This window comes from Protopterus annectens, chromosome 12.part0 (genome assembly GCF_019279795.1).
Source record: "Protopterus annectens isolate FY-2018-M chromosome 12.part0, PAN1.0, whole genome shotgun sequence".
In the NCBI taxonomy this organism is placed as follows: Eukaryota; Metazoa; Chordata; order Ceratodontiformes; family Protopteridae; genus Protopterus; species Protopterus annectens.
Window position 1 is genome coordinate 1,215,270,697 of NC_056746.1, and position 72,089 is coordinate 1,215,342,785.

The window sequence follows — 72,089 nt, forward strand, 5'->3', positions numbered from 1 at the left end:
AGGGACTGGGTTAACAGGGTACATGAGTCCCACTTGTCAGATGTATAGTGGCATTTGTACCACCATTAGGAAATATATGTGTTTCATTTTCATGGAGGCTCTGGCCTCATCTAGATTTTATATATTTACTAACTTACTATTTGTTAACTTTATGGGTAGACCATTTGAACTGATCTGATTTTGCTCTATGACATTGGCTACAATGCAAGTGGATCTAAGGAAAACTGTAAAATGTACTCATAAAACACTGCAATACAAAGTACAGCTGATATGCACAGCAAGTAATAAACATAACAGGAGACAGATTAGTTAATGGGCAATTCCCAAAGACCAACTGCATATAACAAAAAAAGTAAAAAGGCAGAATGTTATAAACCAGACAGGATAGATAGAGAGATAGAGAGATAAACATATAGAGATAGAGACAGATGATAGATGAAGCCTAAAATCCTGAATATGTCACTTGTAAACATACGAAAACACTAGATTCCAGCAACATCAGTCTGTGACCTTGCAACACTATAAAACTTGACATAATGCGGGTGCAATAACAAGCAGCTTCCCTATCCTTGGTCAGATAAAAATGTACCACCAACTCACATGGAAGGCAACTTGTGCAAAGCCTGAGCCAAGCACAAATCCCTAACATACAAAATCCCAGCCCAAGAAGGCACTATATCATTATACAAATTTAATGAGGCATATACCGGTTTCAGCCAGAGCCTTCTTCAGTATGCTTTCAAAGAAAGAAAGATCTTTATTTCTTTGTAAGTGTACTGAAGAAGATTCTCACCAAAACCAGTATGTAACTCATTAAATTTGACTAATTATATGAATGTTCTTTTAGTATAGCTTGTAGGTTCACTTGTAAGGAGGAGTATAATTGTTTCCTGTTGTTAACCTGGTTGATGTCTGTTTGGGTGCACATATAAGTAGTTCTTACTCAGGGCTAAATCTTAGTATTAACATTGCTACACTTTAACAACAGGAAAAATGATACTCCTCTTTAAGAGTGAACCTCCAAGTTATCTTAAAAACTATAGACCAATAACTTGCCTTCCGATGATGTACAAACTGTATACTGGAATTGATGTCAATAGAGTTCATAGTCATTTACAAGAAAATTCAATATTGACAATAGAGCAAGACAGTAACAAAAGAAAGTCATATGGAACAAAGGATCATTTGTTGTTAAATAGTCATAATGGAGAATTGTTAAAAGGGGAAAAAATCTAAGTATGGCATGGATAGACTAAAAATAGCATTTTACAGCATCCCACATTCATGGATAAAGGGGTGCTTATAGATGTCTAAGATATACCCTACATTGATCTATTACATTACAGTGACCATGAAACAGTGACAAACCACTTTGCAGCTAAGCCATGATAAAGGACAAAGTATTATCCAAATGCTAAAAAGTCAAAGGGGATATTCCAAGGTGACACTTTGTCACCACTGCTTTTTTGTCTTGCCCTTAATCCATTAAGCTGTCTACTTAACAGATTAGGTCATGGTTGTAAAACCGTGTCATCTTCTTTTTGTGGATGATTTAAAACTGTATAGTTCATCAGATGAGGTGCTGAAAGCACAACTGGAAGTGGCCAAAACCTTTTCAGATAATACAAGAATGTCATTTGGTTTTGATAAATGTGCAAAAGCAGGAAAGCTGCAGCACCAAGAAAACATCAGTGTGGAACAAGAATGTGATATAAAGGAACATGACCAGGAGGAAGTGTATAAATATTTGGGAAATGGTGAAAGATTGGCAATAAAACTTTAATAAATGCAAACAAAACTCAGCAAAAAATATTTTAGAAGACAGAATTAGTACTGAAAATAGCCCTGACATCTAGGAACAAAGTTCTTCCTGTTCTAACATACAGTTTTGGGGTGATTGACTGGCACCAAAAGGTATTGGTTCAGTTGGACAGGAAAACAAGGAAAATGATTCACGCTTATCAAATGATTTATAACAATCAGCGTATACCAAGAGTATATATCACTCGTTCTGAAGGAAGCATGGACATTCTCAAAATTGATTATGTATACATATCTGCTGACCTCATCTGATCCAAACATGGTGAACGTTTTGGAGCATGAAAAGAACAAATCTAAGATGATTTCCTTGGCAAGTTTAGCAGAAGCATATCAGTGTCAAGTGGGAATGAAAACCAAACCATGAGTAGATAAAGTCAGGCAGCAACTGAATGTGCCAAAAAACAATAGAAAGAATATAAAGGGAAGGATCAGATGAGAAGGCAAGAAATGTGGAAAATGCATAAATATAGTTGCAAGTAGAGAAAACTCCTATCATACATTCCACAACATCCAACAATATGTCTATTTGATAAAATGGAAGTTCACACAAACCGCACTGTCAACCAAAGTCAAAGTCAACCAAACACACAATGATTTTATATATATATATATATATATATATGTGTGTGTGTGTGTGTGTGTGTGTGTGTGTGTGTGTGTGTGTGTGTGTGTGTGTGTGTGTGTGTGTGTGTGTGTGATTTTAGGACAAAATATTGAACAACAGCATGTTTTAAACACAAAATGTCAATCTAAACAGATCAAAATGCAGAATATAGAAAGAAAAAAAAAATTAAAACTATTTTTATGCAAAGGTGTAAGCCCCATGCACCCCCAAACTAATTCTGAAATTACACAAGGAAAGGGCAAATTCCACCACTGCTGTACCACAACCTCATGAGTGCACACACACACACACACACACACACACACACACACACACACACACACACACACACACACACACACACACACACACACACACACACATGCCCACACACCCTTTCCCAGTTACCCCATGTTTAGGAAAACCTGACATGAAACATTGAATATGCCCAAAAATCCCACTATGAATACCAACAAATATATATTATTCTATATAAAATGGCAAAGATTACAAATAAATGCATCTATTACCACTGCCTCTTAAATATACAATTGTAAGACTGTTAAGTGTGTCACAATCATAAGTGCTCAAATTTACACCAAGCCTGGCATTCATGTCCCTTGTGGACAGAGGCAGCTTATAAATGCCTGGCTTTCACTGCCCTATTCAGAAATAGGACAATATTATTCCTTCAGGAAAACTTGGGTAGGCTTAGAAATGCCCTCCTGGGTTGTCAGCCTAGTAACAATCAATGAAGCTAATCTAATCTAATGTAAGGTGCAACACCTTTCCTCCTGATACAACAATGCCATACTGCAAATCATATTCTAGATTTTTGAGCCTAAAGGGTGATTTGGAGTATAATTTCATTGTTGATTACCAGCTGACTCATCAGTATTTCAGCAGCAGTGCTTTGTCCCACATCTTTCAAATCCTATGGCACTTCCTTGCAAAGGACTCTGATTGCCAGCTTTGTAACAGAGATGCACTAGCTGATACAGTCAGGAAGCCTGCATAAACATTTGTTTCTTTGTACAGCATATTGTAATTATGTTTTAAACACCAGTACAGTAGTTTCACAAAGCTTTTTCTGCACCATAACACTGGTTGCAGTCTTCTGCTAACTTCAGTTCTACTCTCTCACTGCTTTCAAATGAGTTAGCCTTTGCTTGTATTTGTACTGAGCATCATGCAAAGTAATATAGACAGGACAAGTAGAAAATTATCACAAAAGCAGTGAAGGGTGTGTGGCCAAGATGCCAGTTTGATAGCAGAAGAAATCCATAGCTCTGCTTAGATTTTAATATCCTGGCAGGAAATATACTTTATTTTTTAGAAAAATCTAACTGAAAGTATACTAAAAGATAGATTAACATAGACTCCTTATTATTTTCTAAAAAAATAATACATAGTCAAGAGAATTTTTTAATTATTCCTGTCAAAATATTTTCTACTGGAGATGTTAACATGAACAACTTGAAGAACCCAGATCAGGAGAGCGCAGTGAAGAAATAATTACATCTTATAATAACAAACATCCAAGAACTGTCACTAAAAGTGTACACATTTGAAAACAAAACGGATATTATCAAACAAGAATGCAGTAAACCACTGGAACTTCTAAACGGAATAGTAAAAAAAACAATCTGAACAGATTCTTGCCTTAGGGGAAACAGTAACAGACCTGGATACTAGAGTGACAGAAAATGAACATCACAATGAATTTCTTCTAAAACAAAACGCCAGGCTGACTGAGAAACTGGAAGACCTTGAAAGTAGATCAAGGAGGAATAACATAAGAATATATGGAATTCCCGAGAAAGAAGAGGGTGCTAACATAATTCAGTTCCTCAATAAGTGGTTTTCATCAGCACTAAACATACCGGAATCCCTCTTTCGAAATTGAAAGGGCTCATTGGTCCCTGGCAAATCCAGCTTTGTCTCTGAGTTCATCTAACCCCAGATCTATAATAGTTAGATTTCTTTCCTCACAAGACAAGGACTTAGTACTGAAATCAGTTTGGACTAATTCCCCTATCAAGATGGGCGAAAAAGTTATTCGTTTTGACAAAGACTGCACCTCTACAGTCATATCCAGAAGAAAGGAGTGTGCTCCTCTAAGTCCTTGAAAAAAGCCAATATTAAAGCTCAGATTCTTTTTCCTGCAAGAATAAAAATCACCTTGCAAGAAGGAGGGAAGATCTTTGATTCCCTACAAGAAGCAATAAAATGTATCCTAAAGAAGAAAATACTGCTGGACATAGAAGAAATGGAATGGTCATCCCAGAGTTTGAAGAGACAGGCAACAAAAAATGGATGGTCTGTGAAGGAAGCAGCAGACAAAACTAAGAAACTAAAGGACAAATAAATAAATTCCTTCTAATTTTAAATAATTTATTTTATGAATCATAATATATTTGATTCTGGAAAATCTCTGTACTGTAAGGTAATGTCAATCATCATTATTATTTACTTTCTCTTTTCCTTTTTATATATACTTCTTCTAATTGCATATAGTACTAAGCATTTAAATAACATTCTTCCTCTTTCTCTCTCTCTTTTCTTTCTTCCTATTCCTTTTTGTTACTAATGTTCCTTTTCTCTCTTTTCCCCACTATAAGTACTTTACATACTTTTCCCTTTTAAATAACTACAAATGATATATGTCTTCTAATTCAATAAGTGGTTTTCATCAGCACTAAACATACCGGAATCCCTCTCTTTCAAAATTGAAAGGGCTCATTGGTCCCTGGCAAATCCAGCTTTGTCTCTGAGTTCATCTAACCCCAGATCTATAATAGTTAGATTTCTTTCCTCACAAGACAAGGACTTAGTACTGAAATCAGCTTGGACTAATTCCCCTATCAAGATGGGCAAAAAAGTTATTCGTTTTGACAAAGACTGCACCTCTACAGTCATATCCAGAAGAAAGGAATGTGTTCCTCTAAGTCCTTGAAAAAAGCCAATATTAAAGCTCAGATTCTTTTTCCTGCACTATAAGTACTTTACATACTTTTCCCTTTTAAATAACTACAAATGATATATGTCTTCTAATTCAATAAGTGGTTTTCTAATGAGAGATTGCTATCAACTTGGGTCCCCAGGTCCCTAATTACTTCTTCTGTACTTAATGGATTACCACCTATGTGGTAATTTGTGGGCACTTTGTTTTTGCCAAAGGGGATGACTATACACTTTTTGGCCCTAGATCAGGGGAGGTCATCGTGCCTCTTTACTCATCCCTCATCAGGCCCATAATTGAGTACAATGCCCCTTTTGGGATGTACCTTACCAGACACCTACAGCAACTGGAAAGACCCCAAAAGTTCCTCACCAAGAGGATGAAAGGGCTCAAACAGATGCCATATGCTGCCCGGTTAAAGAAACTCCAGCTCTACTCAGTGGCATACTACCTGCTCAGAGGCGATCTGTGCCTGACGTATAAAGCCATGTCCTACCCGGAATTAATGGACATGCTGCACCTCAGAAAATCCAAATCCCATTGAGCTATGGCTCAAGAGACTTGAACCTCAGCACTGAAATAAATAGGACATGCTGGAGGGACAGATTCATAACCCAGAAGTTCCCTTCACTCTGGAATAAAATCCCAGTCCAGGTTAGACAGAGACCCTCATTGACTCTCTTCAAGAGGAATCTTGATGAGTGGATGGGAGATTGCAGGTTTACCCCGGGTATCACTTCTGCGTCACTGTTAGACAGAGGCACAGTATACTAACCTCGAAAAAGGGCATAGCAAAATTCATTTAAAATGGGTGGAGAAAGTCAAACACACTCTGGCTAGGCTTACAAATGCCCTAGGGCAGATAGCCTAGTATGAACCTATGAACCTATGAACCTAATTCTTCAGTAATAGTATAATTTGAATTAACACCAAAGTGCATTTTTTCTAGTGGGTCAGTGGTGGGGTAAAAATATGGTTCTGATTAGTGTTTCTAACTACATGTTTTAGACTCTTTGTTTAGACACATATAAACATTAATACAGTACATTAATGGTGTTTTATAGATGGCTTTATTGAACCGTACTTTTGCAGACCCACTTTAGTGAAAGTGCATTTTACCGAAAATGCACTTTCGCTAAAGAAAACTAAAAAAAAATGCAGTTTGCATGTAATGTTAGTTGTACATCAACATGTAGTGTTGATGTACAACTAAACAAACTCTTGTTGAGATCGTGGTACAGTGGGGATAAGGGAATATTCCCTTTTCCCTACTGTAGTGCGATCTCTGAGTGAGAATATTAATGGGGGGTGTATGGGGTGCAGCCCTCCCCACATGGGTGGTGCACAGGTGGCTTACCACCCTGCATAATAGTGTTTAGTGTGTTTTTTTTTTATTTAGTTTTCGATAAAACAATGTAGACCCATATATATATATATATATATATATATATATATATATATATACACACATATACACACTAGGTTCTTTTTTCCCTGTGGTCTGGTTAATTGGTGGGTAAATGATTGAAATTTTATAACATGATTTCTGATTTGAGGCAGCTGTTGTTACTTCTAAATAGCTGTTTTTATATGAAAGGGTTCATTTTTTCATGATGTTGATGTTTTGTGAGGAAACTGGTGGACTGTGTGAATGTTCTAATTGTGGAGATTCATGACATGCACTGACAAGGCAGCTTGAGTTTTTTTTTTTTTTTTTGCTTTCTGTAAGTTCTAAAAGCTTCAAGATTTGATTTCCTGCTGAAAATGCTTTTTCCTCACTAGAGACAACCTCTGCTGTGCTCAAACCTATTTAGATCATTTTTTACAAGTTTAAGAAGCTGCAACTTGAGACAACAGCAGTGCTGACATCACTTGACCTTTTGAACTTGCTAAATGGCAGTATTTATAATACTTTTTTCTTGAAATTCTGTTATCCTTCACTTAGATACTTTAAATGGTAAATAATTTAAATAAATAAATAATGGTAAATAATTTGTTCTGATAAAAGTGTTTAACTTCTTTGAAAATAACTATGTACTTTTATAGAGGCATACATTCTGTAGATTCATTGACACTTTTAGTAACTAAATGACATCAAATGAACTAGAAGCTGCATTAGAAAACGCATTATGCATATTAACATTGGACTTATGTTACATAACTAAACTTTTAGTAACTAAACAGAGGGTCGGGATGCTTTCTTTGTAATAAGTGTTTTATATATATATATATATATATATATATATATATATATATATATATATATCTATATATATATATATATATATATATATATATATATATATTAAACAGTTCCTTACATGAAAAATGTTAGACAGATGACTGACAAAATGGTTAAAACATCTGATGTTTCTTGAAAAGTCTTGGAAATATTGACAATCTTCTTAACCTTCAGCTGCTAATGTTTATACATACTTTGATCTGATGTGTATTTCTGACATATCTACTTATAAGAGGTGCTATTATTATATGTGACATATTCATGTAGCTTCAGTTATACTGGACAATCTCATTTTAATGTATATTTCATGGACTCAGATTTTTTAGTTGCTTTCATAATGCTTTTCTTTTTTGTTTTTATAGTATATTGTAAGCAGAGATGGATAATTTGTGTGTTTTGGTGTTGGAGAGGTGGTGAATGGATCATTTAGTTACATTTTTAACTAAACCAGAAACTTTATGTTTCATGTATGTGTTTGTAAATAGTTTTGTGTTTTTGAAAGTAGTGCTTAATACATGTTATACATCCATGATAAGTACTTTTTAGTAGATTTTAAGTCAACACGGAAGAAAGGTCTTTCAGTAAGTAACAACATACACATTATAGTCAATGGCTTATAAATGTTTATCATTAAATATGAATGGTTTGAACAAATTGTCAAAAGAGCTGTTTTGCTTAAATATATCAAAATGCATAAAGCCCAGATCATCTTTTTACAGGAAACCCATCTATTCAAAAGAGACCTACAAAAATACTAATTTAATGGCTATACCATTCTGACTAATTCATGTTTTAAGACTAAGAGAAGGGGCACTCTTATTCTATCGAAAAATACTTATATTATGCCAAGAATTATAGCTACAATTTCAGATAAAGATCGGATGCTAAACATGATTATTTTGGAAATCAATAGGAAGTAATATACTTTGATTAATACATACTGGATACCAGGACTAAGTACTAAATATGCTGACAAATATCTGGACCTAATTACTTTAAATGCAAAAGGGGAAATTATAGCAGCAGGTGATTTTAGCTGCCTATTATCAGGTAATGATACTACTAAAAATGGTAAAATAAAACTAACATCTCAAGCCAAGAAGTTAAATTACTTCAGAAACCAGATGAACCTTAAAGATATACATGGTCTAAGAGAACATTATTCCTTATTCTATGCTCACTATTCATATCATTGATAAGGTCTTTGTATCAAATAATATATACTCAAAAATAAGTGCTGTATCTATAATGACTTGACCACTTTCAGGCCATAATGCTATAAACTTTACATTAACTATGCATACAGATGATTTCAGTTTTCTACAGAGAATTCCTGCTTACATAACTAAGTGAAAAGACTAAGTGAAAAGACTTTAGGGAATGGATAATGAAAGAAATAGACATGTTTATGGAAACAAATGATAATGGTGAAGTGACTGATACTATACTATGGGACACCATTAAAGTTTATATATATGGTAGAATAAAATTTTGGTACCTTAAAAAAGGAGAGAGTGAGACAAAGAACTTTTAGACTTACAAAAAAAACATAGACAAGATAAAAATGGACACAAAACCAAATAACAAAGTAGCACATAACGAAATTACTAAGTTAAATCAAAAATACTTAGAAGTTCTGAATCATAACGTAGCCATAAACCTGGAAAAATTGAAATTACAATCTTATGCTGTAAATCCTAAATATCTGCATAAAATAGCAGTAAGATCCAAAAAAAAGAAACAATCAAAATCTTATTAATGAGGTTAAATATAAATGTGATGGTTCAGTTAAGAGTACATCTAACTTAAGGGGCGTATTAGAAGTGTTCAAAAACTACTATAAAGATATAAATAATAACACACCACTTTTGGAAACAGATAATGTAATAAATACTTTTAATCAAGAAAATATAGCTACTAAGATGTAAATGCCACAAAATAACATATTAAATAAACAAATAACACTAACAGAAGTAAAAGAGCAAATAAAAAATATAAAAGATTATAAAGCTCCAGGACTGGATGGAATACTTCCTGAAGTATATAAGATTTTTCCTGAATCTATAATAAAGAAAATGATGAGTGCCTTTACTATGGTTAAGCAAAAGTGTATAACACCCCCATCATGGAAATATTCAATTATTTAAAACAAGATTTTGTGCTTCATATAGGCCAATTTCATTACTAAACACTGATTATAAAATTTTCATGACAATATTAGCTAATAGGATAAAGAAAATATTACCTAATCTAATACATAGTGATCAGACAGGGTTCAGTCTTCATAGAAAATTGCAAGGTAACATTATAAAATTACTATCATTAATAGACATAGCATGCAAATACAAAAAACAGCTATTATCAGCATAGACATAGAAAAGGCATTTGATTCTATTAGTTGGTCTTATGTACAAAGAATTCCAATTGGTTTTGAATTCTCCTCAGATTTTGTCAATTTATTAATGAAAATTTATAGTGGGGCACAAGCTTATGTGAAAATCGGATCATGTCTATCCTCACCACTAGAAATCCTCAAGGGAACTAGACAACGTTGTGCTTTGTCACCATTATTGTTTGCTCTTTCAATGGAACCTTTTGCTACATATATCAGAAACAAGCAAAATATAAAAGGCTTTCAAGTTAATAAGGACTATTGTCCTAAGATACAATTATTTGTTGATGATATGTTGTTAATGATGGGTGATATTGATGGTTCTTTGCATTATGTTATAAATATCTTAAGCAAGTACGAAAGAATTTTATGGCTTAAATTTAATCATAATAAATCCAAAACATTACTAAATAACAAAAAAGATCAACAAAAACCTAAGAGAGAATTGTCTGTTTAATTGGGAGAATGATGTATTAGAATATTTGGGTGTCAGTATAAAGGGTACATGGAAAGAGTCTGTTAAACTAAACTACAATAATTTAATAACCACCATTAGTGAACTAATTAAATGATGAAATAACATGTTCTTCACAATGGAGGGCAGGCTCTCTTTAATTAAAATGATAATTTTACCTAAACTTTTGTTTTATATACAGTCATTGATACTACCCTTCCCAAAAACTTATTTAAAAAATTAGATTCCGTGCTACTTAAATTTTTATGGTTTCCCCTTAAAACCTAGGATTGCATATAAATGGCACAGTGGAGCTTGGAACAGTAATGGGATAGCATTCCCTAGCTTAGATCTTTATTCTAAATCAGTTATAATTGAAGTAATATTACATTGGATCTCGCCTACCTATATATCTGGCTGGAAAATAATACATGAGATTCATATAACTGATGTCAGAACTATAGAAAATCAATTTAAGGAACAATAAGTAGAGTTCATTGGCTTTTACATCAATTTTGTTTATTTAATAAGTTTGGTCATTTTTCTTATGACATTAATAAAATATTTAATAACTTTAAAAACATAATTGATTGTAATTACAACATTAAACAATTCCTATTTCTTATATTCCCTATAGCATACTCCCCTGATTGCCTAGATTCTTTCAACATCAATGTGATGCAAAAATTAAAGGAAAATAACTTGATATTCTGGCATCCGTTTATTGAAAATAAGAGTATTAAACCACTAAACTCTATTCTATGTAGTTTTGATAGTACTCAAGACAGTTGGTTGTTTATACACTCATTATGGCAGTTTATAGAAAACAAAATGAGAGTATCAATCAAGCCTAGAGACTGAATCTATACCTAGTTTGATTCAGCTTTTTATTAGGTTTCTTGAAAAGACAGATGATCAAAAATTAAGTATCTCACCTATCTATAAAATGCTAAGAGAAGACACTCTAAAGTTTGACTCAAATTTTTGGAATTACTATGTAAAGATTAATGGAGAACAAATATCTGATTAATCCAAAAGACTGTTATTGAAATGTATGTATGGTATCTCTTCTTTATATTGGAGATTGTATACATGGAAATTTATGAATAGGAGTTTCTATAATCCACATAAAATACATCTTATACTCAAAAACAGTGAAAGTAAATGTTGGAAATGTGATGAATGGCTAGAGGCAAACTGGGTTCACATGTTCATTGAATGTAGAAATGTTGTTCAATACTGGAAAGACTTCAGATATTTTATAAAGGTTTTATGGTTTGATAACTGTCCCATTTCTAACTCACTAATCCTATTCAGTGTTCCTATACCGAATGTAATACCTAAATCTCAGATTCAGTTACTCTGGTCAATTCTTGCAATTGCCAAAAAAGTTATTACTTTGAACTGGAAAAGTAAACAAGATTTGATGTTTAAAGAATTTATTAATTTAGCAAAAGTCGTTTGTAAAAAAAACTGCAAACCATTTGTTATAGAACTCATAACATTATTCATAAAAAAATAGCATGGCAAAAATTGGAAAACCTTTTGAACAAATACTGATAACTTCTCATGGATAAATTGATTGCTTATCATGGATGAATGTAAATATTGTAAATAGTTTTGTTGTTTTATTGTATTTGTTATATGTACATTTGTGTGTGTTTATAATGAAAACAAAATAAAAATGTTTTGGAAAAAAAAAAAAACAAAAGCAGTGAATACATGGGTCTGGATTCAAAAAGATTTGGAGAATTCAGTGGAGTGCTCCAGGTTCTATGTAGGATTTGTAGTGAGTCTAGTAATATGCAAACATTTCCCGGTCTAATAAACATATCCCAGAGCAATGCAAACACAACAAATAACCAGCAATGTTAGCACAACTACAGTCAGGACTTGAAAAATCATTTTACAAAGAAATAATGTTCATAAGGTGATATACTTCCATTAGCAATGTATGTGTGTGACACATGAAATGTGTCAGTAATATGTGGAAAATACTGACAGAAGAGAAATATGCATCAGTAATAGTCCTTTAGAAGCACAAATTTATATTATAGAAAGGGGATATCCTTGTAGAATGCAAACTTATATGCATACACATCTATTATCATTTGCGGACTCCATTGTAATCCATAAAAAATAAATAAAAATGTAATGGCAAAATGGCATCTGCAGCTACATCATCAATACTAACTTGAGCTAACAGTGGCTGTAGGACATGCGGAAGAACACAAGTAATGCACCGATCCAAGGAAATAGGGTGACAGCAAAGCAGATGTGGGGGGGGTGAAGAAGAGAGGCACACAAGAGGGATAAGCACATAGGAAAGTCAAAGGAAGAGTTAGAGGGGCATAGGCATTTTTTATGGTGAGAGTAGGCCCTTTTTTGGCAAATAGAAGGTATGGAAAAGACATGGGAAGAAGAGGTGATGAAAAGGTTGGTTACAAACATATAGCAAGAAGCACAATACAGGACAGACAAAAGCTGGTAATATACATGAAAGACAGGTGAGGTACATGAACAGCACACATATGGACTGTACAACATTGATTAAAAAGATAAACAGTGTAGGGATGCATACCAGCCATGGTGCACCTCAACAATATGTTACATTTCAATTCACAAAGCAGTGCTGAGATATTGCAAGCTGTAACAGTCATAACAAAAGGAGTATGATTGACAGCAACACAGACCACAGAATGGGGATTGCTGGCATTGCAGTAAAGAATGAATATCAACCATCATCATTCACTGTGCTGGTGGCAGTGCAAGTATAAGCCAAGCAACAGCAAGGCTGAGCAAATCCAGCAAAGGAAATGTAAGCGTACAAAAGCAACAGTCATATTAGTACCTCCAACCCTGCATGCAATAGGCAAATAACCATTAACAATAGTGTAGCAAAAGAGTAATGTGGCTCTGTAATAAACTATTAACTGTTCATAACCTATAGCTGAACAAGAAAAATGGGATTATGATACCCCAGTAAACATTAATGCCAGAGGCAGCACAGACAGTGTTTAGGTATGTAATATAGATATGTGACTTGCCATGATATGACATAATCTGAACATACAGCATGCTCAGCCCACATTGCCCTACCAATGGCATGCAATATGAAATTGTCATGTAGAAAACACATGGTGATACAAATACATTGCTAAATTGCATATGAACATGAGAATTAAGGATATGCAAGCCTGTACATACATAGTTATGCAGAAAGCATGAGGGGAATGCATGACACACAAGTAAAACATGAACGCAGATGAAAACATGACAATGACCACCACAGAGTATAGATATGAACTGCATGTGTATGACAACCTGTATGGTGGTAGAATGGCATATAAGCCCAGTACACCTACAGAACAACAGTGATACAGTACAAATGTAGGTGTGTAGCACATAGCTAAAAGTATGTCAGGGGAATGCACTACACACAATTAAAATATGAACACAGATAGAGCAACACAATTACCACCACAGTGTGTGGATATACATTGCATGTGCATGATAGCCTAATATTGCGGCAGAACAACGTATAAGCCCAGTACACCTACAGACCAATAATGATATGATATACAAAAGTGTACATAAATATATACACATGCCATATAGATATGTAACACATAGGAAAAAGCTATAAGAAGGGAGGAAAATGGACAACATATGTCCACGGTAGTAAAGACATACAAGCCTGAAAAATCTGGCACAGAAAAACACAGGGCATGCATATCCCAATAAAAAAACATTACATATATGTGTCCCACAACACAAGATAGACTGTAAATTCCCTGCAAGGTACATGCAGCAAAGGGCCAATCTCTTACACATATGCATCATGCATCTGTGATGGCTATGAGCATGTTCATGCACAAATGACAAGAACACACTAGTGTGCAATAGGAAAACAGCAATTAGTATAGATACATAATACATAATTTATTTATTTATTTATTATTTATTTTATTTTACATTTGTTTAACAGGATAGTCCGACTGGATACATGCTCATTTTCAGTGGAGGCCCGGGGAGAAAAGCTCCAAAAAACACATTCAACAAACTATTACATTTTTACAGTTTAAAACACAAAATAAACACAAATAAAAAGATTTGTACACAGATGTAAACAAACACAACAAACAGATATACACAAAGTATTGCATTTTTACTCAGATGGAAAATTCTAGACAGTCTTTTTAAGAATGATAGGGTATTGAATTCCTAATAGAATAACCTGGTAGTAGATCCAAGGAAATCATACGATATATAAGTTAAGAAACAAAGTGTGGGCAGAAGTCCTCCATGTGCACACGAGTGATGGTTAGAGTTAGTCTGGATTAGCACAAGGACATAGCCATCATTTTTTAAAGTACTGAATCAGACTTTTCTTGACCTGAGGAAGAGAGAGTTCAGATGTAAGATTAGCAGGAAGAGAACTCCATGTTTTGCCAACAGAGTTAGCGAATAAGAGATGATAATGAAAACAGTGTTGAATATTACATATCCATATATACTGCCACGCAAACCTAATGTTCCAGCTGGCACACTCGCATAAAGCAATAACAATATTACTTGAAAATGTATATGACTGACCAGAGGACAGTCATGTGTACATAGCTATGTCACACCTCTTGTGGGAGAATTACTCATTTATAAAATTATAAAAGAAACAGTGATTTGTTTTTTGTCGCAATTAGTGGCATACAAATGTACAGCCATGCAAAGCAATGCAGGCATATTATACTGAAGAAAGAATATCCATGTATGTTAGCATGTGCAACAGGCAGCAAAGGTGTATATTTATCAGAAGAGAAGCTATTGGCACAATACTGTGGTGTTTTGCTATAATAACAATGCTGCACATTGCAGTGATTCATTAGTGCCATTAATATGATACCATCATAAAATGTAAAAAAAAAAAAAAAAAAAAAAAAACTTGCTGAATGTCAATCCTAGCTGGCATGGCAAAGTCATATAGCAAGGAAACAGGTTATGCAGAGGTTGATGATATACAAAATAACTGGTGGATAAAATGTGAGACATTTTCTAACTTGGTCAATAGATAATGTATGTGAATAGTTAATACTGAATATATAAGACTGAGCTTACATACTAGTGAAAGGGGAATCACAACAAAATTCACATTAAGAAAATACATTGTATGGAACAATCTTGAAGTCTTAGGGATATGGATGAAATGCATATTTATCCATGGCCTATGAAATGTAGTTGTTCTGGGGATTTTGAACCCACAGCACACAAACTTCTAAGTACACTACTAAATTGCTTAACCAGTTGAGCTGATGGCAATCCAACAAGTTATGTAGGGGGTTATGCCCAGTTTGGTGGCTTCATCAACTATACTCGAGTGTAGTTTTGTACTGAATACCTTAGCCAGGTCCAATTAGGCAGTATGTACTGTTTTTCCCTCATCCGCTGCCTTGCAACCTTCTCAATGAAGTCCACCAGGTTTAGTAGGCATGATCTTCCCTTGATAAAGCCAAACTGCATTGGGTCCAGTGTCTGAAGGTTGCCTATACCTTTGTTAATCATGTTCCTGATAATTCATTCCAAGGCTTTGCATATTAGACACGTCAGATTAATAGGTCTGTAGTTTCTGGAGTCAGGTGATGGCCCACCTGTGTGAAGTGGGATAACTTTTGGAGTCCTTCATTCTCATAGTACAAAGCCTGCTTTGTGGCTATAGTTAAGAAGTGACCCAAGCATACCTTAAAGGTCATGTTTCCAACTATTTAGGAGGCATGCCAGAACATTGTCGGGTCCCATTAAAGCTGTGTTTTTGGCTTTAACAAGTGCTGTCAGAACCTGCTCCCTGTTAATAGTTGGGAGGATTATGCTACTAGAAATTTCATGGAGGGAAGCTCAGGGGAGTAGGGGGCAAACTTTGTGCTAAATCTGTAGCTTTGTTGGACTTAATTAGTCATCTTAGTCTCCTGTTTAGTTCACTTAGTAAGCACCTATCATTATGGGAGTTGCTGTTCCTGATTTTAGTCATGACTTTTATTCCCTTTGTTATATACCCTATTAGGTTTAGGATTCCATCAGTGTGGTTTATTTTCAGAGTTAGTTTTGGGCTTACTTCTAGTAGGTACAGCAGCTACTATACAGCCATTACCATAGCTGTACTGAGTCTCTGAACAATTCTGCATAAGTTGTTGTGAACGTGGGGTTGGGAGGGGCATTGAATTTTGATGAACTATCTCTTAATAAAGTTTCAGGTGTGAATTCTTAGGACCTTTAGACATGTTAATGTTTATGTCCGACCTCTAATAATATATCTGCAAGATAAGTGTAATACTGATTGATTTATTGTGGATAACATTAAAGTATACATAAATATTGAGTTAGAAGTAATCAACATGATTTTTTTGGATAACTTGAGTTTATGCAATGCTTGTTGTCACATGTACATTGTAGTGCTATGGCTGTTTGAACAATAGGTAGTAGCAAATGTGTGTGGTAATAGTTCTCAGTGAATGATATGTTGTGCATTACCTAATTTATTACTGAATGAGTATCTTCTGTCTCAACTTTCTTAATGCTGTTGACAGACATTTACTGGCAAGTATTTTTTGAGCTCCACTTCTGTTACAATGCTTTATAATAGTGCTGTGATGCTTTGTTAAACACAACATTGTCTCCCAGTTTTTGTCATTGCTGTGCCACAAGCCAGTCATGCTTTTCTGGTATGTGATAAATAAACAGAGATCGCTCAGGGTAAGGTACCTGCTATGTCCCCAAATGAAAAAATGTCAATCTCAAGGTTCAGGTACTCCACGACTATCGAAGCCAACCATCAACCAAAAAAGCAAAAATCAATAAAAAATTGTTATACTTGAACAGCACAAGAACTTTATTCCATGGGTTGTTAGCGCTTTCACATCTACTCTGGACACTTCTTCAGACTTTAATAAAACACTTCATCACTTCTGTATTTAAACACTTATCAATTAAACAGTTAACCAATGAAAGCCTTTGTACGAATACATAACTATAAAAAGTCAGAAACTTCTAAATAGATAAAAAGTCAGAAACTTATATTATGAAAATTAAAACTTCAAAATTCAACATTGACATTAAAATGGATGTAGTAATAGATTATAACTGTTATTAACATTTCAGATGGCAAATAGCATATAAATATATAAAAATACAAGAGCATATAAAAAACAGCATGTAATAAAAACATTTCAAGTGTATGAAACTACTGAAAAACTTTTAAAAATACATATTCCTACTAACACCAAGAAACATGAAAAAGTCAAAGGTATAGCAATAAATAACTGCTAATGCTTAAGATGACGACTGACTAGAAAGGGTTTCAAAGTAACCCTCTCATTGAGGCCATGTCCTTCATCTGCTTTCATTCTGATGATTCATTTACATTCTTCCCTTTCAGTGAAGTTACCTACATTGCCTAATCTCAATGTGGTGTGTATCAGTTCAATAACTAAGAACTCAAAGGTGTGTGTGGTGCCTTGCGATAGAACATGTCTAGCCAGTGTGTTCCTGTCATTCTCCCTGTTGATCGCATATAAATGCTCTCTAACCTTTTCCCTCAATGTTCTATTCGTCATACCAACATAGAAAGCCTGGCATTTGGTGCAGATGGTGAAATAAACTATGTTCCTTGTCTTACAGTCTGCATAATGATCAAATTTATATAGCACACCTGTGTCCGGGTGCCTAAAGTTATTCCTGCCCAGTATGTATTTGCACTGATTGCAACTGCGACATGGAAAGGTACCCATTCTAACAGTAAGTGGTTGGTCTTGAAGTCACCTTTAATAACATAACATGTTCCTTTAAGATCTAGTATTCTTGTAGGAAAAACTGGGGTGAGGACCTACAAGTGCTCTAAGCCCATCATCCAACTGTAGGATACCCCAGTTCTTTCTAATGACATTAGTAATACTCTTGTTCTTGGTGGTATATGAAAGTACCATCCTCTTTTTACTTCTAATAAATGGCCTGCTTTGTTCTACCTGTTCACTAGTTGCTATCCTAATGTAGGGTCTTGTTTCTTCATTGCGTTCTGTTTGTTGCAGGACTATCAAATCATTGTCATGGTAACCCCTTGATTTAAAGTCAGCATCTAAGCCTATCAATACATTCCTATATGCTGAATCATCGCTTGTTAGACGTGAACAGCGTGCTGCTTACATTTACATTTACATATACCAACAAGAACAAGAGTATTTCTAATGTCATTAGAAAGAACTGGGGTATCCTACAGTTGGATGATAGGCTTAGAGCACTTGTAGGTCCTCATCCCAGTTTTTCCTACAAGAATACTAGATCTTTAAGGAACATGTTATGTTATGAAAGGCGACTTCAAGATCAACCACTCACTGTGAGACAGGGTACCTTTCCATGTCGCAGTTGCAATCAGTGCAAATACATACTGGGCAGGAATAACTTTAGGCACCCGGACACAGGTGTGCTATATACATTCGATCATTATGCAGATTGTAGGATAAGGAACATAGTTTATTTAGCCATCTGCACCAAATGCCAGGCTTTCTATGTCGATTTGATGAATAGAACATTGAAGGAAAGGGTTAGAGAGCATTTATATGCGATCAACAGGGAGAATGACAGGAACGCACTGGCTAGACATGTTCTATCGCAAGGCACCACACACATCTTTGAGTTCTTAGTTATTGAATTGATACACACCACATTGAGATTAGGCAATGTAAGTAACTTCACTGAAAGGGAAGAATGTAAATGGATCATCAGAATGAAAGCAGATGAAGGACATGGCCTCAATGAGAGGGTTACTTTGAAACCCTTTCTAGTCAGTCGTCATCTTAAGCATTATCAGTTATTTATTGCTATACCTTTGACTTTTTCATGTTTCTTGGTGTTAGTAGGAATATGTATTTTTAGAAGTTTTTCAGTAGTTTCATACACTTGAAATGTTTTTATTACATGCTGTTTTTATATGCTCTTGTATTTTTATATATTTATATGCTATTTGCCATCTGAAACATTAATAACAGTTATAATCTATTACTACATCCATTTTAATGTCAATGTTGAATTTTGAAGTTTTAATTTTCATAATATAAGTTTCTGACTTTTTATCTATTTAGAAGTTTCTGACTTTTTATAGTTATGTATTCGTACAAAGGCTTTCATTGGTTAACTGTTTAATTGCTAAGTGTTTAAATACAGAAGTGATGAAGTGTTTTATTAAAGTCTGAAGAAGCGTCCAGAGTAGACGTGAAAACGCTAACAACCCATGGAATAAAGTTCTTTTGCTGTTCAAGTATACAATTTTTTTATTGATTTTTGCTTTTTTGGTTGATGGTTGGCTTCGACAGTCGTGGAGTACCTGCACCTTGATATTGACATGCTTTTCTGGTATGTCTGAGGTGTTGCATAATTTATTCATGATCATCATTACATTGTTTTAACTGTGCAGGCACATATATAAGCATAACACAAATTTAGGTAGTGGTAGTGATTCATTTTTGAGGGATAGTTATGTATGTGTGCCATACACATATTTTCTAGGTCTCACATGCTGTTGCCATTCTTGTTTTTGTTATTGTGCACTTGTTCTAAGCTTTAAATTCCATTCCAATTATATAATATAATGTGATGTCATCTATTAACCATGTTGCATGGATCAGGCAATCCCAAATAAAACCAAGACTCTTTCCACAAAGGGCAAACGTCCAGTCTGGTGGACCCCAGCCATTAACAAACTTTACAATAAGAGGAGAAAGCTATTACATGATAGAACAAAATCCATAAAAGGGAAGTCACCCCTGATCATTATTAGTAAAAAAATATGAGCACTCATAAAATCAACTAAGGCCAATTTTGAGAGAAAAATTGCCATGGATTCAAAGGACAATCATAAGGCCTTTTTCAGCTATGTTAGGAACCTGGGTGGAAACTCCCAGATATGCTCAGAATTAGTCCAAAATGATACAAAATCACTGAACCCACAGACATTGCCAACATACTGGCAGACAGGTTCAGTGCAAACTTCACCCCTCTCCCCTAAAGGAGAGATAACTATCCCAGCCGAGTGTAACCTCCCGGACATCTCAAATGTGCAGGTGAAAGCTGCTCTCTAAAGCTAAAAACACAGCATCAATGGGACCGGATGGTGTCCCCGGCTGTGTGCTACACAAGCTAAATGAGGAATTAAACCCGCACATAAGGCAGCTGTTTAATCTCAGCCTTACCACAGGATACGTGCCCAAGGAGTGGCGTGACGGCAACTGTGGTCCCACTCCACAAAGGCGGCGCCTCACGGACCCTGGTAATTACCGCCCCATAAGCTTAACAAGTCTAGTCTGCAAAGCTATGGAGAGGATCATAATGGAGCTCATAAACAAAGATATAGGGACTTGCAGACATTGGACCCGACCCAGTTTGGCTTTGTCAAGGGAAGATCATGCCTTTTGAACTTGGTCGACTTCTTTGAAACAGTCACCAAGGCCATTGATGAGGGAAAGGCAGTCCATACAGCCTACCTTGACCTTGCAAAGGCTTTCAACACAATACCCCACTCGGGTATTGTAGAAAAACTTACCAGCTTAAATGTAAACCCATATGTCACAAGATGGGCTGCAAACTGGCTTAAGGACAGAACCCACAGGGTTAGAGTTGCTGGCGCTGTGTCAGACTCCAAGCCGGTCACAAGTGGTGCCCACAGGGCTCGGTCCTTGGCCCCCTATTGTTTGGCATCTACTTCTCAGAAGTACAGGCCAACATGGGAGGACTTTGGCTGACAAAGTTTGCAGACGACTGCAAACTGGGCGCCATAGTGGAAAGTGCATCGGACACGGATATCCTTCAGAAGGGACTCACGGAAACAGATAGCTGGTGCCAGAGCCATGGCCTGAAGTTAAACGCCAAAAATGTATAGTCATACCCTTCGGGAAAAACAAGGTAACCCCAAGCTACCATATAGGTGGCAATCCACTAAGCACAGAAGAGGTTATCAGGGACCTGGGGACCCAGGTTGACAGTGGCCTTTCTTTTGACACTCACATTGCTAAAGTGGTTAGAAAGACCTTCTACATTGCTCACCTGATCATGAAGGGATTCACATCCAGATCTAGTGAGGTCATTGTTCCCCTGTACTCTTCACTTATCAGACCAATGATCGAGTACAATGCCCCATTCGGGATGTATCTCACCCGACATCTGCAGCAATTGGAGAGACCCCAAAAGTTCCTCACCAAAAGGATAAAGGGACTCCAAAATCTGTCATATGCTGCCAGATTGAAGAAACTCCAGCTCTATTCAGTCGCATACCGTCTGCTCAGAGGTGACATGTGCCTGACATACAAGGCCATGTCCAACCCGGAATTAATGGACATGCTCCACCTCAAAAATCCAAATCCACCAAAACCACTAGAGCAAGCGACTTAAACCTTAGCATGGATATAAATAGGACGTGCTGGAGGGATAGATTTATCACTCAGAGACTCCCTATGCTGTGGAATAAAATCCCGGTCCATGTGAGGCAGAGCACCTCGCTGACTCTGTTCAAGAGAAATCTAGACCTGTGGATGGGAGATCGTAGGTTTACCCCGGGAATCATATCTGTGTCACTGCTGGACAGAGGCACAACAAACTAATGGGCACAGTATTTTTTCATATAAGGGGTGGCGTAAGCCACAAAAATTTGGGCTAGGCTTATAAATGCCTTAGGGCAGATAGCCTAGTATAAACCTATGAACCTATGAACCTATGAACCTAATCACATTTGCATATACATTTCAAGTGTAGCATTGCTTGTTAATCTTATAATATATTTTGAACACGCATATTTTACTAATCAGATGTCAACATGTCATATTACTTGCACATAATAATATGTTATTGTGGAAATACTAATGCCATACTGACACCTCAACATAATTGTGTGAGGCATACACTGAGTAAGGAATAGTGGCCCATGTCTCTAAACAGTTGTTCATAGAGTCTGTAAGGTCATTAGTTATATTATGGTTTGTTTTATGAAATGTATGCTATTGGACTTAGTGTTAATCTATAATGTGCCATTTTTTTTAATATAGTTTCATGTCTTTTATTGTATGCCAAAGAGACATAGCATACTTATCTTGAGGTTTAATGATGTATATGTCTGTGCACATGTGAGTCTTTCATCCATACTGATGGCCGATGTGTTAATAAATTAATAAGTAACAACTCAAACATGTCTGATAAACTGAGTATTGCATGTCATGTAATGTACTGGAGTAACATAATGCCAACCTATGATGCACCAACATACATGACCTTCTATTCATATCATCAATAGATGGATATTATAACACTGACAATGCTGTATAACCATGACAATGCACTTGTTATTATCACATCTTTGTGCATTTTGTTATACAATGTACAAATAAACCTGCGGGTCATATCTGCTGACAATTACAGTGTAGTGACAAATGTACTGTATTGTGATATACCTTTAGCAAACAACGTCCTGTCTCATATGTTTTGATTATGTTAATTGCATATCATATACTCTTTATAATTATGCAGGCTCATATCTGATTGTGTTTTTTACAGATATGTTTGGCATATAATTGTGTTTTTTTACAGACATGTTTGGCATATAACTGTGATATACATTATATACAATTCTGTACATTAGTATGGATTGAATTCATGCCTTACATTAAATATGGTATTATAGTTGGATAAGGTCATACATTAGTCTAAGGTCACATACATAACAGTTGCCACAAGTAGAATGTGTAAGTTTGTATGGCATGTTATTTAATTGTCAATTTTTGGTTAGCAGCTATTATGTATGTATATTTTCCTGTGTTGAACTTTGGCAGTGTTGGACCCATGCCAACTTAACAGTCAAAGGATGATATGCCAAATTACTGCCAGCTGACTCAAATTCTAAGGACCAGGATGATGATCATTATAGGGATGATAATTAAAATGACAGACAGAGACCTGTTTGTGCCATTGGTCCTACTGCTAATCTTAGCAGACATCCACCACCATTACAGTTAGATGATTTTTCAGGACAAGATCTAAAATGTAGTGGCAAATGCCTTCCAGATGCATATCAAGCACCTGATGAGTAACTTCTTTCAGGAAATGAAACAGACCAGGCATGACTGCCGAGAGATCACTAGAGAGATCTTTTTGTGATGTTAGACCCCATCAGGGTGGCTCCTCAGAACCATAAATATTGTCTGTGTAAACAACTTATGTAATGCTGCCACCATGGTGTTTTCCATATCTATCTATTTACAGTATAGGCACAATTGTGCAGACATCCTATATTGCTGTCATGATTTTCTGACATACATAATAATGGACACTACAAACATCATGTCATATGTGCTTTCTCTTGCTCCTGCAGTATAACAGACATTACCAAATGACATATGTGGTAACCACTATTATGTGCATGATCATACTGTCATTACTGCATATATTGCTCCATATGGGCAAAACTGTTACTCCTTAAATCTCTGTGTATCTTTTCCGCTACATGCAGTGCAGCATAATATTTCTATATCTAATAGACTCTGGCCCTGTATATGACAGATATGACTGTTGCAATTAACATAATGCAAGTGGGACACAATTGTTCTGCTTGTGTTATTCCAGTATATACCTAGGTGAGATGACAGCAACTCACATACTACATTGCTTCCATTGTTCTCGCATAGCGCAGTGAGGTTGGTCATGCATATTTATTTGCACATGATATCCATGTGTATGCACTGCCCCCATTTCTCTACTTGTTGTTGACATATGTTTGTTCAACAACATGGCATGTCCTTTCTTTGGTGATTTATGCAACATTGTTGTGTCATGCTGTCACACTAGCATAATGACCTTGTGTGTAGCATGTACTGAAAAATATTGTGCCTTGTTGTATTACAAATCCATGAGTGGTATATATGAGTATGTATCCTTCACATACTGCATTGACATTCAGTGGTCCATTAGTGAATATACAAAGTTGATTTGTTCAACATTTTTTTTTTTATTTATTTTATTTATTTATTTTTTTTATTTATCATTTGTTGACTGGGAAAGTCCAACTAGGTTCCACAGAGCCTGTTTTCAGCAGAGGCCCAGGGAAAAATACTCCAGATGCATGTCTTTGGAATGTGGGAGAAAACCGGAGTACCCGGAGGAAACCCACACGAACACAGGGAGAACATGCAAACTCCACACAGAAGGCACCCCAGCTCTGAATCGAACTGGTGAACCTCTTGCTGGGAGGCGGCAACGTTAACCACTGCACCACTCTACTGCCCATCATTCATGAGTCCCTTGTTTGTCTATATCTTGCAGATGTCAATAGCCAATATTTTTGATAATAGCTTGCTTTATGACATGCATATGTATATTTGCATACAAGCCCATGTGAATGCATTTGTAGTACATATGCATTGATTTACATAGATGTATAAATGTATGGCCATATTATGATTGACACACAACTGCCCTTGCAAAATGTGACTGGTTAGACAAACATTCCATTTTTCTGTTCTGTATTTATGCACGTACACAGGATCAGCCCTACATATGCATGAGGCTCTATATCAAGAACGGTGATTGTTGTACTTGTTGCCATTATTTTTGCATGGTAGTATATATGTTTCGATGATACTCAAAACTACGTTTGCTGGATACCTAACACACTTGCTGTTTAACTGTTGCACAATACTGTATTGCTTTTGTCATTTGTACAAAGACATCTTTATAGGCATCATCAATCTATAATGTCTGTATGTTATGCTTTGGCCATTTGATTCAATGTACCTTGCAAGGACTTGCAGTTCATCATGTGTTGTGGACACATGCATGTATACTGTGTCTCCTTAGCTAGGGTTGTCCTGCTTTATTCTGTGCCTACGTGCTCTTGCTGGCATTTACTCACTGATGTGGGTCTGTGTTGTCCCCTTATACGTTTGGCATGCATGTTTTATTACATGGCATGTGTTATATGTATGTTCATCTTTCTGTACATTATTATTGTCATATAGATGTACTCATACAACATTAACTTGTACCACCATGCATATTTATTTACACATGATATCCATGTGTATGCACTGCCCCCATTTCTCTACTTGTTGTTGACATATGTTTGTTCAACAACATGGCATGTCCTTCCTTTGGTGATTTATGCAACATTGTTGTGTCATGCTGTCACACTAGCATAATGACCTTGTGTGTAGCATGTACTGAAAAATATTGTGCCTTGTTGTATTACAAAGATATGAGTGGTATATATAAGTATGTATCCTTCACATACTGCATTGACATTCAGTGGTCCATTAGTGAATATACAAAGTTGATTTGTTCAACATTTTTTTATTTTTATTTATCATTTGTTGACTGGGAAAGTCCAACTAGGTTCCACAGAGGCTGTTTTCAGCAGAGGCCCAGGGAGAAATGCTCCAGATGCATGTCTTTGGAATGTGGGAGGAAACAGGAGTACCCAGAGAAAACCCACACGAACACAGGGAGAACATACAAACTCCACACAGAAGGCACCCCAGCTGAGAATCGAACTGGTGAACCTCTTGCTGGGAGGTGACAACGTTAACCGCTGCACCACTGCACCGCCCATCATTCATGAGTCCCTTGTTTGTCTATATCTTGCAGATGTCAATAGCCAATATTTTTGATAATAGCTTGCTTTATGACATGCATACGTATATTTGCATACAAGCCCATGTGAATGCATTTGTAGTACATGTGCATTGATTTACATAGATGTATAAATTTATGGCCATATTATGATTGACACACAACTGCCCTTGCAAAATGTGACTGGCTAGACAAACATTCCATTTTTCTGTTTTGTATTTATGCACGTACACAGGATCAGCCCTACATATGCATGAGGCTTTATATCAAGAATGGTGATTGTGGTACTTGTTGCCATTATTTTTGCATGGTAGTATATATGTTTCGATGATACTCAAAACTACGTTTGCTGGATACCTAAGACACTTGCTGTTTAACTGTTGCACAATACTGTATTGCTTTTGTCATTTGTACAAAGACACCTTTATAGGCATCATCAATCCATAATGTCCGTATGTTATGCTTTGGCCATTTGAATCAATGTACCTTGCAAGGACTTGCAGTTCATCATGTGTTGTGGACACATGCATGTATACTGTGTCTCCTTAGCTAGGGTGTCCTGCTTTATTCTGTGCCTACGTTTTCTTGCTGGCATTTACTTACTGATGTGGGTCTGTGTTGTCCCCTTATATGTTTGGTATACATGTTTTATTACATGGCATATGTTATATGTATGTTTATCTTTCTGGACATTATCATTGTCATATAGATGTACTCATACAACATTAACTTGTACCACCATGTTAGTATGAAACACATACAAGGCATATGCATGCATGGATAGTCCAAAGGAAATACCATATGACACAATCCCCTCACACATTAATACAGAGCAGGTTATTAATGCACTTATCCAAGGCCAAAAACACTGCATCACTTGGTCCCAATAAAATTCAAGGATGTTTAATAAATAGCATGAAACCTGACCTCTCTGGTCCACTTGAATCACTTTTCAACTGGAGCCTTCAGTCAGATTTTGTGCCCAAGGAATGGAAGATGGCTACAGTCATTCCCCTGTACAAAGAAGGTCCAACCACTGATCCAGGTAACTACAGGCCTATAAGTCTTACCAGCCTTATATGGAAGGCCTTGGAAAAAATCATCATGGACATGATAAATGAGGACATATGTAACCTGCAAACAGTGAACCAATCATGGTTAGGTTTTGTCAAAGGAAGGTCATGCTTATTAAATCTGGTGAACTGTTTTGAGAGGGTCACCAAAGCACTGGATGAAGGTAGGACTGTGCACAGAGCTAACCTCAACCTGGCCAAGGCTTCTGATGCAATACCCCAACACCACTCAGGCGTTATAGACAAGTTCACTAATTTAGGTATAAACCCTTTTATCATCTGCTGGATAGTCAACTGGCTCACTGATAGGACACAGAAGGTCAAAATAAGAAAGGCCACCTCCACCAAGAGGCCAGTCACTAGCAGAGCCCGCCAGGGCTCAGTACTGGGCCTGCTCCTTTTTGGCATCAATTTCTCTGAAATGGAAGCAAACTCTGAGGTTTATGGCTGACTATGTTTGCAGATTATTGCAAGTGGGGGTTATTATAATCTCCCTAGAAGACACTAGCATTCTTTAAGAAGGGCTATCTCTAGCAAATGGTGCAAAAGCCAGGGTCTTAAACTCAATGCTAAGAAATGCATAATTGCACTCTTTGGGAAATAAACTATCCCAACTAATTACCATGTTGATAATACACCCCTAAATTGTTGACTCAATGGTCGTGGATCTAGGTACACATATAGACAGTAGCTTAACCTTCAACCATCATGTGACCACAGTGGTGAGGAAATGTATTTATTTATTTCTTTATTCAAGTTTGATTACAGGGGAATTCCACTGGGTCAACATTTCCCATTTTCAGTGGAAGCCCAGGGAGAAAAGCTCTGAGAATGCATTAAAACATATTACATTCAGGATTTCAACACAATCAAGATTATTTAGAAAGCATTAAACAGTTTACAGAATAAGATTACAAGGAATACAAGACAGTATGAGAGTACAGTTCATATAGAAGTGATTAAAATTTTGCTTTTTACATTAAAGTTATGCTTTTTACATTAGCATAGGTGAGCAGTAATTCTTTAAGATTCTTAAACTGAGTGGTTAAGGTTGTATAGCTTTTGCCTGTACTAAGAAGTTACAGGGATTGAGAAATAGTGGAGGTGCTTTGAGTGCATGTATTAGAGAAGAAAGTAGTGCTCAATATTTACAATATTTACATGTTTTGTTGAGCTATACTTCTAGGAGTAGAAGGATTGTCTAGTATTTACAAGTTTTGTTGAGCAAGTATACCTCTAGGAGTAGAAGGATTATGTAGTATTTACTAGTTTTGTTGAACAAAACTAGCTCTAGGGGTAGAAGTAATAAAGTAGAGGGATAGAGCTGCAGGAGATTGCAGGGAGAGTTGAATATAGTTGTAGGAATATGTCTATAGGAGGAAGATAGGGAAAATGTGTCAGTATGAAGAGACTCATACTTGAAGTGATCCAAGATTAGGTAGGGAGGAGGCAGGGGCATTTCCATTTAGTGGATAGGTGTTTGAAAAGTAGGGCCTTGAAAATTTCAGGGTTTGGGGTGGTTCTTAGTGGGGGAGGAAGGGAATTCCATTTTTTGCCCAGGGCATAGGAGAGGAGCAGCTGGCCAGCAGGATGTTTAGGTTTGTGGACAGAAATTAAGTTCTGATGCTCAGATCTAAGGGCTCTGTTGGGAATATAAGGTGGAAGGATATTGGTTAGAGCAGGGCATTTTGTAGGATAAAATACGAGTGAGTATGCTATGGAGAGTTGTAGGTAATCTAAGTAGTTCGGTAGTTCTAGCCAGTTCAGGGATTGTAGGGTGAGGCAGTGATGAGTGGAGATTTTGAATTTGGAGGCAAATTTAGAGATTTTATTTTAGCGGCTTTCTAGTTTAGAGGTGGTAGAGGAAGACAAGTTGGTTAGGAGAGGTGCACCATATAACAAGGAAGGAAGAAGAAAAGTAGAGGCCAGAGTGATCCTAGTTGTGTTTGAGAAAAAGTGGTTGTTCCTATACAACATACCTAGCTTTTGTTTTTTTTTTATGTTTTGTTGTATGTGTATATCGAACTTTAGATGTTCATCAATAATTACGCCAAGAAGTTTAGCAGAAGGGATGACTTCTAAGGTGTGTTTGTTTGGCTAAGGATTTTGAAGTCACTTTTATTGAAGGAGTAGTTCTTAGAGGGTGGGAATAGAAGAAATTTGGATTTGCTGGCATTAAGAGAGAGGTGGTTTTGGTGCATCTAATTTTCAGTTTTTGAGAAGGCAGTTTGGGTTTTTGACAGCAATTCAGGGAGGTTTGAGGCAGAGCAGACTAGGGTTGAGTCATCTGCATATTGAATGATTTTGGTGTCAGGAATAGCAGTGTGAAAGTTATTGATGAAGATGTTGAATAGCATAGGTCTGAGGATAGATCCCTGTGGGACACCAGTGGGGGTGGGTAAAAAGGAAGAGATGGTGGTTTTCCATTTGACAGCCTGAGATCTGTTTGATAGGTAGCTGGAGAACCAGGAAAGAGTTTTAGGTGAGATGTGAAGGTTAGAGAGATGGTAAAGAAGATGGTTGTGGGAGACAGTGTCAAAAACCTTGGACAGATCAAATAGAACAGTAGAAACTAGCTCCGCTGAATCGCGGGCTTTATTAACAGTATTTAAGAAAGAGATTAGGGCAGTATTAGTGCTGTGGCCAGGTTAGAAGCCATGCTGAGTGGGTGTGAGGAGGTTATTTTGGATGAGGAATGGCATAAGTTGGAGGAGTATGCACTTTTCAAGTATTTTAGAGATAGGGGAGAGTAAGGCAATAGGGCGGAAGTTGGAGATGCTGGTGTTTTTTCCTCCCATGTGGAGAGGGAGAATGAAGGCAGAGCGCCAGAGTTTGAGGACATAGGATTCTTTTACTGATCTGTTTATAATTATAATGATTGGGAGGGCAATACCATCTGCGGCATGTTTTAGATAGGACGAGGGGGTGTTGTTAGGTGCATTCGAGCAGGGCTTGAGTCTGGACAAGAGTTTTTTTATGAGAGTTGTAGAGACAGGTTTGAGCTCGAATAGAGGAGGATGGTTGTTTGGTAGGATTGGTGGGGGAGGGTGAAGCTTAACTGGATTATTGCTAGGAAAGGATTTAGTGAGGGTGGAAATGGTTTCGATGAAGAAATAATTAAATTCAGAGCCTAGTTCAAGGTCAGTTTTTCTTGGGTTGGGACAGGGATTTGTTTTTGAGCCTGGATGGAGAAGTGAGTTTATTGACTTCCAGCATTGTTTAGGATTGTTATAGTTGTTTGACTGGAGCTTAGTATAGTAGATTTTTTTGTCTTTGTTGATTAACTGTTTAGCAAGGTTATGGAGCTGTTTGTATTGAAGTAATGTGTTGGGCAGGTTGTTTTTTTGGTGAAGTTTCCATAGTTTGTCCCTTTGGTGCATAATTTGTTTGGTCTCTTTGGTAAGCCATGGAGCTGTGTTATTCTTGATCCTTTTTATTTCTTAGGGGAGCTAAGGAGTTTAAAGTATCAAGGAAGACACTGTTGAAATGGTGCATAGCTTTATCAAGGGGTAGGGTGTTCAGAATATGCCATTTCATTTGTTTGAATAAATTAGAGAAGGTAATGGGGTTGAAGTTGCTAAGGTTATGAGTTTGGATAAATTTATGCTGGTATGGGGAAGAGCTAGTAGAGCGATGAATTAAGGTTGGGAGATGGTCACTAATGGTATCAGGAATTGTGCCAGAGTTAGTTATTTTGTTAGGGTTAGAGACTAGGATCCAGTCTAAGATGGATCCAGGGGGATTAGTTTTGTTATGTCGAGTGGTAGTGAGGATTGTCTGAGTGAAATTGTAGAGGGTGATGGATAGGGAGGAAGAGGGGCAGTTGAGTTTATTCCAATCAATATTTACATCTCCTAAGATGTAAGTCTCATAACTGATTTTTGTGGAAGCCCATAGGAGAATTTCTTCAAGTATTGATATATTATTACCAGGAGAGATATAGAGGGCAATGAAGCAAATATTTTTGTGCTTGTTTAATTTTAGTAGTCCAGTGGTTAGTTCAGTATTCTGGAATTGAGGGATTGGAATTTGGAGAGGATTTAAGGTGAGAAGATTAGAATAGACGAGGGCAGAGCTGCCACCTTTTTTATTAACTCAGTCATTTCTGAGGATATGAAATCCTTGGGGCAGGATTTCTGAATCAGAGATGGAAGGTTTGAGCCAGGTTTCAGATATAGCTAGGATGTCAGGTTGGTTATGGCTTAGCCAGGAGTGGGATAGGTGAGATTTATTACCAAGACTTTGAGCATTAATTGTAAAGATATTTAGGGTATTATGAAGGGTGGAAAGGGTTGTGGGATTGATGGAGTTTTATGCTGCAGAATTTATAAGTAACAGTATGGCATCTAGGTCCAAAGAAGTCATTATCCCACTATACTCTGCCCTTATCAGACCAATCATAAAGTACAATGCTCCCTTTGGTATGTATTGAACCAGGCATATGTAGTAGCTAGAGCAACCTCAAAGGTTCTTTACAAAAATAATACAAGGTGTAACAAACCTGCCTTATGCAGACCACCTTAAAGTCCTTCCCCTCTACTCAGTCTCTTATACATTGCTGAGGGGTGATCTATGCCTGGCTTACAAGGCATCTACAAACCCTGCACTTAAGATTTTCCTACATATTCATAAGTCAAAGAGTTCCAGAAATACAAGGTCTGGGGGCCTGCATTTTGTCTGTGACTTAAGCAGAACATATTGGAGAGACAGATATGTATCACAGAGACTGCCCAACTTATGGAACAGGCTTCCCATTCATGCAAAGCTGAGTTCATGTATTGTCCAGTTTAAGCACAACCTAGACAAGTGGATGGGGAATAGGAAATTTACACCGGGCCTGGCACCCATGTCCCGTATGGACAGAGGTAGATTATAAATTATATAATTTGAATGCAGGACATCATTATTCTTTTTGGGAAAGCTTGTCTAGGCTTAGATAGCCCCCCCCCCGGTTCATTAGCCTAGTAACAGTCTATGAATCTGTGAATCTATGAATCTATGAATTAATTTGATTCCATCATTGTTCATGTTGTACTTTTGTGTTATGCATTACCCAGGGAGTTTTATGCTTCCTTCCTTTGCAGAAAACTTTGCATTCATTTCCTGTCATTGCCCATATATGTATTCCCATATACTTCATACTCCATGTCATTGGTGTAGTTATATGTGATGAAACTTCTTTCTGTTTGGATCATGTTACTTCATTGCATGTCAAACATACACATTACATCGCTGACAACCCATTATTGTTGCCTCTGGCATAAAATTTGTCTTTGATATATGGATCCCATTTCACCTGTGTTTATGCAGTGTATAGTTATGTGCTTATTACACAGCCACATTAATAGTATGCTGTGGTATTGCTGTCTGAAACTGTGCTTGGTTATTGCTTTTCACATGAAGGTTTGTTGGTTCTAGTTTATCTTCTGCTTGTCTGCTCCTGCATTTGTCATCCTTAGTGTTGCTTGGCTTACAACTGAACTATTGATAGCCCAGTGGCTGATTGCATTCAATATCCATCGTGTACTGCAATGATGGTACTTGCATTTATTGTTCTTCAACACATACCCATACCATTGGTCATTCTGATTCTGGTATGACTGTCATACAGTTTATAAATCACAGCTATAACGGTTTTGCTTTACACCATGGCTGGTATATATCCCTACCTTGTTTGTCAGTTTTCTTTCACCTGCGTTGTATAGTCTGTATGTGTGCTGTCTCTGTACCTTAGCTAACCTTTATGTGCATTTCCAACATTTATCTTGTCTTGTACTATTTGTTATATGTTTATACCTGCTATTTTACCCTCCTCCACTTTTCATTTCTTTTCCATTCCTTCTATTCCCCAAACAAAAAAAGGGAGCTTATCCCCACAAAGAAAAAAACATGTCTATACTCCTGACTCTCTCTCTGACCTTCCTATTCCATCATAAATTTAGTATGGCCCTGTTCTTCACTTTCAATACACATCTGGTTTTCTATTACCCTATTTCCTTGGGTGTGTATTACATGTGCTCCCCATGTGTCCCACACCCACTGCTAGCTACTGTTGGCCATAGCAATGTGGCCGCAATTGCCCTTTACCTTGCTTAATTAATTTTTTATTAGAAACGTTATGGATTATGTCAGATTGCACAAACTGTGACAGCCACATTTATCTATGAAGTATGATGAGCTCCGTAATTGTTTGCATATCGTTGCCACTTTTCAGGCACGACTGCCACAAATCTCATCCTTTTGTACTTTACACCTACTACTGAAAGTTTAATTGAACTTGTACAATTAGTTTAGATGTGCATTGGTGATGCACATATATATCTTACTTTATGAGCATTTTTTTTTATACAGCTTTGATATGACTGCTTGTGGCTGTGCTGACATTGCTGGTTATATCTGCTTTGCCCTGAGTTATTCTCCAAAGACTGAGGCATATTTGCATATTACTTGGTTAGCAGCTATTTTTGCACTTGAATTTTGCAAACTTTATGAAAGCAATATATCTTTTGAAATAATAATTGAGCAGGTAACCAATGCTAAAGTGTTTGAATACTCATAGATCAGAAGAACAGGTTATTCACAAAACCAATGGAAAATTGCAAACACTATACAGATTGAAAGCATTCTTGACAAAATAAAGTACATAAACTAAGCTAATGCAGTTTATCATAGTCCGCTATGTGATCCAGTGGCCCAGATTCCAAATGATAGTTGTGGATAGCGTAACATACTAAATGATGTTAGTGCATCAGCGGTAGAAGCGATTTTGTAACATAAGATAAAACAAGATGAATAATCTATTCAGTGTAGGATAACTGCAGACTCTGTGCATGCCTGCCAAATTCCAAAACACGACTGGTGCACCCAATGCAATTTAAATGAGGCACAGTACTTCATCAACAACTTTCTGAAAGCACTCAGCAGAGGCCATATGCACTTAATTTAACACCAGTATATTACATAAATTCCTATGGAATCTTGCAGGCTCTACAAACCTAACTTAAAATAGAAATACAACCAGCATTTAATGCAATACAACAAGCTGGGGAACCACAAGCCATAAAAAGAAGATGATCAGTAATTGCATCCCAGAAGGCAGCCAGCCATTCACTGAGCCAGGATACAGTTATATCATCTCTCTGAACAGGAAATATTAGAAAGATAGATACAGGTTAGACAGACAGCTGGTGCAGGCTGTATGCAGTATGTGTGCACCCCATGTGTGCTTGCAGTCTGCCAAATAACCTAGTACAGGTAGAAACAAAAGTGCAACAGAGTCTAGGTATACTGGGACATTTCAAGCAGCATATAGGAAATGTAGTAGGAGTGTCCTGGATAGTTGCCAGTCATATTCTTGCATAGTTCCTGACAACAATGTGCACCAAGATGGATGACTATATCTAATTCCAACAACAGCCACAGAGTGCAGAACTGTCATGCAACAATTCTATGTCATAGCCAGCAACTCTGTGTCATTGGTGCAATAAACTGCACCCATATCCAAATCAAAACCTCATAAGTACCTGATTCTGAATGGTACATAAATAGAAAGGGGTGGCCATCGCTCAGTTGTCATGTGGTGTGCTCTGCAGATGGCCTCAATACTAATATCAAGGCAACACAACCTGGTAGTGTGCATGATGCAGCAAAATGAAGAGAAAGTACCCAGAGGTTTCCTTTCTAACATGGGGAAATACTGGAGGGCTTCCTACTAGGTAAGTGCATGACCATTGTGATATAGTAAGCAGTAGAAAGAGACTGCAATAGGAAGCAAGATGAATAAACATTCCTTCGCATCCTCTTGAAAACAGGTGACTGTGATTTTCCACTGGATCATTGGCTAATGACCCCACATACAGCACCCTGCTGAGGATGCATACAACAGAACATGCACAACAATAGGAAAAAGCATCAAGTATGTGTTTGCCATGCTGAAAGCAAGATCCAGATGTCTTGACATATCCGGGACAGCACTCCAGTACACAACAGGAAAAGCATCAAAGATGGCCACTGTGTGTGCCATGCTTCACAACATGATAAAATCAAACATGGTGGCCTCCCAGCCACAAATGTTGGTGACCTACCCCAAGATCACCTACCCCAAGAACCCCAGATGTCTGATGTTGAGCTATTAGAGCTGTCACAGGATGATCAGGAGGACACAGGGATGAGAAGAAATATGTATAGGCAATGGGCATGCAGTCATATGTCCTAACTCAGGCAAACTGGCAGCATCTGACACATGCCTTTGAGTCATGACAAGCCATATGTACAAATGTACACAGACTAAACAGTGATGTTCACATAGTGTTGCTCCACAAATGCAGCACAGAGCAAAACTAATGGAAAGAGGCCATTAGTTGTTCACTGTAAACATCAAACACAAGAGAAGCATATGATATACTAAAAAGACCACATATACACAACACTCAGCAAGAAAGCATCTGGATGTTAGCAGAGGAAGCATCACCACAGGAAATCTCACTGCAAGGTATATCACAAAGGAAGACCACACTGGCAAATGTGTGGCACGCAGGATGTGTACACAACTGAAGGTGTCATTGTATAGGCAGGATATCACCACACAAATAGCTAACAAGGAGAGGTCACCATAAAATAGCCAACGCTACAAGAAATCTAGGCTCATGCAGTGTTTGGGAATGTATCAGCACAAACATTACCTAAAAGTGGAGGTTATGCACTAACATTGATGCATCACACATATCATTGTGTAATGTGTACCAGTGAGCTACAACACAGTAAATAGCGTACAGCAGCATAAATAATGACAAACATCTCAAGGACCAACCAAAAACAAAAATACCACAAACAAGCCTCACATCCCATACCCAGCATGGAATGTTACACATAAAATAATTCTTTAATGTGCAGATTATTGATGCAACATGACTCACTTAGAGGTAAGAATACATTCAGTCATGCAGAACATCAATGATAGTGACTACACAGGAGACATGGGACATGCAACAATATTTTGGATGCAGGAATATAGATATATATATGTGTGTGTGTGTGTGTGTGTGTGTGTGTGTGTGTGTGTGTGTGTGTGTGTGTGTGTGTGAGATCAGGAAGATATGAGGATGCACATATGGGAACTACATGTCTGCATGTTGATACAAAATGGAAACTGTTCCACAGAAGTGCCATGAGTGCCAAGGGTGAGGTATGTGCAGTGTCATAAATTACATTGGAATGCATTTAGAGGCATACCTCGGCATGCTGGAATGGCACACAACAAGGAAATGTGTAATGTAACATTCAATGCTGGATGACTAAGAAAACATGCTGTTAACCATGAAAATGTGTGCGATATGTCAGCTAGCAAGAGATGCAAACATCGAAGCATGAGGATTGTCAAAAAGAGCATTACTGTTGTCATCTGTACTAACATATAGTAATGACAATTATGTACTTTATATCATGACTTGATGTTAGTTACCTAGGTAAGAGAAATGATCAGAAAAACCTTGTGACATCAGGCATTTAAAAAATCACCTACAGATTGATTAGTCAGTGATCGGCTATCATCATTGCCTCGGGGTCAGAATGACACAAGAGGACACCCATTGGATCAGCCATCAGTGTTACTCTAATATATTCTAGGACACCTACTTTGAGAGCTTACAGTAAGGTCCTGGATGTATCTCCCATGTCTGGAAACTCTTGGCCCAAGTGCTGTACTGAGGAGCTGGATGAGGTGACACCAGCATTTTGGTGCACAGAGTGGGTGGAAAAAAGTAGTGTATTGTGTCTGTCTGGATGTGGCTGCTGGCTCACAGTTGAGTGACCAACAGCAGAAATGTGTGCATGTTGCGACACAGACATTGTGTGGTCTAATGAGAGGGGTGACTGCCTCTCCCTACTGTAGGTAAACTGCTCAGTGCAGTTATGGTATATAACACCTGATTTATAGTATGGTAGTCATGTATCACCACCATAACAAGACTTTCAATAGGCCATGCAGCAGATATCACACTGTCATGCTGTACAGCCAGTGTTGCCATGACCTCTCCATGTCTGCAGTCCTGACATTCATGTAACATGTGCAGCTGGTGTGCTACTCCATCAGTGTCATGGACAAGTGAGCACAGGTCAGAGCCATGATGTCACTGTAGACATTCATGTGCCTGTAATAATAGGCAGACACCTTCTGACACATGTCCATGCACATTAGCTACTCTTCCTCGTGTAGTCCAGTGGACAGTATTGGTCCATCATGAAGATAATTCACCATCAGTAAACTCTATATGGGACAATTGGTCACAGTCATAATCATGTCCATCATCTGATATCCCTAAATCACCAGAATGACCAGCTACATTATCCTACCTGTTGGGGGCTATACCATGAACTGCATATCTATACTTTTCCAGACTGGACAATGAACCCAGTGCAGTGGCCCATGTGCTACTGGCTGTGCTATCAAAGTGAGACACATCATGTCCCACCTCAGGATCAGTGGATGGGCTACAGGAGGAGGCAGGTAGTGAATGTGCTGCAAAAAGTGACAGGTGGCACATGAAATATATTCACAGAAGTCAAATGATGCGACATAGTACTGAAATTTGGAAAACTATGTAACTACAGTGCTAATGATGATATGGACTTACCAGGTCTTTGTGGCTGTTGGCAGTTCAGGAACCCTACAGAGCAGAGACATGCCATGTAATTTACAAAATCAATCAAATACGACAATGTTAATACAACTCTTGAAACCTACCTGGCATGTCCTCAACTGTCATTTAAAAACACTAAACATACAAAACTCAGTAGTAAATACACACAAGGCATCATGTAGCATTCCAATTGATGTATAACACATAGCAAATAAGATATATACCTACTGGATGGGCAATGATGGCATTCAGACTGCAGGTGTTTTATGTAGGTGTATACAATCATGTTAGTCACAAAATGCACATATGCAGTAATCAGTAATGAAATGTATCAACCATACAGACTTCTTACCAGGTACATGCTCCCTGGTTGGGGAACATATCATCTGCCATACAGCCGAACCTGTATTATAAAATGTATCACAAATAACAACAGTTGAGTATACTCCATAGTCATCATAGGAGGCAGAAGCACACAGCAGCTGTGGAACAGAATATGGAGATACTTATGTGACAAATGGTGCAGCCATCATGTAGATATACCTATGTAGAGATCAAGCCAACATTAATATCATGGATCACAGGTGTGCTAAGCAGTTCTGCACTATAGCAATGAAGTGAACAACCTTATCAGGCCTGTCTGTGCCTGATGTTTCATGGACCACGTCTCATAAAAACATGTCTGTAGGTTAACATGGCACACAAGAAATATGTGACTATACTCCACAATCATAACAGGAGGCAGGAACACACAACAATTAAGGATAACACTAGCAAGGTATAAAGAAACTTACATGAGATACGTTGCAGCTATTCTGAAATTGATGGAGCTATGATACTGAAAAACTCAACATCACACATGTTGCTGACAGTGTTATCTATGTACTGTGTAGGTAAGATAACATCCTATAACACTTCTGTGTATCAGCATCAGGTATGCTATCATGGCCATGGCATAGTTCTGCTGCTGTAACACAAATAAAACATTACAGTAAAGTTTGTGATTTAATGTCCTTTAATGAGAATTGGTGTATGCTACAGTGTTTCTGAACCTTGGACATAGCTGCACATCCTGAAACACTTGTAGCAGTATCTTCCCTGGGTATCTGATGGTCCTGGCAGGTGTTATGATGGAAGGTCAGGAACCTCATCTGGGGGACACAATGGTGGCTAACTTCCAGTGTCATGTTGGTTACACAGAGTATCATTTAAAGCAATGTTTCCAGCAGGCCTCTTTGAATCTATTGAGTCCACTACACCACTGATCATGTGTTTGTAAGATCCATCCACACTTGATTTCTCCACACAGTATTGTCCATCTGTCCAAGCAGGTTGCAGCCATGCAGGTCCAGAGCCACTATTATTTAATTTTCTGAATGTGTAAAATTTTCTCTCCTACTGCAGTTTGACATCTGGAAAACAAGGTAATATGAATATATAGGAGCTCACATATTGATATGACAATGTTAATACCATATGTCAAATGAATGCCTCACCTCTCATTTACAGTGCGTAGCTATGCAAAACAATCCATATCATGTATACCTCTGTTATGTACAGATAACCGGAATGAATATAAAATACACATCTGAAAAGCTGCTCCAAATGCCATAACATGATCATCAGCATACATGTGCACAGGTATTAGTACGTTCAACATGCTTGTGCATGCCATATATGCAAAGGTGGTATTTGAACAGATTGCATATTACAACTTGTAAGGGCCAAAAAATAGCGATGTGCCACACCTCCACTATTGCAACACTGGTATTGCCAAAGTTATGCACACATCCAAACACACCTAGCAATTCTACCTCAAGAATGCAGGATGTATCTTAGATACTATCACAGTCGGTGGCAGACAGCATCACAAATGTGACTGTCATGATATGGTACACAATGCAGTTACTGAAATTTATACAAAAATAAGGCAGTAAAACATCAGCATATGAAAATAACCTGTTATGAAGAGATGGATACACATAACAATAACAAGCAATGTAAATGCTAATCCATTGTGATGCTGCCTATATCTCAGTGAATATAATCACAACTATTATTATATGATTAAGCATCACAGAGTATTCATAAATAAGTCACTGAGCATACAACTTGTAGGCAATGCCATAAGATGTCATTCTCTGCAAACATACATCAGACATTCTAGGTTACCCTACAATAACTGAATACATGTTGATTCCATCCATATCTATAGCTCACTGGGACTGGTTTACCAGTAGCCATACAACTGCATATGGGGAAAACCTCCTTGTTAGTGATGGACATGTACCTATATGCATGCATACTGTTGAAGTCTACCCCCATCCTTTATGTAACACACAGAATGTAATGCAGAGAATTTCAAACAAAGTATGCACAAACACATTTCATTTGTTTTACACAGCATAATGTGAAAATAGTTATATGATAATAGCATTATATTCTACCACAGCAAGGCAAGCAGGTGAGCGCTTACCTTTAGAAGCTAGCTCTAAATCAGCTGTACCTCAGAGTGAGGATAGCTAAGTGCACATAACTTTTTTTTTTTTTCATTTGCACCATAAATATTTAATGAGATTCATTAGCATTCGATGTTTTGGATCCCATTAGTGAACATCTGATTAAGTTCTCAAATCTTGGTGCATTAACCAATAGCTCAACATGAGTGTACAGTGCTCAGCAAAACTGCTCAATAGGTATTAATAAAATGGAATATCTGTAACACGTGTCCAATGCCCTCTGATAATCTGACACCATCCTATATGTACTGACTATAAAGTGTAATACTGATGCATATTCTTGTCATAATTTTGCTACCTGTAATCTGAGTGGGACTTCAGTTGGCATTTTTTGAAGGAGTTTGAAAAAAGACTTCTAGAACCATATCAAGGATATTGACCGAAAGGAAGCTTCTGTGAGTCTAGGTGATGAACTGGACAGACAAGAAGACAATGCAGATGCTCACTGTCTATGCTGGACATGAGCAGAGGATGCAAGTGGGCCCCAGGAATTTTACGATGATTGACATCTGGAACTGGTTTGCAAGGGAGCACCAAAAATTACCTGGGATCTACCAGCTTGGGATGCAGTTCCACCACTGGTATGATGATCTACATCATTGGGACACAGAGGATCTTTGCCAGAGGGTCACAGAGGTCTAACACCAGGCATCTGATACCTACATTAAGTTATGTACTCCATACCTTAACACCCACATTATCATATATGTAAGTAGTAAGCATATGTTATGCAATGAGTCTTAAGTGTATTCCATGATTATTTGTGTTAATAATAGTAATTTACAAGGAAGAATAATGTGTTACAATCATTAAAGTTACCATTCATATGTTGATACATTCTGAAGTTATCCACAACTATAGAGGGTAAGTGTAAATATTATGCAGGACTGTCTATTATACCTGTATATCAATATGGACTAAAAACATGCTATTACTACTGCAATTCCATAGTATTTGCTTTCAAAACATATTAAAAGCTGTTATGTCCACTAGCTCAACTGGTTCAGCAGTCTGATAAAGTGAATGCTGTTTTACTTGTATCTGGTTTCAAATCCCAGTGCATCCAGTTTTTGAGAAATTATTGGCAGTAATTCACTTAATATAGCACATCACATATGGAAGATATGTGTTTGTTTAGTAATTTATACAGTACAGATTTTTGCACTTCTAGCATGGCCGTGGTACATTGACACCTATAGTATTTAGGCCACAGATACCTACGCATTTCTCTGTTATCCATAAAGCTTCTAGAAGCATCATACAGTATACTTCTGTAAGTGTGAATTCCTGCTAACACATACATTACTAACCTTAAAGTTTAAAATTCACAAGAGTTTTTTCTAATCCATTTCTTCTTTCGTCAATTTAATGAATGTAAGACCAATGCAGGTCATTATGGCTGAAATATGTGTGATCTTTATAAATGCAATGCAAGTACAGAAATGTGGATCTGTAATCCTTATACTGTCTTATGACTGTAGGGTTGGCACAGTAAGTGAAGTAATTGACTGCCCTCCTACCTAATTTACATGTGTTGGTTTGAACCTCACAGTCATGCACTAATTCCTTTACTGGCTATTTATTTGTCTCAAATATAGACAAGTTTTCTAGCAAACTATGAAAGATAAACTCATTGTGGTGACAAGTGACAGTTTATACCAGAGATATATGTGCATTTTGTCATTATTTCATTATATAGACTTTTACAACATTGAAAGAAAAATTTGATGTTCAACTGGTTAAGCAATCGGACAAAGTACATTTTGTTTGCCTATGTGGGGGATTCAAATCACAGTTTAGCTTGTTTTGGATGAAATCTTGGTAGTTATTCATTTACTACTGCACATCACATATGGGAGATCTACAATGTTTTGGTAACCCATACATTAGAGGTTTTACACATCTAACATGGCTGTAGTGTATTGATGCCTATAGTGCTTATGTCGCAGATGACTGCACATATCTCCATTATCTGCAAAGCTTCTGGTACTATCCTACAGTATGCATCTGTTAATAATGATATATGCATGAATGCTGAGTAATACATACATATGTTACTTCTAAAGTTTAAATTTCACAGCATACTTTTTAATCCTTGCTTCCTTTCATTGACTGCCCTCCTACCTAATTTACATGTGTAGGTTTAAATCCCACAACTGAACAGTAATTCCATTAATGGCTATTCATGTGTTTCAAGTGCAGACAAATGTTTTCTTGCAAACTATGAAATTTGTGAAACTGAGCTGTTACAGCTGAGAGGCATCATTATAAATAGTGCGATGACATGCAGTCACAGTTGCATAGTTTTAGTGTTTGAATCTCCCCGCACACTGCAACCTAAATATACTAATTCCAAGATTGCTGTACAGTGAAGACTACAGTAATGAAGATCACTATACACTGCAGAACGGGAACATTACCATTCTCTTCAGTGTAATGTGAACTTGGAGTTAGTATATTTAATTTGCAGGAGGTGTGGGAGTTGAGGGGGGGCTTGTCCCCCTGCAAAAACATATTTTTAAATTTTATCTTTTTTTTTTTTGTTTTACAATTTTGAGATTCCACAATCTTGACATTATGGCTTTAGGATTGTGAAAGCTGAGATTCTGGGATCTCAAGATTTCATAGTGGACCCGTATGTACACACACACACACACACACACACACACACACACACACACACACACACACACACACACACACACACACACATATATATATATATATATATATATATATATATATATATATATATATATACATATATATATATATATATTTGCCACCTTAGATTGGTACACTTGTTAGGTGTGTAATGCTTCACCTGTTTATTCATACTTGTTAGATTTCCATCAATTCATGCAATCACAGGAAAGGTCAATTAGCTGGGCAGAAAGGGTTCTAGTCTGTAGTGCGAACATAAGAGAAAGTTGTATAGTAGATATGAATTTAGCTTTTACCTGTTTGTCATGTGTACATTGTATTATTTTAAAACCTTTATTGAATTATCACAAGACATAGACAAACATACATTTATATAAAATAAAACAAACCATATTAATGTATTCCCAGTTAAGACATAGACAAACATAACATTTATATAAAAGAAAACAAACCATATTAATGTATTCCCAGTTAAGACATACACAAAAATAGATTTATACAAAATAAAACAAACTATATTAACTTATTCTCAGTTGCAAACAGTATACATCATACCTATTCTTTTCTATTTTTATCATCAATTCAACATTACATAAATTATTTCTTGCCTTCCCTTAAACCTCACTCCTGCTCCAAATCAATATTTTGCATGTATTGTTCCCACATTTTTTTTTCTTTCTAAGTAAATTGCTACTACCATTTTCTAAAGATCCCACTTCCAGTTATTTTATCTCTGTTACAATAGTCAATACTTCAAGTACAGATGGTTTAAACTTTGATTTCCATTTTCTATTAATTGCTACACAGCCCGTGCCATGTTACACAATATAATACTCAGGAAGAGCTGTAACAAGGACAGCTAGGGTTTGGACCACAGTTTCAAGGACCAGAGGCAGTGCCAGCAGCAACAGCAGCAAGTGCAGAGGAGACTGAGGGAGAACCACCAGCTGCAGATGGTGCTGGCAGTCAGATGCAATCACAGTATACCCTGGCTAAGAGGCAAAGGTTAGCACACACATTCTCTACATAGCTCAAAGCCTAAGATCCTATCCACATACAAACAGGAAAAGTGATGCCTTTCAAACAGCATGACCTTTACTTTACCATGTAATGGCTGTGTTCTGATGACAGCAGACAGGGGAAACTCCCAAGGACACAAGTTGTACCTGATAAATAATGTGGAACCTGTAAATGTGGAACCTGTAAAATAAATATGTTATTGAGCTGACTGCTTGCATATGTAAATGTGTAATATGCCACTAAGCAGCTAGGCTCCTGCAAAAAAAAAAAAAAGAATTATATTTAAAACTCAAATATCAGCCCTGATCCATAATGTTTCTGTAATGGTGATAACAAAGCTTTACCTGTGGAATGCATTGCAGCATTAACAACAAATTATAAATGTATCATTAGATATTTGACACCAAACTGTTATAACTGCCATATCCATTGCTGTGGATGTCAATCATGTAGAAATTCACAAACAGAACACATTTTTCTTTTTCTGTTAACACAAGTAAAATTGCCAGACCATTTTATATAATTACAATACAGTCATCTGCAATAACTGTGCAAAGATCACATTGCATACAAACTAAAAATAAATTGTCATGTAGCATTCACTAGCATAATTACAGAAAATCAGAAATGGCTATACCAAAAGAAAGTGAAAAAACAAAAACATGTAAGATAACAAAACTGATTTTCAATTGTTATTGCAATTCACAGTTTAATGTTAAATTAGAAGCTTGTGACATACCATGACAATATAGCACTACAGAAAATAGATAATTCTTCTAATGTGGTATTGTTCTAGCAGTATCAAGATCTGTGGTTGAAGACAGTCTCCTCAGTATTATACAAGAGCATTGGCTACATGATTACCTTTAGTGAGTCAGCCCTGTGAGCACCGTGAGTATGCAAATGAGGTGTGAAATCATTAGCATTCCTAAATACCAAAAATTTCACTAGGGAATCTAAACATGATGCAAGGACCTACACAATTACATGCATACTCCCTAGCAATGCAAGGACGAGCATTTAGAAGTGTTCCCTGTTAATGGCTTATAGGTGTATATGATTACTCTAAGTGCAGGAACAATCAATGTTCACATTCTCACCTCTTTGATATGCACCTACCTAGACTATGCCAGGGAGAAGAGACTTAACAAAAAGTCTGAAAATAAATTTAGTGATGTAGGAGAGTGACAGTTCTAACATTCAAATGCTGACTTTACTGACCACATATATTGTCCCTTAGAAAGAAATGTTCATATTAAAGATAGTACTTTAAGTACTGGTAAAGATAACATATCACAATAAAACAGAGTTTCTATTATGAAAGCATAGTTAATGGAATGAGGCACCATAGAGAAATAAAGGGATACACCTGCAGTGTTTACAGTCTTTAATGTTGTTTGAGTACATAGCTATAATAACTGTTTGCAATATCCCAATCATCCAGACATTGATTGTCAAATGTGAAAGGATGAATTTCATAATTTGTTTCTGTTGAAGTTTCAATTTGACTTGATACAATGTTACATTATTATTACATCTAAACTTTTTTCACCTTAATAATACATGTCTTTCTCTGTGACAACTCTTGGAAATACTGTAAAATGATTGCTTTCAATACCTTTGTTTGAGAGTTCAGATCCATACAGGTCTCTGTTGCAACATGCTAAATTTGGTTAAACATGTGAAATGTATATTTAAAGTATTTGATCAACATTAATGTTTATCTTGTATCATTTGCATGCTGTTTGGCATAGAACATGATTGACTATCACCCTTCAATAGCATTGAAATGCATTTCACTGCCCAAGGTGAAAATTGAAAAATTTTATTCATACTGCCATCAACAGTGCAATGATGAGTGGCATTGAAGCACTTTGCTCAGCAGTCTGAAAAGTACTGAGTGAATAAATAACAGTTGTCACACTCCTATCTCTGTGGCATAGTGTGTAAAGTTACTCAGTACAGGTGATTCAGGGATCAAAACCTGTTTCAAAATAATTTTATTGAGGGAATTCATACTAAATCTCGACACTCATTCTGTTGTATGAATGGGTTGATGTGGGAAACTGAAGTAAGGCCTATATTGACTAAAAGTGACAGATCAATCATTAGAAATTATGCAAATATCAATTGTGTGTGCTGTGTGGACAATGAAAGCAATTCTGCTGTTCCCTTCACCCTTCTCCATTCCCATGGCATTAGCGAAAGTCATGATATTATGAGACATACATGACAGAATTAATGTGACATTGAGAGTCACATTAAGTACAGCCCTTCCCTGGCCTTCTTCAAATTCAGTTTGGATGAATGGATAGGGAATCACAAATTCACACCTGGGGTAGTGACTATGTCCCTTATGGATGGGGGCAATCTGTAAGATACTCAATGCATAGGCAGAAATCAATGCCATCTTCTTGCTCCTAGGGACCATATATTGGGTAAAATTGAATTATATTGGCTAGGCTTGTAAAGGCCCTTAAGCCGTTAGCCTCATAATCTCCTATGAACATATAAGATGTGAGACAGCAGAATGTGTCACTGTAATGCATTAATAGCTGTGACATTGCTACATATACAGTGTGATTCATTTCATGTATCAAAAGCTGTTTGAATGCTTCTGATAAATATTGCCATCTGCATTTGCATTCCACTTGGCAGCATGAAAGTCACTTTCATAGCTTAAGGAAAAAATTGAAAAATTTAGTTTATGCTGCCTTAGGTAGTGCAAACTACTTTGGTATTAGACTGCAGTCAGCACTTTGGATAGTACTTAGGGAGGAAAATACACTTAGCAGTTAATGTTCTCTGTGGCAGAAAGTATAAGGGCAGTAAGCTTAGAAATAAAAGACATCTTATGCATGGTTTAAATCCACTGAACTAATAATTTTACAGGAGGTTGTCTCAATATATATTTAACTGGGTCTACCTGAAAACACTGAATGCTGACAATGCCGACAACGAGATAACCGACACCGGAAGATTGACAACGGAGATGACCGACGATTGAAAATCCTGACGCTGAGAACACCGACATTTTAAGGTAAGTGTGTGATAGTGACGGATGTTAGGGTCTGGGTGTGGGTAAGGTAAGTCTGCGATAGTGACAGACTTTAAGGTTAGGGGCAGGTTAAGTGAGTTAGGGTTAGGGTGCGGGTAAGGTAAGTGTGCAATAGTGACAGATTTTAGGGTTAGGGGTGGGTTAAGTGCGTTAGGGTTAGGGTGCGGGTTAGGTGAGTGTGCGATAGTGATGGACCTTAGGGTTAGGGTTAGGGTTAAGGTTAGTGCATAGATAGTTGTGTATGTAAGGTTTAGTGTAGGTTTGTAAGGTTTTTGGTGTGCTTGTGTTGTGTGTGTGTGTTTTACAGAAAAGGTATTTGTTTTGTTTTGTTGATTGTCGGGATTGTGGTTTGTCTGGCATGTGAAGTTTCGTGTTTTTGAACTTTTGGTTTTGTGGTGTCGGTTATCTCGTTGTCAGTGTTTTTGCATGTCGGTGTTTTCAGGTAGACCCATTTAATCATATGTTGTGATACCACTGTGTTTTTATTTTAAAATTAACTGCTGTCACTATTGCTGACATCATGTGATCATTAGTCTTACCACTTTCACATTATTTGTCATTAACTATAAGTCTGATAATGTGTTGCATAAAGTACGTGTCTGATGTTGCAAGGAGATATGAGAAGGAAGAATTTTTCACTTAAATCTACTTCTTGCTCCGATCATTGCTACATATGCCCACACATCACTTTTACTTTACTTTGTGTATTTTTCTCTATCATATATTCATCTTCTAATGTCTTTTTCATTTGCCTTTGTTCAGCAGAACTTAAACTTGGTTCACTACCTAAGAAAAAGTGAACGTTTAGTTTAGGATGCCTGAGGTAGAGCAAATATGCCTGGCTTTGTTGAATGGCCCTTCACAATAGTGATAGTGCTTCATAAAATGAAACTGATAGGTGTCAAAATCTGTGGTACAAAGTGTAACTGAAGTGAATTCAGAGAGAGAAGGCACATGAAGCATTGTTTGAATCCTGTGCAGAGATCACAGTGTGATTATTTGCAATATGTCATTTTTTTATTTTATCTTCTTTTTAAGGTCCATTTGCTCTTCCCTTGGCAGTGCACAAACACAGTTTACTACCTAAGGAAAAATTTAGTTTAGGAAGGCATAGGTACAGCAAATATACCTGACTCTCTTCAGCGGGAGTAGTACTTACTTCATAAAATGCACCTGACAGATATTGAATTATGTGGTACAAGCTGTAAATTAAGTGAATTAAGAGAAATAAGGCACATGAAGTATTGACTGAATGCTGCTTAGAGATCAAATTGTAATTATTCACAATATATATTTGTGCTCTCTGCTTGGAAGCATGAAAATACCAGTTCACTACCTAAGGAAAAAAGTGAACAATTTAGTTTAGGCTGCCTTAGGTAGTGCAAATACATCTAGTAAAGGTGTGCTTTCCTCAGTACTCTAGATAGTATTAAGTGGAAAAATTCCACCTGTCATAGAACTATCTCTCTGGCACAAGGTTCATGCAGTGACTTTAAGTAAAAACACAGATGATTAAGTATTTGAATCCAGTTACAAGATACTTTTTACAAAGGTTGAAGCCCATTTCTCACAATATTTTGATTATGACTACAACACTAAAGAAAATTGATAATGTTAAACTTGTTTTTGCTAGCAATGTATAAGTAATCCTTGCAAAATGAAGCATTTCTATTTAGCACATATTATTAATGTGTTACATATAACCTCAAGCTAATGTGAGCCCAATTTGCTAGACACGACAATGATTATATTTAATATAAAATTCACTTGCATATTTCTTGTGAAGTGTGTATGTATGTATGTAATATAAACCAAACTGTATTAATCAGCACATTTGACTGCATACATCTGGAATATATTTACATACATAAATAATGACTAATACATAGGAATGCATTCCAAGAAAGAATTACAACCACACACATATAGGCCTCCCTTAAGTATATCTCAGTTAATTCTGAAATAACTATATATCTAATTTTCATGCAGAATTTCTCCTGTGGTAATGTCAGTTAATAAAGTAATTCACAGTTTTTGCATACTTTATCCCATGGGTTTGAATTCCAGCTTTTACAATAATATTTTAACCTTGTATAAGTTCCAGCATGACAGTATGTCATAATTAATCATCTATCTTGTACCATTCCGCAAGTCTTAAGAGCCATGATATTAAGTATTTCATTGGTGAACGTTGAAACATGTGTTAATGGGTGAGAATCATAGACATTAAACCTCAACGCCATGTTTCACATCCTTACTGCTATGTGATGTAAGTAGTGCCAACATGTTTGTCAAGGAGTCCATCTGCTTTCAATTGTGTAAATGCAGTTGGCAAGGCTGTGCATCTTTGTGCAATACTAGTAACATGCAAGATCTGAATTGGGCACAAATTCAGACATATTTTGTTAGCTTCAGTTTTGCAGACATGGCTGGTGAGGGAGAGAATGATGCTAAATTTAGAGCACAAAGATGCGATGTTGAGGAGTCCATGATATTTGTGGCACTCCTCATGAAGCACTTAGCCGTAGGTTGCTGGAGGGGGGATTATACTAGGCCTTAGTATAAGGCTGAAGCTTGGAATAGCTCAACCAAGGCTGTCTCCAATGAAACAGGAATTTCATGCAATGAAGAACAATGTTGTCAACACCACAGTGACCTTAAGAATTGCAAGCAGGACCTCCTAAGCCAGTGGGATGGAATTTCAGACTGGGAACATGCCACAGTTGTGTAAGTATACCGACACATAATTGCACGATGATATGACATTTGGGATGAATGAAATAGCCAGCCAGTGCAGATACTCATGCTTTCATATGTATTTGTTTGTTTGTTTGTTTTCTTTTTGTACTGTTTAGCTGCAGATGATGCACACCTGGAGAGATTAACTCACCTTTGAGAGTCATGGGGTAAGTATGACTCAGGTAGAAATGTAAGTCATCATTTTATTTATATTCTCTCAAGCACTATCAACTTGAGCAGGAATACCTCAGCCTTCATCTCAAGCATGCATGTCTTCCCCAGTTGCCAGTAACCTTTGTGGCCTGCATTAGATAATAACAACACCAGCTTAACTATATGCGGGTTCAGTAACCAGAAGCAGCAATTGCTTGTTATTACAGGATAAGTATTTATAAAATATTAAGAGCAATATGCCAGGAAGAACTGAATTATGTTAATTCCAATTATTAAATTAGAATGCACATTTCCTATCCAGCATAGGAAAACAAAGGCTGATGTTTCTTATATCAATATTTTATGACACATAGATACCTTTAAAACTCAAAAAAGCACTGCTAGGAACTGAGCCAATGAACACTTTAATAAAAAGACAGAAGTAAATCCAACCATCCACTGAACTGTACATAGATACCTTTCTTTCATATATGGATATGGCAAAGGTGTACAACAGTAAATTATCATAATTGTTTATTGCATAACCAAGTTTGCTTATAATAAACAGTATTGTGACATGCCAGTTACATATGACCTCATAACATCTAAACCCAAAACATCAAGACCATAACATCTAAACTTCAAAACATCTAAATCTCATAACATCAAATCTCAAAACACTGAAAACTTCAAAGCAACTATAAATAACATCCCACACACTGTTTACAATGTTTCTGCAGGGGGGCAAGCCCCCCTGCACCTCCTACCCCCCCCCGTAAATTAAATATACCAACTCCGAGATCGCACTACAGTGGGGGAAAAAGTTAATTTCCTAACCCCACTGTAGTTTGATCTCAGAGTTGGTATATTTAATTTACAGGGGCTGTGAGGTGATGCAGGGGGGCTTCACCAGCTCTGTCAGCTCCTGTCAGGTTACAAGAGCAACACCTCTACTACTACTGCTCCTGGAGGGCACCACTGCACCAGCAGCAAGGGCAGAGCTACCTGACACACTTGGAGCAGGTAGGACAGGTGTTGTGGAGGCAACGCTGGCAGGTTGTGACCCCAAACTGCTGAGTGTCTGTGTTACCATCTGCTGAGTTGTGGTGGGCTGAGCAGCAGTGGCCAGTGTACCTCTCCATGCTGTTAATTATTCATTTTTTGGCAACAAGTTATGCAAACAGTGGATTATTAATAAATTATAACCCTCAAAAATATAGAGAAAGGTTGGGAGGAGACAAACAAAATAGATAATTAGATATTTGGCATGTTAGTTATATATGAAAACATTGAATGCTCATAACATCTAAACGCAAAACATCAAAACCATAACATCTAAACTTCAAAACATCTAAAACTCATAACATCAAATCTCAAAATATTGAAAACTACAAAGCAACTATAAATAACATCCCACATACAGTTTGCTATGTTTCTGCATAGGGGCAAGTCCTGCTGCACCCCCATGTGGGGGGCTCTGCTCCCACACCCCCCGGTAAATTAAATATACCAACTCCAAGATTGCACTACAGTGGGATTAGGAAATTAACTTTTCCCCCCATTGTATTGCGATCTCAGATTTGGTATATTTAATTTACAGGGGGTATGGGGGTGCAGGGGGGCTTGCCAGGGTAATCCTATGGCTAGGCTTGAAAAGACCCCAGGGTCATTAGCCTAGTACACACCTATGAACCTATGAACCATCTCTGTTTCTGTCTGTCGTGCATGTCCTGTATGTCTGCACATGCTTCCCAACCTACCAGGCCCTCTCATTCCTAAACACCTTTCCCAACATTATTCTCTCTCCACCCACCAAAAAAAATGGTCATTTGTCCCACAAAGAAAATTTCACCCCATGCATAGTTCATTACTTTGCCTGTGGCTTCTTGACACAATAGATTTGGTCAAATTAGCCATACAATATTATTCTGTTGTCACTCATCAATGGTATGGTGACTTTGCGAATTCATGAAATTTTGTGTACAATTGTACATTTACATTGTGAAGAAGTGGATAGCTGTGGTGTTGTCCCATGACCCTTCTGTAAATTTCTGTATTCTTTCTCCTGTGTCCTACCCTTTGCTTGCCAACTCCATTTTCACCACTGTATTATCAACTCATTTTCCACACATTTAATTTAGTCAAAAAATAGATTTACTCACTTTACACAAATGGCCTGAAATGGCTCATAGAAAAGCCTTCAGTTTATGACCTCAGCATTTGAGTAGAGTTTGACATAGCACAGGAATGCTGGGTGATAGTGAATGTTGCTTAACTTCTTACTGCAAAATATGAATATTTCCATTTACTCTGCAGTGGTCTGGTTACATTTGTGCCAATGTGCTTAAATCTGCTGTGCTATGGGAATACAGAGTAAAGGCAGACTAAAGGCAGTACTGTGGAACAGTTAATGTAACAGTTCTTTGGCTGTTGGACATATTATAATAGAGGTTCTTCTGTGGTGTTTTGAGATAATTGCCCTGTTTGTAGCATGATGTTTTTGCATATTGTCATGGGTTCAATTAGAGGTGTATGTCTATTTATTACATCATGCAATTTCATATTCCTGTCATATATTTAACTGCAAACATCTGTATTTCTCTCTATATAAATATTTCCTTAACATTGGAATAGTGCTGCAAGACATCATTTTAAGAACATTGCAGTCCCAACAGTGACACTTATTAAGTCTACCTTATCCTGATGAGTTATTCATGTTTATTGCACTTTTCTAATCCTTATTTATATATATATAGCAAGCACCTTATTGTACAGAGCATGACAGAGTAGTGATGATTTAGTAAGAGTAAAACAACATTAAAATGCTCCTAGATGTCCCACAAAATGTATTACTAATATATCTGTCTGCATCTATCTGTATATCTCTGTGTTCACTCTTTATGTTTCATTAAGTCATCACAGTGCTTCAGCTGTGTTATTTTAATACTGTGAAGTAATAATTCATTTGTGGCATGAAGAGGTAATACTCACATGTTCACACAGATTTTTGCATATTTTCAAAGGTTCTAATCCTATCTAATCTAATCCATTAGCTAAGTGTTACTGACTGTTTTTGATACACTAATGTATGAGTACCTGTTGGCTACATATTATGAGCCACCGTTATCCTTCTTCTGTTATAATCTACTCTGTTCCTGCCTCCATCTCACCCTGTCGATGTATCTTCTCCCTTCTGTATCATTATTTTTTTTACCTCTACATTTACATAATGTCTGGCATCAGGAAACAAATGCAACTAAGGCTAAATGCAAGTACACAACTGATGGCAATATTTTGGGATTTGATTGCCTTCATCTGCATTACTTTGTCACACGTCGCACCCCTAAGCTTAGCTATGTTTAGTCAGTTTAATATATTTTTGATTAAGATGAACAGTTGGATGTACAGATTACAGTGTTCAAGAGGATAATGAAGATGAATGCATTCATGCTTGCTGAAATCTGTTGTCAAGTAGTAACTATCATAATTATGACTGTGTATGTGCCGAACTCAAATAATATCAATGTGTACATGTTTTCTTGGCATGCTGTAAATGTTCAAATACATATGGATGAAAAAATATTTCAGGATGTGTTGTCTGACTCCTGTGGATATATGTGTTGGCTGCAGCTTTACTTAACACATCATTTTCCTGCTGCTATAGTGATGTGTCTTATACCTTTTCTGCAGTCTATGATTTACATATGCTTGCATGGAAGTCTACACAGAGCAACACAGATTGGTGCCAATTCCCATTCTAAGTTCAACACTTCAGAATATGATTATACATGCGTTAACACTTTCCCATCAGTAGTGCAATTCAGCCTTCAGAGTATGACTTCTCCTGTGGCACTTGCAACTAAGACCATGCTTTCTAGGTTGTTTAACCAAGGTAGGTAGGAGGTCCAATGCCTAACGTAGATGATTTATGTGTGTTTGTGACTGTGTGTAACACTTACTGCTGTATCTACTTTCTGTTGGAAGATTACATTTAAATGTTTATATGGCTCCCTTATCCCACGTTTGGATGAGACATCCTTTGAGAAACCCACTGATGAGGTCATCCTGACAAAAGTGCATTGTCTAGCATTCAGAGGTTGATATCTCCAGTGGTGCTTGCAACTAATATAATGCTCTGTAGATTGCATGAGGACATAAGTAGGAGGTTTGATGCCCAACATGTGAAGTTATGTATGCATATTTGTAATGCTTTTTGCTCTATCCACTTACCCTAAAGGGAATGCATTTAAATGTGCACACAGCTCCCTTATCCCATTTTTAAACATCCTCTATGAAACATTATAATGAGGTCATCCTGACAAAAGTGTACTATCTCAACTTAACAGTCATTCTTCTTCTGTGGCTATTGTGACTAATACATTGATAGCTGGATTTTGTAACCTGATATGTAGGCAGTTCAATGCTCAACATGGAAGTGGGAGTGTTTACATTTAGGCAAGCAAGTGCTCAACCAACTTCTTCTTGGGATAGAAGTTTTAAACTGATACAGGACTCCAACCTCCCCTAAGCCCTCCTTTCACATCCACCCCATCTTTGTAACACAAGGGCTTAGCAATGCATACTGTTTATGCTCTAATGAACAATTTTCTATACATTACTTAAATAAAACATCTCTTTTTTGGACAACACTCTGTCCACAAATGTGTAAATTAATGCTTCAGATAAGAGAGTCATGGACTTAAAAAAAAATAAGCATTTAATTTTTTTAGAGAGAAGGTTATGCAAACATTTAAGTGAGGTGGGGGAGCATGTTTTCATTTTTCGAATGGCAGGTGTTTTGTGCAGCATCAACAAGAGTACACAATTATAAAATTATATTGTCTGTCTACACCCCTGGTTCAACAAGCTGATTAGGTCATACTTTCATAAGTGGATTGTCACTATTTAAATGCCAGACTTCTCCTATGGTACTTGCTTGTCTTGCACTGTTCTATGGAATGTGCAACAAAATGGGTAGGATGTTCAAATATAGCATTGCTTATCTTCTACAATGTGACTGTAAATGGATTCAGGATTTTACACACATTTGCAGTAGCAGCTTTTACAATCCCAGATGGCTGTAAAACTAATGTTACCAGACACATCTTCTTGGTAATACACTGCTAATGTCATCCTTCATAGATGCTGTATGTCTCACTTGTGCTCATTATGCTCCTGTGGTACTGGCTCCTGATAAATGGTGCAAATGTATAGGCAGCTGGTTTGAGTGCATCACTGCTTCAGTGGTGTAACTGTGATTACTGTCATATACCCTTGACCACCTCACAACTGCCTTCATGTATAATTCTAATTATGATGTTGAATTACAGTAGCACTCTTTGACACTAGCAAATCTTAGCATCCACTGGGAGAATAACTTTTTGGTCACAATGATTACATAATGCTACCATGCCTGCAGTATGTCACATTCGGAGTGCAAATTCTCCTGAGTGGTGTGACTTTGATATTGTGATCTGTACATTGTTTAACTACATATGTAAGATATTTGAGACAGCCATGAGTGTGTCTTTCGCCTTCATACTGTGTATATTATTATTCAAAGACATATCATGTGTAGCTGTACAGTGTTATTGTGCACTTTGAACGTTTTTTGACATAGACATCCAGTTAATAAACAGTGTAGAGGTAATCCATTCACCTGTGTACTGTCTCAGTTGTACCAAAACATGCTATGTGTTGCTTGGGATTCAGCCACTAATATATAATTTGTGATCTTGGTTAGTTAGTTCAACTCCACCCATTACTGGTTAGACTATATTGTGTCAGTCTTATTGTGACTAGCACTATCAAGCACATTTGTTAGTACATGTATAGACCAGATATCTCTTACTAAAAGCTATGACAATTTGTTATATAGCAATGCTTTTATTCAATGTAGTGATGACTTGTGATTAATTGTCCTTACATAACATATTTATGAACTGTTACCCTCTGGCATGAGGGAATGAGATGACATGTTGCCTGTTGCTGACTTCCTACAGAAGTTACAGGGCACATATCCCTTGCAGCAATAACATGATGTCATGCTTTCACATATTTACATATCTCATAATTATAGTAACACTGCTACCGTGGTGCAGTCATCCTGTACAGTATCATGTATTTTCTGTTGTCAAATGTTCATGTGTTCAACATCCACATTCAGTGCCTGTTAACATTGCTGGGCCTCAAATATGTGTCCATTTACAGTGTGAGAGGCCTCCGCCATCCCTTTCATCTCAGAGATTGGTTACCACACATACATCTGATGTAAGAACTTAGCATAGGTGGATTGTCATAATACTGTTAAGACTTCCACTGTGGTGTTTATGGTGTATCCACAAGGTATTAGTCAGTAGACTCACATGGCTTGCTGTTTAATTCCTGATAGGGGCAACATTATATGAATATACTGATTTCAGTATCTCACACACATAGGAGAGAAATGGTGGGGTGTTAGCCTGAACTAGGTTCTGTTTTTTTTTTTTTTTGTCATACACTATTGTTTCGAGTTATTCATTTCCATTTGTATGCTGGAAGACAATATTTCAGCACAGGTTATGACTGCATGGCAGTGAAATGTTTATGTGGTGCATGTTGTGCTATAAGTGCTCCTGAGGCATGTACATTGAGTGTTGATTTGTATAACATGCCTACACAGAAAAACTGTGGTTCAATGTTGGGCCTGTGTGTGTGTTCCATATGATGGTAACAGCTTTCTTGTCAAAGAATAAGTGATATTATAATGCTTACTGCTGTGTGGACAGTAACGTGTAGCTCCTTTCCAGCACTGTGAATAAACCCAATTGTTTATATTATATTCATATCTCATGTCTTAATAACACATTCAGTTCAGTTATTTGTGACAGCCTTGGTTGCTATCTGATGTGGCACGTCAATACACAGCTCTGGGAAGAGCCTTGTAGAGTAGGCAGGGGGTTGAATCTGATAACTTCTGTCAGACAGCAGTGGCTTACACACAGGCAATATTTATGGCTACCTTTTTCAGGCCATTTCCTACCAGGTAGGTCATCCATATACATTATATGATAGGAAAGTGCTGTAAGTATTTCAAGGCTGTTCTTCATGACATGGCCAGTACATGTTTTTCTGTGGTAACCATGATTGTTATTCATCTTGCCATTATCTGTTCTGGCATGTGTTTGAAAAATGACATGATGAGAATGTGTCTTATGCTATTCATTGCTCACATGCATTACCTATTCACAAGGAAAGTAGGCTCTGTATTGTATATCCTAATTCAAGCATGTCTTTAATACTGCAGTTGTTTTGTCATGCTATACAGCTTAATAGCACATGAGTGGTTTCATAAACATGATTTACCATATGGCATTATACCAGACCATCAGAAACTGTGATTGGTCCTCTGTTACTCTTTCTTTTATTTTGGTGCTGTTGAGTTGTTATGTTACTGTTCCCTGTAATACCATGTGAGTGAGCATGCCCATTATTACAATGCCAGAGATGTTTGCAAATCAGCAGTAGCAAAATCAGACTCATGACATGTCATCTGCTTTGCCTTGTATTTTGTCAGTTATGTATGTTGTTTGTTAATAGATTAGCATTTAGCATCTCCATAACTATACAACACTTGCTTGCCTATTACATGATCATAGGTGATGAATCCCTTTCCTAATGGTGCCACTGTCATTTCTTGCAAAAACATGTCCATTTCTGATTTACCTGGCATTATACCAGTAAGATTCTTTTGTTCATGTGTATACATGCTGAGGTGGATAATACAGCAATGGTGTCAGCTTGCATACATACATTCACTGTATATACTCTTATATGCAATAACTGCATTCTATTTATTCACTCCATAAATATCTTCTGTCCTTGTAGTTATCTCAAGTCAGCATTTAATTAACATGCGCATCACATTTTCACTTCCCTTTGTTACATTGCAGCTTTATGTCCTTATCACATCCTTTATTAGCATGTCCATTGTTATGTATATGCAGAACTGTGAGATTGTCATTGACATTAATTATCATTATATCAATATTGCAGAATTTATGACAGAAATGCTTCTTATACACTTCCATCACATTTGCCTATAGGATATGAGTACATTTTAAACATCTCCCCTTCAACGTTAATTATTGGGTATAACACAGTTTAGTGTACCAGCTCACTCATTTCAGTCTCCCTCTTTCTATATTCTTTAGCTGCACTTGAGCTTAATATGCCTGGGCTACAGTGCACGCTTGTATGTGAGCATTGCTTCTATGTGAGCTATTTTGTTTGCATTCTGTGCACACATTTGCAAGTAGCTTTCTGTGGCCGTGAACATTGTTGCTGACCATAGAAAGGTGCTTGGAAATGTGTAGGTACAATGATCCCTAGACAGTTATCTACAAAATTGCTAATGAATTCCAGGTCCTGTATCCCAGCTCAAAATAATCATTTTCTTACTTACACTCATTTGGTCAACCAATATTTCTGACAGAGTATTCTGTAGGAAATTTTTAAAGTCTGCCAACTCATTACACTTCCAGAGCATATGTTCATGGTTACCTCTTTCTTCCTCATTACATCTCCAACATTTGCCATCTACTCAAGGAAAAATTCTTTTGAATCTGCTTTGGGTATAAAAATACCCATGCAAACACTTGCAAGCAGAAATCCTAAAATCTTCTAGACTTTGTTCTATATTTGTGAGCTATACGTATGTCCTCCAATTGTTTTCTAGTGAATTGCTTATCCAGTCACTATTCCCAATATTTTCTAACCTCCTCTGATTGATTCCTACAGTTATCATGCAGTATTGTATATGCCTTAATAATCATCCCTTTTTTAACAGCAGCTTTTGTTCTATAGTCAGTTAACACTCTACTAAATCAGCTATTTCACTTAGGATTCCCTTATCCCCTTCTGTTTGCCTATACTCAGAAATAAATCCCAAATAGGAAAGGCAGTATCTAGCCTGCAGTCCAGATGATTTCCTTGCCTCTTCCCAGTCTATTACTTTTTTCTGTCTTATTTGCTCCAAATACATTGGTTCCTTTGCCAGTTTTCGCCAGTAAATTCCAGCCCCCTCTTGGCTATTCTCTGTACCCTACTAGCAGCATACCCCTCAACTGTACTGAATTATTTGGTATTTGCTGGTTTTGAGGTCATAATAATGGGATGCCATGAATTCCCAAATGGTCCCTTCAATGCCAGAATTTCCCATTTTTTTTTCAAGTTTTTTTTTTTTTTTTGGCGAAGTTGTTGCTGAGGTCATCACATTCAAGGGCATGCACAATGATGTCAGCTTCATGATGCAGACTGCCAGTTTGTATAAATTTGGCTGAGAGCTCAAGGGGTGTGTACTCACTCTGTTTACTTTTCTGTAAGTGGTTGCAACAGTGTAGTTATTGTAAAATCAGTTGCCTGGATTTAAAGTAGCAGCAGTAGTCAGCAGCACACAATGACAGCATCAGACCAAAGAACAAAGTGGTGGAGGACAACTCTCTCAAATCCTGAGCTGTTTTTTTTTTTTGTTTTAAAATTAATACAGAATGACTAGCGAGCAACCAAGTCATTATTACTTAAGTGCAGAAGTTGAGCTGCTGTCTGCAGAGCTGGATCAGTCTGCCCAGCCTCTAAGTCTTGCAGTGCACAGTCTGAAAGAAAAAGAGATTGAGAAAATTTATCTTGACTTCCTCCAGCTCCTGCAGGTAAAAGAAAAAAAGAAAACTCCTAGATTTCATCATAATCTCTCATCTCTTTCTCTCTCTCTGCCTCTAGAATAATACATGTTTATGTGTGTACACGGATTCACTTCAGAAGCTCAAAATACTGAAATCTTGAATCAAGAAGTCGAATCCACAAAACAACGAAAAGTAAAAACCGCGAAATTCAAAATCTTGAATAATGGAAGCTTTGAATTTCTCGGTTTTACTACACGCACACACACACACACACACACACACACACCATCCACCACACAAACACAAGCCCTCCTGCACCCCCCATGTGGGGGGCTGCACTCCCCACACCCCCCCTACTTAAATATTCTCACTCCGAGGTCGCACTACATACAAACACACACAAAACACCACCACACAAGCTACTTTTTCTTCACACACTCACATCACAGCAACAAAACACACTGACACACACCACAGTCCCTACCCAAACCCCTTAACACACACACACACACACACACACACACACACACACACACACACACACACACACACACACACACACACACACACACACACACACACACACACACACACACACACACACACACACACACTCTTACCTGAATACATGACCATAGCAGAACTTTAGAAGTGTGAAATTCAAAACCTCTGGTATTCGCGGTTTTGAATTTTGTGCTTCTAAACTTTTGCTAGTATGTGGATTCGGCTTCTTGGGCTTAAAATACTGAAATTCAACATTTCAGTATTTCGAGCTTCTGAAGGGAACCCGTGTACACATGTGTATGTTTGTGTGAATTTGTGAGTATATATGGATCAAATGTCAAATTTCAAATACCCACTTGACCGAATCGCAAAATATCAAGATGAAAAAATCAAAAATTCAATTACCTGAAAGTTCAAAACATTGATGCTTATAATATCAAATATGGAAAAGCAAACTCTAATTCCATGTCCTAAAGGGTTTTGAAGAAGGTATATGGTATTTGGTTAAAATGTGCACTGTCACTTTAAGGTGTTGTTTTGAGGACGTAAAGAATCATAACAGATGTAACACTGAAACTGCTGGTTTCACTGGAGACATACTTAGAGTTTAACTGGTAACAATAGAAAAATAATAAGGAAAAAATTACAGGTACATTTTGGAGTTAGAACAAAGTATTAACATGGAAAGATAATGTTGTTTGATGTAAATCCATAGTGGTTAAGGCCAGTGTATCTGTATTTTACCATTTTCTGAAATGTAGTGTGATCCCACAGTCAGTATATTTAATTTGTGGAGAGTATGGGAGTGCAGTGGGGCACAGCCCCCCTGAAAAATGTAGTTAGGAAAAATAGTTGTAGTTTTGGCTTGGTCTAGAGTAAGGCGGTACCGTTTGCTTTGCTATATTCAATATTCTGAGAATCAGTTTTGTGAGGTCTCAGGTATTTGAATGCTCATGTTTTGGTCGCAATAGTTTGCAGTTTTTTGTCTCAATATTTTGCAGTTTGGACAAGTGGGTATTCGAAATTTGAAAGTAGATCCATATATACATATATACATATACATATAGACAGAAGGAAAATGTACTGCATTTGAACTATTCTTAGTGACCCATTTTTCTACATAGCTGTATAAATGTGCAACTACATTCAAATGCTCCCAAATGCAAGATAAGGTTAAGGGCATCTCTGGATGGCAAACAGCATTCTGTGCTGAGAAAGTGATGGCTATTTATACCATGCACAAATCAAAACATATACATCTTTACCCACTAAACAGTACTCACAACAAATATTACAATGGAAGCATTACCATTAGCACAGAACAGTTTCCACAGGAATATTAACAAATGTAGGCAATAACATAATATACCAGTAGTATCTTCCATGCAAGTATTCCACTGTATTAAACACATGGCAAGATGATTATAGTCACATGCATATTGAACAAGGACCTAAAAATGTTGCAGAACAAAATATGTGACATATAAGTAGGTATACCTTGGAGTCAGGTTGCTATCACCACATGTAGATGTAATCTCATAATCTGAGCACCTCAGAATATTGCAAACATGTGACACAGATTGATAGTATATACAGGAGGTAGAGCTTCCCACAACTGTGTCAAACAATCCTCTGCAAGCAGAAATGTTGAATACCAGGATCACTCTTTTTTCCAGTCCCTGTCTTCACCATTCCACAGCAGCTAGTGACCCTGGTTAAGGGGGGAGGGGTTAAATACAGGCTTAATGGACTCACACTTCCTCGTAGGTCATCATAACCCACAAAACAACCACCGATTTGCTAAAAAAGAAACAAATCTTGCAACTGAACATGCACACGATGCAAGATGTATCAAAAGAATGAAAGATGAACAAAGATATGGAAACATAACCTTGATTAATGGATGGGAAATTAGAAACATACCCCAGATTGTGACCCCATGTGTCTGATAGAAAGAGGAGTTAGTAATGCCCAAACTAACATACCCCCCACATAACCGAGGAGTTAATAATGCCCAAACTAACACACCCCCCACATAACCTCTAGAAACTTCTTTATAAAAGCCCATGATACATAAGGACACAATTAGGTCAGATTGCATGGCTACACTTATAAAAGCCCTGGTGGTCGTTAGCCTAGTATATATCTATGATCTTATCAACCTATGAAAGTCTGAGCTTTGTAGAAATGTCTTGAATATTGCAGAATGTTAGAGTACTTTTCAATACTGTCATATCTGGATATATATGTAGCTGATCAGTATAACCATATCTGTGTATAATATTGTACAGTATATACGTATAACAAAGAGTAGATATTGATTCATACATATTAGTAGTGCAGTTACTTTATACACAAGTTAACTACAACAATATGGGCACATACCATTCCTAAGCAAGGCTACTAGCTCTACTAACTAGTATCTCATAGTATTATAACCCACTTTCTAATGGAGGTACAATGTAGTTATACAACAGGGAACTGAACAGATTAGTATATTACTTACTTACCCATGAGTGCTTGTTACAGATTTATAAGAGAAGTTGTAAGATTGTATAACAGAAGACGTGATCCGCACTGTAATAGCCGCTTACAGAGAAATAAGAAAAATGTTTAACAAGTATCACATTTTCATAAACAGTTTAGCAATCACATGTGTAATGAATGTTATGATTATGTAGAAATCTTAGGTTCCAAGGCTTTTTTGGTAGAGTAGATGTCCTTTATGTCATATTTATACATTGTCATTAACGAGTTGTATGTAGGTAGTATACTAATCTATATGTAACAGTTTCCAGAGAAAGGCTCACAAATATAAACAGTGTCATAATATGCAAATTGCATCTTCCATGCAAAAGTGCTCCTCAACAACAACAACAAATTGTCAAGCACTATAGTCATGTACATATAGAAAACATACCTAAAAAGTGTTACAGCCCAGTAGATGTGATGTTGTTAACAGAGAATTATCTTATGGGGTGTATTTATGTAACAGCTCACTCTAATGTGTGTTGTAAGATTACCTTGCTGATATATTTCGATGATGCTTTCAGATCTGTGCAATAGTCACTAGTTCATGAAGGAGGGAGGTATGTAACACACATTATGCTCTTCTGGCATTATTGAATGTCATGATGTGGTTTATGTGAAGCAGTGGTATAATAAGATGTGGTGATGATATATGACCATAATTCATGTGGGTAAATAGTGGAAACAAGCTAACAGTGAGACTCTTAGATAATCTATTTTTTTTTGGGGGGGTACACAGCTTAGTGAGATCTCCACCATTAAATTGCAGGAGTGATTATTACATAAATCTGGTAATGTTCTTATAAATAATGTTTTTATGATATCATTTATCTGAGTTAAAATAAATATCCAAGGTTACGACCAGCAAATAGAGAGTTAGAACCAGCAAACTAAAATAAAAGCAATACGTAAATCAAAACGATGTATGCTGGTTTTAGATGTGCCAAGTAGAAGCCATAAGTTAAGCTAATTCACTTGTTATTTAAACTTCTTATATCAACTGACATACAAAATAAAGTCCATATCACTCAAAAGTAATGCATAAATGAGCAGAACTTTATTGCAAGTAAGCGCTTTCACCCGTAGGCTTCCTCAGACTTTTTTAAAAAGTCTGAGGAAGCCTAAGGGTGAAAGCGCTTACTTGCAATAAAGTTCTGCTCATTTATGCAACACCTTTGAGTGATATGGACTTTATTTTGTATATCAGTTGATATAAGAAGTTTAAATTACAAGTGAATCAGCTTAACTTGTGACTTCTACTTGGCACATCTAGAACCAGCATACATCGTTTGGATTTACGTATTTATCTGAGTTAGCACTAGGTATTCCTAGCACTGGTAGACATAAATATATTACGATATGGCTTCCTGACTTCCATATATTGAAAGTATAGTATGATTGAGAAAGTGCTCAAGGTGTATTGTTACACTTTGTAAAGCAATTGGAAATAACCAACCCTTACTGATGGGAATAATCTCCTTACCATATACCATATCAAATTTTACAGTGTTTCAGACAAATAGTGTGCTATTTTCACAACTAATGTCAATCATAAATACCATCCTTTGAAAATTTTCTTGACATTGAAAACTCCTGACATGACACCATGAAGCACTGAAGCCACAATCCCTCATATCCTAGATTAGTGTATAACCTACCATTTTTCCGCGCTAGCTATAGCAATAAGGGAGTCTTATATCCTTGTAAGACAAATTTTCAGCTATTGCTCACAAGTGAAACAACCATCCTTGAAACTTTAACACATTTGATGCTCTATTATTGAAACCATAATGTAAATAAGTAGCTGTCCTCTAAAGAAGTAATCTGTTTTCATGTTATTGGAGTACTTTGTATGTGTATCTAAATTATGGTAAGTGCTTAATTTTTGGAGTGTGATTGTTAATGGATCATAGAAGATAGCCAGTACAGTGCCAAACTAGCTCTCTGTCCAGGAAATAATTAATAAGTGCAGATTATATAGAGAGTTGGTGCAGACTGTGTGTATGATGTTTGTACCCCACATGCAGTCTATGGTGTTATCTTTTCTCAGTAGAAAAAAAAGTGTGCATGAGTCTGGGTATACTGGCCTCTGAGGTATTCTAGCAGCATATGAGTGATGCTGTTTGGTGGCCCAGACAACTGCAAGTGACATACTAGGGCAGTTCTTGGCAGTAATGTGCCACAAAGTAGATGAATTCATCCAATTCCAGAAACATCTAGGGAGCACTGCACTGCCACGGAACTATTCTATGCTAGCATTAACTTTCCCCCTGTACACAGTGCAATTGACTGCATCCACATACCAGTAAAAAGCACAGCATCAGATGATGTTAAATGATACATCAATAGAAAGGGATGGCCATCATTCATCTCAGGTAGTGTGCTCTGCAGATGGCCTTATTATTAATTTGATGGCAACACAGCTTGGTAGTCTGCATGATATTGGAGGGAGGGTGCATGACCTGAGGTGTGCTTCCCAACAATATGACATCCCTGAGGGCCTCTTACTTGATAAGTAGATGTCTACAGTTATAATATACCTTGAACCAAGACATGTTAACGTAAAGCAGCGTGACTAGTTGTGTGTGTGTGCCTTGTGTTTATCCACTGGATCCTTGACTTATGAATCCATTCAGAGACCCATCTATTCCTGCTGAGGATGTATTTAACAGAGCGCACACCACAACACAAAATACCATCAAGCAAGTCTTTGGCATGCTGAAATCATGATTCAGATGTCTGGACACATCCAGGGATTGCACTGCAGTACTCATTAAAAAAAGCATCATAGATGGTCTCCCCATGTGCCACATTGCACAATGTGTTAACATCTAAACATGGTGGCTTTCCAGCCATATGGGGCAGGTGGCCTACCCTAAGAATCTCAGATGTCTGATGTAGAGCTATCATAGCCTTCACAGGAGGATCATGAGGACACAAAGATGACAACATCTAGGAGTGGGTGAAGGAGGCTGCTGCCATATATGGTAGCTCAGGTGACACAGCATGATCTAGCTCAGAACTTTGAGTCATGATAAGCCACACATGCACAAAAAACTAGTGATATTTACTCACTGGTGGCACATTACAGCATCACAGCTGACAGCTACATTAACATATTTAGTAGTTGTCCATAAGGAACATTACACATGCCCTAATAAAACTGATATGAAATTGATTATACATGTGTCCACAAAATAAATTAATACATGTGAATGGGTATATACAAGTAAATATAAATAGAGCACCGAAGGCAAAGTACTCTGCCAGTGATGACCATACCTGTGTGTGTATGGCATGCATGTTGAGTATTCATCAAGAAATGTCAATGCCCAGGGATGCAGTCGGCATGTTTGTTAGATGTGTGTATATGTAGTACAATAACGTGTGTATGACTATGCCTATCTAAGTATGCATAGCAGTAAGTTGCATAATTAATGGAAGTATATATAGGGATGTATACTAACATCATTATTCACTTCTCACATTTGTCAGGAATGTGTTATACTGTAGGACATAAGGCAAAGCAGCATATAGCAGCTTCGATATTAACACAAGGTTTAGGTGTATCAACGAAGTCACATGTCTGACAAGGGACATGCAAGTCTTACAAACCAGGATTATCTGGCATGTAACACTGTATCATGCAATAGTTTAATACACAACAACATGAATTACACAGGTACAGATATACTGCAATACAATAATACACTGATGACAGGTATGAAGCACAAGCCATAGGACACATAGCAGTGTATCATTACGGTCACAATATGTCTGGAAGAATGCATGCAAGCAAATATGCAAGTAAAGGTGCACATGGCTATTACAGTAAAATTACAACATATAACAAAGGTACAGCTGCACCTTCAGGTTGTGTTGAGGTAGTTGCAGTGGCAGTACTGTAATAAAGTGTCAGACATAACACTGGTATGCTGTCTGTAGTATATCAGTACATGCAATAATGACAGACAACACTGGAATGCTCTAAGATGAAAATATATAATGTAGACAATAGTATCTGTGGTGAGGATATCAACATATGGGTGTTAAATATCAAATATGAATGGGTAAGTAAAATGGAGGCATCTGTAAAATCAAGGTAGATCCCTAAAATGTCAAGATAAAACAATACAGAGAACATGTGGACTACAACATGACACAACATTTAGGCAGTCTATTATGTCAGTCATACAACAAGAGATGGCTAGTGACATCAGACATGTCATACAACACCAACCTGTACATTATGTAGTGGTCAGCACAGCAGTCATCATTGCCACAGGATCATGGTGACAGAGAAAGACACACACTGGGGTAACTGTCAGTGTTATATTAATGTAGATAAGAGCACCCATTCTGATGGTTCATACAGTGGGTCCTTATTGCCCTGCCATGTGAGAAAACACTATGACCACATTACTGTACCATTGAACTTGATGTGGTGACATGCCTATGTCGGAACACACTTGTGGATCTGAGCAGGGGTACAGTTAGTATGTCAGGATGTGACTGCTGGGGTCTGATTATCGTGACCAATAGCAGCTGCATGGGCACATTTCAGAACAGATATCAACAGATGAGGGCCATGTGTGGGTAGTGTGAGAGGTGTTCTCCTTCACCCCACCAGAGGTATTCTGCTCATGAGTGTCAGGGCACTTAATACCTGATGTGTACATCAGCACTGCTCCAGTGATGCTGTTTCCAGGCTTTCAACAGAGCATGTAACAGATACCACAGTATCATGCTTGTGTAGCCAGTGCTGCCATGACCTCTACATGTCTGAGTTCCTGACCTTCATGTAATGCATGCAGCTAGTGTGCTACATGATCAGTAGCATGAACAAGTACACATAGGTCATTGCCATGATGTTGCTGTGAATGTTCATGCACATATAAGAGTAGACATACATTGTCAGATATTTGTCAATACATACTGTGCAGTCTTTGGAAATTAGTAATCCATTGTAGAACTGAATCACAACCACTCACAGACTCACCTGGACACAGATGCTCGAGCTCATTATCATGACCAATATCTGAAACCCCACTATCCTCAAACTGGCTGGCAGAACTATCCCCCCATTGGAGGCTATATCCTGAACAACAGGACTGATCCCTCCCAGAGATGACAATGTTGACTCCAATGCAGTGTTCTAGTGATCATTGGCTGTACTGTGTGAACATAGTACAGTACATCCTGCCTTAGGATCAGAGGATGGGCATGTGCAGAAAATGAGAAGTGTATGTGCTGTAAACAAAAAAGTGTAGCATATTAGATGCTTGTAGGTAGGTGCACAGGGCAAAATATTTTTGAAAATATCCTGACAATTCCCAAACTATACACAAATGGGATTGAAATATGCACCTACCCAGTCATCATGGCCGTGGGTGCTGCAATGCCCATAAAGGAAAGAGAAAGTCATGTCTAGGCAATTCCAATGCAAATTTTATTGGCATAATAACACTGCTCATACCGACACAAATACCAGACATGTCCTCCTCTAACTCTACCCCCTGTGATGTGTGTAGCAATATCATTGTGAGTTACATAGGAACAGATACAGCAAGCGATCTTGAAGCAATCTGGCACACATCATCTTGTTACAGGTTTACAGTCAGTCCTATCTATTTATACAAACACATACCTGATGGTCTGGCATGCCTGCTGATATGTGAAGGACCTGTGAACAGGGAACACTTCATCATCAGATAGGCTGCTGACAATGACACCTAACTACAGGTTAGTATATTCTATATGGAGACAGTCTTTCCAAGCCTGGCCAAGGTGTCCTACCTTCCTGGTCTTCATAACGCTGCTGTGAAATACATATGAACAGATAAATCATATTGGAATGTAAGTCCATATAAGTATCACATACTATGTGGTCATGTAGTTGCAGCAATATACATACCGCATTGTCTTGGTATGCCAGCCTCTATTCCTCCCCCTGGAGTATGATGGTCCTATCAAGTCTTGTATGACACCAGGAATAAGGTTGCCTGCAAGCGGGAGATACATATCATCCTCTGCATGGGGCATTTCTGTCCTTCTGAGAGTGGTGGAGTCTGTTAACTGCATGCAGGATCATAATTGAGCAGTGCTGATGACCTGCTTCCTGTTATCTGTTGTGGCCACCCACAGCATTCACTGTGTTGGTGATGTTATGTCACACCTGTGTTCTACATAGTGTATCACCTGTCCATCCAAGCAGGCTCCTGCCATGCTGAAGCAGGGCCTCCAGTATTACCTCATTCTCCCTAGTGTTACTTTTGCATGAAATTTTTTCAAAAGCTTCAAATAAAAGTTTGCATTTACTAATATAACAGATCCATGAAAAACAATACATAAATGAAGTAACTTTGAGCCATCTGAAAAAAGAAACGATAAAGTATGAAAATATAAAGAATAAAAACAGAGATTTGTGAAAGGTATAACAAGGGAAACATGGGCATGGGAAAGAAAAAAATCTGATATGCTATAGTATTTATGCAAGGAAAAAGACAAACTAATCAAAATAGAAGAGCAGCTAGAAAGATATTTGAAAAAAAAGGCAAAAGGCATCCATATATGGAAAAAAATTTCAATACAAAAAAATTAAGAAAACAAAAAAGAAATGTACATCAGAGGACTATTAAGGTAGAAGTTATTGCTTAGTGAAGGCTTTACTGTAGAAAATCCAGTGCAGGTAATGTCACAGCATGATGAAATAACTAGCCCCAGATTAAGCAGCAGCAAGTGGAGAGGGAGGCATCTGAAGAAGTATGGATATGGGAAAGAAAGAGAGATTTTGGAGCATTTCTCCCCGGGCCTCCGCTGAAAACAGGATCTGTGGAACCTAGTCGGACTTTCCGGTCAACAAATATTAAATAAATAAATAAAAAATAATAAATTTAATATGGTGTAATATTCATTTAAAGGAGAACCAAAGATATATGAAGATAAATGCAGGCAAAGTCACCCAGACATGGAAAATCTCACAATACAAAAAGAAAGAAAACAAAGGCAGAAAGTTGAAAAGTGGATTAGTAAGGAAGAAGTTAAACAAATAGAAACTGAAGTAATGGATTATTTGTGAAGTGAAGAATTTAGTGAAGAAAATCCAGCACAGATAAAGTAACTGTATGATGGAACAATGAGTCGAAAGATTAAGACGGAATAGGTGGTGTGGAAAGCATCTGAAGCCTTTCCAAATTGTGATGCTCTAGAGTCTTCTGTACGAGTAGGGTACAAAAGTTCAGTTGAAGTTGCCCAGCAAGGGAAGGAACAAGATTTAGTGGCAACTGTGAAACAGATAATGTTGTGAAGTGATGGGCCAGTGAGTTTCCATATGAAGTAGCAGCAGATGAATCAGGGTGCATCTGAAGAAGATGCACCACAAGAAGATGTTCTGGAACTTTCTGTAGAACACTTGCAGGAAATGGAGAGAAAACAAGTGGTTTTGGTCTGCAAGAAAATTATCTAAAGGAACAGCAGCTTCCCTTAACAGAGATGGACAAACATATTAAGATTAATGAATAGATTAGAAAATAAATAAGACTCATAATGTTAGACATTGGGGGGCAGCTACGGTGGAGCAGCGGTTAGTGTTGTTGCCTCACAGCAAGAGGTTCCCTGGTTTGATCCTTGGATGGGGTGCCCTCTGTGTGGAGTCTGCATGTCCTTCCTGTGGTTGCATGGGTTTCCTCTAGGTACTCCGGTTACCTCCCACCTCCCAAAGACATGCTGTAGGTGGATTGGACTCTCTAAATTGCCCCTAGGTGTGAGTGCGTGTGTGTGCCTTCTGTGTAAGGTTGGGCACCGGGCTGGCAACTTGACACCATAAAACTCCACTGCCAGTCATGAGCGGACATGTGATCCACTGTGGCAACCCGTAACTGGGAAAAGCCAAAAGAAGAAGAAGAATGTTAGACGTTGGGGAAACAGCTAAACACAGTTATTAGGACTAATAAGAGAAATTCTTGTGATATCACAGAAATAAATAGGATATATTACTTTGCAGCTAAGTTAATAGTTAATGAAGTTTGGCCACAAAACACAGAGCAATAAGGAAAAGGAACTTGGAAGAAATAAATTGCCACCATGGAAGCATCAAACAAAAAAAAACTATAAAGCAATTAAAACAAGCTGTATCACTATTAAAAAATATAGAAGAGGGAAGAGATCATCAAAAATACTTAGAAAGATGGACGTGATCAAAGCGGAGCACAGTAAAAAAATAGGCCAGAATCTATCATACACTGTTGCAAATAATAACTTAAAAATGTCATCACATGTAGAAAAACGTAGAATATATGAAGGTGAATATAAAGCAAAAGTCCAAAATAAGCAATTAATTGATGACCCAAAAAGCTTTATGGAGAACTTGGAAACAAAGCAAAAGGAATAGGAACACCACCAAAAAAGAAGAAATAGGTGCATTTATGAGAATCCTATGGAACATAATAAAGAAGATGAACGGACAGAAAAAAGTAAAATAAATAATAATGAATTCTAATGTAATGATATGAAATGGGATGAAGTAACATCCAGAAAAACTGAAATAAAATTAAGAAAAGCTATTAAATGGAAAACCCTGGGCCCAGATGCAGTGCCTAATTTTTGTCTAAAAGTATTAACATATTTGTGCAAAGATTTAGCCCTGAGTAAGAATTACCTACATGCACATCCTGAATGAACACCAACCTGGCTAAGAACAGAAAAAAATGATACTCCTCCTTAAGAGTGAACCTGCAAGCTATCCTAAAATCTATAGATAAATAACTTGCCATCCAACAATATACAAGCTATATACTGGAAATGATGCTGACAGAGTTTTTTGTCATTTAGAAAAAAAACTCAATTATGGCAATGGTCTAAAAGGGCAACAAAAGAAGGTCATATGGAACAAAGGATCATTTATTGATAAATAAAACCATAATAGGAAATGGTAGAAACGGGAAGACTCTAAGTGCAGCATGGATACATTATAAAAAAGCATTCTACAGCTTCCCACATTTATGGCAAAAGAATTCTTACAGATATATAAAATACGTCTTACATTGATCAGTCACATTACAGTGACCATGACACAGTGGCAACCCACTTTGCATCTAAGACATGACAAACGGCAAATTATTATTCCAGGGATAAAAATTCAAAGGGATATATTTCAGGGTGATTGTCACTGCTATGTTTTTTGTCTTGCCCTTAACCCGTTACACTGTTTACTTAACAGAATAGGACACGGTTACAATCTACTTTTTCTGGACAACTTAAAAATGTATAGTTCATCAGATGAGAAGTTGAAAGCTCATCTGAAAACTTTTTTACATGATATAAGAATGTTACTTGGCACTGATGGAAAAGCAACATTTAAAGCAAGAAATCTTCAGCACAAAGAATATATCAATCTGGGACAGAAATGCTATATAA